Consider the following 72089-nt stretch of genomic DNA (forward strand, 5'->3'; position numbering starts at 1 on the left):
GAATAGATCATGACTACCAAATCTTTGGAGATCTGACCCCTGGCACCGAGATAATCACAGAACTGTTCACTGAATCTACACAACTCTGTACACCATGTTGTGGCCAGACTTGGTTACATGAAATGGGAGCAGTGCTGCAGTAATTAGGCCTGAGCACTGCATAGTGGACGGAACTATACAGTATAGCTTCAACACTGAAACTTATGAAAACATCTGATTTCATATTATTGGATCACTGCTGATCTCATATTCATTAAATCATTAATAAGTAAGTCCTAGAAGACCCCTTAAAATTTTTGCAGACTCTCTAACCTAGCTAGTTAATGAAGACTTTGGAGGTCATTTATTATCCAGAAATACACCTATATTAGGCATATTTCTGGCTCAGATTGCGATGTAAAAGTTATTTGCACTGCAATCTGTGACTTTTCCCTGCTCACACCAGGTCAAAAAAGTGGGCGTGACAAGGGCAGTAAAGGGGATGGGCCAGGAGTCATAGAAAATGGTCTAAATATAATCTAGCAAGGAAGCTGTCTTGCATTTAGACAGGCACTGGATGTGCTGAAGTTATGTAGAGGCCGGCACCTCTTCATAACTTCGGCAGATCCACTGCCAGATAAAAGGGTTATTAAGATCGGGGTCTAAAACATGACACATTTTGACACTCAGTCTGTACAAGGAAAAGATCTGTTTGACCCGTTACAATTTCTACACTGGTATTCAATGAACAAAAAGAACATGCAAGATAGGACACCATTTTGTGTTTCTGTAGAGGGCCATCACTGTTCTCCTGTCAAGGAGTGAATGGTAAAACATGAGCCCCAAATATTTCATTAAACAGGACACAATTTAAAACCATGAATATACTATCACAGGGCCTAATTTTCACCCCAATAAATTTGAATTGTAACTTTTACAACAATAATTAGCTGTACATATGTTAATACTTGGGCCATAGACCTTTATGAAAACCATACTTTTACAATGTTTTGCAATGATAATTTGTTTCTATATATTAAAAATAAAAACACATAGCGTGAAGGAGAAGATCCAGGTAAAGTAATAAAGGAGTATAAAACATATTGTATATTCATTTCAGATTCTTTAACTGAAGAATAGATTTTAAACATATATTCATGACTGTCTGATCTACTGACAACTATTGATTGGGGCAGTTTTGTTCTGTTGCAATTTGTTCTATGTCAACGAATGTAGAGAAAATAACTATCAGCAACCAATTATTGTCACGCCTTTTGGTTATTTTTCCCTCCAGAACCTTATAATGAGTCTTAGCTGTTAAAATAATATCTATGGGCAAAAGTGGCACAGTTTCTGGAAAAACAGACCCATTTTTATAACCTCAAACAAACCATTTAATGGTTCTAGAATTGAGAATTGAATACTGTTTAATGCAGCAAATAGAATCAAAATCATATCAAAATATAAACATATGCCAATACCTAATAAGCTTTAAAAGTAATTATTTTAAGGATGGAATGCACACCCTCTTGCCTAACCTTGTATCAATCCAGTTTTGCATCAGTTGCCTAATAACTACTGTAAACTCAGTTTCGCACAGTGCAAGTTTTTGGCATAAATACATTATTTAAATATAAATCTCCTGATATTCTCAAAAACACATGCACAATCCATTGATGGATTACACATAAACATATAATTATGCTTGTATTCTGTTAACTGTTCTGCAGGGGAATGGGAAATTCCAATATGGTACAGCATATGAAGCAGTTGTCTCTAATGTGTTATGATGATGCCACATGGCTGGCTGTTGTCTATAGTTATATCACTCCTTTCTGTCCCTTTTGTCTCCCTCCTACTGGATCTGCAGTAATTCTTAATCATGCATGATAATTTCCAAAATTTGCCATCAGATTATATCTACAATGCTTTTTAATGGGTCAGATAAGCCAAATGCCCTGGGCTTCGTTGACCAACTTTAGTAACATGGGACCTTGAATTAAAAAGCGCAGATTAAAATATCAATATGAACTAAAAAACTAAAAAATAACTTCAATTAGTTGCTACTTTAGCAGGGTAGTGAAATGATTTGCTACTCAATAAACTAATGGAGATTGATTTCTATCTTAACATGAACCAAGCACAAACTTGTTCCTAATGCTATTCATTCGCAAGTGATCATTTCCAGAAGAATGTGAGTGATTGGTGAATGTAGAAAACATATGATGCACATGCCAGTATAATGAGGGAACCTGCCTTGCACATTTTTTACTTAAACACATGCACCATCAAAACGGACTAAGGTTTTTTTTTATGATTTTACAGCAATAAAGAACATTTTTTGTAATGTGGGCACCAGGTGACCTCATTTATTCCACTCTGGGTGTAATTAAAATATGCCTCAAATAATTTCTGGAGATTGAAGTGGCAATAAATGTATCCTCAGTATATATGGAATAATGCATAAATGCAAACCAAACATGTATTTTATTCAGGTGAAACACTCTATATTGATGTCTTTAGCAAATACATAACAACCTGGGGAAGGATATTTCCTGTTTAGCGTTTCAGACCTGAGAGATCAAGTGAAAAGGTGCTATGTAGCTGCAGCCATTAAGTAGCTCACGCCAGTGGAATGGGGGGGAAGAAAAGTAATTTGCTAACACAGCACAGCAACTGCAATGCATTTTATAGCCAATGTCTGCTTGGAGCTATGAATGCTGATTTATGTAGCAATCAGATAAAAACACTTATATCTTGAAAGAGACTTCAGAATTAACTATGCAGTTCGACATTTTTTTAAGGTTAGCTATAATACCTTCATTTTTACATACAGCAATTGAAGACTGAGGCACGAAAGCTGAATGGTTTTGATTCTTCTAAACAGTATATGCTGAATTTCACAAATTTAGACTGAAAAGCTAAGCCACGAAGGTGGTTTTTTTTCTTAAGTGATGAATTCTGAATTCTATAAGGAACGCCAAGGGCGGGTATTTTATGTGTTTAGAGTAACTTCTTCAGACTAAAATTACTGCATGAGCTGCTATAAATTTTCCAAACTAAACTAGAGATTTATCTAGGAAAATACTGCTTGCTGTTTTTCTTTCTGCTTTGGAAAATTGTACATTGATTTTAATGGAGGTAAAGTAAACACAAAGGAAGTCATTTCTTAATTGGAACTTTAGAACTGTTTAAATAGGGTCATATCAACCTATAGTATTACATACTTTAACTTAAGTAAGACGGTACCATGACAGCAAGGCTACCATCATTTGAAAGAAAATAAATGGGAACTCGAGGACACCCAAATGGCCTGGAATTTGGCAAAGCCATAAAATCAACTCATATTTATAAGCATATAGGTAGAAATGTTAGAAAATATAATTTATTGATAATAAATGTTTTAAACAGAAGCTTCATTTGGCCTTCTCTGCTGGAATCCTTTGTTAAATTACAAAAAAATGCAACAAAAAAAAATACAATAAAACACTGGGCCTCTGTGTCCAGGTACTTTCCCCCTCACCGTGTGTTGAGTAGATGCAGGTGCTAATGAATGATGCCATCAGCATTTTTGGCTAGCATATGCCATAAATGTCAGATAGGTGCAGATCCCTCTGGGACCTGCTCAAATCTGAAGAACGGGGCCCAGCCATGAGTGAAGCTCGGCTATTTTAGGAAGCCCCATAGCAGTGAATGGAGATGCGGCTACTAATGCACAATGTCCTCTCCATTCCCTGCCATGGTGCTCGGCTATATTCTGAAGTTTTATAACAGTGAATAGCAAAAGCTGTGATTGTGCAGCTTACTGTCTTATTCATTGTCAGGGCTCCTTTTCTTGTCCAAGTTAACTAGAAAATTATGCCATAAATGTCCAAGATGTGTAGGTCCAACCTCTGAAACCTGCTCTTATCTCATGAATAAGGGCCCTGCTGTGAATGAAGATTATGTCATGCATGTTTTAGTGTCCACTTAATTTACTGATGTGAGACTTCTGAAAATAGTCAAGCAAAATCAGTTGGAAATCAATTTGTAAATGTGTAACATACAAAACAGGCGAAAACATTTTCTCACCTCTACAAATTGGCAAAAAAGTAACTGTCCATTTTCTCCAGAGATACCTGGAATTGGGCATAATTTAACATATGCCAGAATGCTTCACGTCATTTATTTTATTTTTTCCTTTTGGGGAAGAATTGGACATTACAACTTTCTGCAAAGGGTTTTTTGCACATACTCGTCAGTCAGGTCCATAAATTTTGGGACATTCTAACATTTGTGGCTCTATACACCACCACAATGGATTTGAAATGAAACAAACAAGATGTGCTTTAACTGCAGACTGTCAGCTTAGGCTACTTTCACACTAGCGTTCGTCGGTCCGCTCGTGAGCTCCGTTTGAAGGGGCTCACGAGCGGACCCGAACGCAGCCGTCCAGCCCTGATGCAGTCTGAATGGAGCGGATCCGCTCAGACTGCATCAGTCTGGCGGCGTTCAGCCTCCGCTCCGCTCGCCTCCGCACGGACAGGCGGACAGCTGAACGCTGCTTGCAGCGTTCGGGTGTCCGCCTGGCCGTGCGGAGGCGTGCGGATCCGTCCAGACTTACAATGTAAGTCAATGGGGACGGATCCGTTTGAAGTTGCCACAATATGGCTCAATCTTAAGGCGGATCCGTCCCCCATTGACTTTACATTGAAAGTCTGGATGGATCCGTACGAGGCTATTTTCACACTTAGCTGTTATATGCTAAAATAATGCAGACGGATCCGTTCTGAACGGAGCCTCCGTCTGCATTATTATGATCGGATCTGTTCAGAACGGATCCGATCGAACGCTAGTGTGAAAGTAGCCTTAATTTAAGGGTATTTACATCCAAATCAGGTGAACAGTGTAGGAATTACAACAGTTTGCATATGTACCTCCTACTTGTGAAGGGACCAAAAGTAATGGGACAGAATAATAATCATAAACCAAACTTTTACATTTAAATACTTGGTTGCAAATCCTTTGCAGTCAATTACAGCCTGAAGTCTGGAACGCATAGACATTACCAGTCGTTGGGTTTCATCCCTGGTTATGCTCTGCCAGGCCTCTACTGCAACTATCTTTAGATCCTGCTTGTTCTTGGGGCATTTTCCCTTCAGTTTTGTCTTCAGCAAGTGAAAAGCACATCTTGTTTGTTTCATTTAAAGTCCATTGTGGTGGTGTATAGAGCCAAAAATTTTAGAATTGTGTTGATGTCCCAATATTTATGGACCTGACTGTAAATATCTCATGCTACAACTTTCCTTGACTTCTTTTTCTTCTCTCATGGTTGAAAAATATTGGAAGAGTTAACTGGATGTTATAGTAATTTGTCTGCCAATCTCATTTTGAAATGCGCAAATTTATGAATTTGGATAAACTGCATAAAATGCATTATTTTCTTAATATTTGTTATTTTTACAGTACACACATGCACCTTCTGTACTATTGCAGAGTAGAATAATTAAAATATAGCCAAAATCAAGTTATATTGTGAATTTTTTGTATGGGCTCATACTCATATCATATTCAGATTTGGAATTGGGCTATGGAGCTTCTGTCTATGTATGTCATATTACACAAATATTCTTGCCTAGAAATATTGCTTATATAGTCACCTTCTGGCAACACATAGGCAGCCAATGTGCTCTTATTATGGATCTAAAGTATGTCTGTGGACCACCATATAGGGTCTGTGCACCTAACAATGCTTTATACAGTATATGAACACTTATTGTTCTTTATTTAAAGACATTTTTCTACACCAATGTTTATGTTGCAGAGATAATCATCAGTGCGGAATCCACGTTTCTTTTGTCAGCATGAAAAAAACGCTTGTTTTTTTTGTGCGTTTTTTGACGTATTTTTGACTTTGTCTTTTTTTAAACCAATGGGTTCAATACAAATTTTTCGCTTGAGGTTTTTGAAGAAAATCTGTGCCAAAAAACTCTTGGAAAACAGAAAAAAAAATGCCTGGACTTATATGGAGCTGTTTTTTTCCTGCTTCCTATTCATTGCAATGGGAGCGCTGAGCTGATTCTGCTCCAAGATAGGACACATTGCTTCTTTTTTCCACGCTTCTTTTTAACATGTGTAAAAACCTGCTTCCCATTGAAATGAATGGAAGGCTGTTTTGGGGGTTTGTTTGGAGCTGATTTTGAGGCAGAAATGCCCCCAAATCAACGCCAAAAAACTGTGTGTGAACTGGTCCTCAATGTTGGACTGGGGTTCCTGGGGTCCACCAATAGAAATTATTCTTGAGGGCAGAGAAACGCTGACAATTAATGTCTGAAGCATTGAAATGAATAAATACGAACACATAATAGTACAATATTGCTGCAATGCTGCAGTCTCGCTCCAGCAACTCATGGTGGTCTGGTATTTGTGTGTTCATTCTATATTTCATTTCTATTAGTTCATTCTTATTTTCGAGACTTGTCAAACACTGAAAAATGCATCACCTAAAAATATCAGATATGTGTGAATGGATTGTCTAGTGCTCTCCTTCCAGTCTACCCCTAAGAGTACCCTATGAGTGATAATGCTTGATGAACTATAACTTTAGTATATGTAGTTGTATGTAAGATGCAAACCACTTAAAATATTTATTTTATTAATTTTTAAGATGCTACTGATGTTGTAAATTAACTGTTAATCAACGGAATGAATGACGCATAATTTATTCCTCATTTCCTCATAGACTGTAAGCTTTTGTGAGCAGGGGCCTTATTGATAGTGTTTGAATTGTCTATTAGCCTGTAATCCTGTGATGTCTATTTTGATTTGTACCCTCTGAATTGTAAAGTTGCCGCTATATAAATAAAGATTATTATTTGTTTCACACATAACTGCAATGGCCTTATTTTCAGCAGCCACAACGCTATTGTCGAAATGGCAATGCCAATTTGCAATAAATCATATTTAAGCAGGAATTATATAATTATATTAATTCAATATAAATCCACTATCCGCTTTAATATTTTCTTTGCATTGCAAGATATGTAGCACAGTTTGCTTTGCTAAAAATTAATTCTAGGTTCGCAAGTAGAAAAAAAAACAATGCATTTTTTTTAAATAAACTTGTCAGGAGGGCCATATTTAGAGTTCATGCTGCCCTAGGCACTTTAGTGCCCCCTACCCCACTGATGTCCAAACAGTTAGATAGCTGACAGCCAAATGTCTTCCTAGGCCATCAGCTATCCCCCACAACTTTCCCATATACATGAATGCTTAACTGAAAGCCACACTGCAATAACATCTACAACATCATGGGACAGATTATACTATGAATGAGGTTTCCTATGCCAGTGTCAATAAGAAGCCCACTTTAGTAGGAGGCATACACCACTAAATTAGGCGCCTCTTTCGGCGGTCCATGCAACTAAATGCAAAACAATGCCAGCTATGAGCTGCACCAAATTGTGCTCTTCTAACAAGATTAATGTCACAGATGAGATCAGAAATTCTCTCTCTTACATCAGATCTAGAGATGAGCAAAGTTCTTAAAAACTCGCTTCTGCAAATTTCACAAAAAATGGAACCCCTCAAATGCTGTAATTGAACCCCCCAGAAGCCATGTTAATTACTGATAATGGCATCTGAGATCAACATTAAAGCATTTTAGTGTTCGCGGCCATTTTCCTTGAAGATCCAGCACAAAATCTCACATGGCATGTGATGACGTCATCACGTCAGCTGGCATGGTGACGTTTGATGTGGGATTATGCTGACATACCATAGATATTATTAGAAAACACTTCTTGTAATGTGCACATCATCTGTATTCACCTCAGTCCATATGAAAAATGAAATCACCTTTGTCTGTATATACTCACCTCAGTCCATATGTAAAATGTACTCCCCGGTAAATTATAGCTGAGTGGTAAAGTGCCTTGCCTCTAATGCAAAAGGTTGTGAGTTTGAATCCCGGCAGAAACTTTTTGGAAATACAGGCTAAATTAGATTTAAATAGATTTAAATACACTGGGTGTCCCCAAGCACTGACTCCATATATGGACATAGCTATATATGGAGTCATAGCAGGGACTCCTAAGCCGAACTAGAGTCACGACACCCTCCCCTCTTCAGAGCAGGGGGTGCCTGGGATTCTCCCACTGACTTCCATTGTGCTCGGGTGCTCGGTAGAACACTCGAGCATCGCAAAGTATTCTACTCGAGCACACGAGCACTTTGGTGCTCGCTCAACACTATTACCTACAACATACCCGGGACAGTGGGGAATAGCAATACAATACACAGAATGGAGACAATAATCCACATAACAGCCAAAGTAAACTAGAAAACTACAACATAAATTATTGTTTTACCATCAAACGTGGCACCTCCTACGATATTTTTTTTGCTGCCTCCAAGAGTTTGCTTTTGGACATTAGAGAGAGCAGGTATAAGAGGTGACAACTACAACTCCTAGCATGTCCAGCCTGTTATGTAGCAACAGAGAAAATTACAGGGAGGAGGTATAAGAGGAGAGAACTACAACGCCCAGCATGTACAAGCTTTTAATATGTGATATCCTAGAAAAATATTGCAGGGAGGAGGTATAAGAGGAGGAGACTACAACTCCCAGCATGTCCAGGCTGTTATTATTTGAAATAAGAGGACATAAAAGTGAGAAGGTATAAGAAATGGGGACTACAACTATCAGCATGTTCAAACTGTTATTATGTGATATCAAAGAACATTTCCGGGAGGAGGTATAATAGGTGAGAACTCCCAGCATGTCCAGTCTTTTATTATGTGATATCAGAGGCTATTACAGGAAGGAGTTATAAGAGGAGAGAACTGCAACTCCCAGCATGTCTAGTCTTTTATTATGTGATATCAGAGGCCATTACAGGAAGGAGTTATAAGAGGAGAGAACTGCAACTCCCAGCAGGCCCAAGCTGTTATTGTGTGAAATAAGAAGCCGTTACAGGTAGAAGTTATAAGAGATGAAACCTACAACTCCCAACATGTCCGGACTGCTACTATGTGATATCAGAGGACAAAATGCGGAGGAGTTATAAGAGGATAAAACTATAACTCCCAGCATGTCCAGGCTATTATTATGCGATATCACAGAGCATTGCAGAAAGGAGGTAAAGGATGAGGAGACTACAAATGCCTGCATGTCCAGGCTGTTATTAGGTGATATCAGGACATTTCACAGAGGAAGTATAAGAGGAGAGAACTAGAAATCTCAGCATGATCTCAGAGGACATTACAGAGAGAATGTATAAGAGGAAGGAACTACAATTCCCAGCATGTGCTGCCTGTTATGTGATATCAGAGTACATTACAGGGAGGAGGTATAAGAGGATGGACTACAATTCCCAGCATGTGCACCCTGTTATGTGATTATGATATCAGAGTACATTATAGGGAGGGGGTATAAGAGGAGAGAACTACAACTCCCAACATTTCTCTGGCTCTCACACTGAATCCAAAGTTTCTCCACTTTCTTCTACTCCATACAAAGTTCAGCCCCCTCATGTCATATGACATCATCACAGATCCTTCACCACCACTCCTCCTTTCCACTGCTGAGCTCCATTGCCTGCAATGATCACATGACTGTGACATCATCACAGGTCCTTCAGTTCTTGTAGATCTGACCCTTGTCTGTAGTCACTGCTGTTGTGTCTGCAGCTCTCGTTTTCTCTTTATTTTTTATTTTTTTTCCTTTAGCACACGCCACTGCCCTCTATACCCTGTTACCAGGGGCAGAATGGGAACTCAAGGTGGCCCTGGAAAAAATACTAAAAGAGGCCCTGTTTTGTAGTTGGGTCCAAAATGATGGAAGGCATGGCCAGCAATACCATATTCTGGCACATTCTATCACCAGAACAGAGCCAAATACCACGGTCCATCTTAAAATACTGCCAGCAGCACAACACACATCCCCAAAAACTTCTACTGAGGAGGTCTCAGGCAGCCCCCTGAGCATTGGCCCACCAGGAAATTTCTATGTATAGTCTATAGCCAATCCGCCCCTGCCTGTTACTCTGTTTGCAGGGAAGGGGAAGTGAAAAAAAAACCTCTCTCTGGCACGACCTGCTGCTGGGCATGCCCTCAGATGCCTAATTGTAAATATTATTTTAGCTCTTAGCAAGTTCTGCCTCTGATGCTACCAGATATAAGATAGCTATCCTATAAGTCAATGTTTGACCCGGTAAACAGGCCTTAAGACATGACTTGAATAATAAATAAGCCAGCTGTTTCAAGAGGGGAAGGTTGGAAGGAAGGCATGTGAATTACCCTTCACTTTATTGGAGAGAATATGTTCTCTGGACCATAGTGGTCCATCATGGATGGGTATTAATTTCAGTGGGCACTGAGTAGTGGCTAATTTCTGCAATGGTAGTGCTGGACAGTACTTGTACATTTCCTGCCAGGTTACTTTGCACATTAGAGATGATTTCTGGGGTCAGGGGTATAGCTAAAAGCTCATGGGCCCTGGTCCAAAAGTTTACATTGGGCCCCCCTTTCCTCAGTGTTTTGTAGCCAGGGGCCGGGAAGCAGATAGCCTTTGTGCTGCCTAAGGCAAAAATTGAAACAACACCTCCCATGCTACATTTTTTACCTAACCCCTTCCCTCCAGCCAGAGGTGTAACTTAACCAGCATGCACTTTCTCTAATACTGTTGTCTTCTTATGTGGCACAAGGGTCTTTGGGCCCCTGAGGTGCATGGGCCCAGTAGCCAGGGGTGCACCACCAATGAGGCCAGGTGACGCGATCGCCTCAGGCAGCACCTGGTAGGGGCAAGAGGGGGCAGCAGAAGGGCCATGGGCAATGAGCACTTTCATTGTGGGAAAGGGGTTAGGTTATAGGAAATCTTTCACCAAGGTAATTGCTATTGAAGTAAAGCGGCGTGTAATTCCAGCAAGTGGAGTACACGCCGGATCCAGACAACGCAAGTGTGAAAGAAGCCTAAGGCCTAGTTCTCAATTCAGTTATTTGATCAGTTATTTCTATTAGTTATTGTGAGTCAAAACCAGTAGTGAACTACTCAGATATAAGCAGCAGTCAGCCTGGAGCTTGTCCTTACAGTTCAGTAAATAGAGGACAGGGAGTGCTGCTGAGGGACAAATGTTCATTATCACTGCCTGTAGACATTACAAAAAAGCATTTAAATGGTCTTGTAACCGGTCAAGTTTAAAGGGAATCTGTTATGTTAACCATGCTATTTGATCTGCTATGAGCATGTGCTAGAAAAGGAGGAGCTGAATAGTCTGATAAATACCTTTGTGGGAAAAGATTTAGTATTAATATTGAGCAAAATCTTTGCTCATTCTGGTCTTAGAACTCCAGTGGGCAGTCCTACTAAGTGATGGACATTCAGGCATGGACTGTCCATAGATCCTACAGAGAAATTTCTTGGTGTGCTGATGCCCAAGGGCTGCCTGAGGTCACTAAGGATGCCTATTCACCAATGAGAGTCACGCTCCTGCTCTAACAGCCCGGACCAGCAGGAGTCCTGGGTCTAATGGGTGAAAAGGCAGCAGCCCAGCCTAAGTGTCTCCCGTTGGCACTTTACAAATGTGATCATGGGGGGCTGATGTGTGAATAGGCTCGCTTGGACCTGATGTAGGCCAGGGAGAAAGAGACTCCCCTTGAGACGATGCTGCTAATTAGCATGCAGGTCTGCAAATGTAAATGGGGGGCACAGTGAGGGAATGGAGCAGCCAAAGTGAAAAAGAAAAGCGCCCTGCCATCTCCTAATAAAGCCCTACACTGCCAGTGAATAATATTGTAATGTTAGGACCAGTGAAAGGTACTCTTTAACGCTATACATGGGCAACGTGGGTATTAGAAAAATATATGCAGCAAGCCCAAGAGAGGAGAGCAGAGGACAAGAGAGAAATGATAGCAGCAAGAATGGTGGTGATAGTTGATACTCACTCGGACATTCCCCTGGGTCATGCATTTAAAGGAAGTGTGCACCTTTCTTTCCTTTGGGGCACACCCAGATCTTGGGGTTCTACAGCCTTGATGGTGTTTTAGGGTGCCCTTGATGAATCGGGAAGTGCAAGGCAGGGTCCCTTGTCAGTTTAAGGTGTCGGTGCAGTGTAGCAGTGCAGGAAATAATGAGGCCAAGTTAACAGCAGAACAGTTCTTTTTACCGAAGAATAAAATTTAGATGCACTAATCTCTGTCTCAGCATGCATGGACTGGCAGATCTTTCACAGCTATGCAGTTTCCACTGTTCTTGACAGGCACGGTTGTCTTTTTGAGAACATTATGCTTGCACTATGCTGCAGCATCTGGATAGGCCGGATCAGTTGAGCTCTGGCAGGCTGTTTTCTGCTGGAACAGCCTGTTGCATAAATTAAGGTGTGAACCTACCCTAAATCTGAATCTGGGTTCAGCTAGCTCTACTCCCATCAATGTCAAGGTGCTAACTGTCTCTAGAATGTTCTAAATCCTCTGCCTTGCTGGGGAGACTATACACAACCCCATCTAGTAGGCTGGAGGCTACGGCCTGTGAACTACATACTGAACTTTCATATGAAAATGCATTTATACACAGTACAATACTCAGTTTACATTTTTAAGTATGCTAGTAGCATAAAACACCATTTGCAGTGCACCACTACCTTAGTAGTAGGACACTGCATATACGTCATACATAAATGCTGTAATAATAATAAAAAAAACTGTGTTCAATTAGAACCCAGCATAGCAGGAAGAGTAGTACACGGCAATTTTGAAAAAGAAGCATTACTACTCATGTTACTGTTTGTCTACCTAAAGGAAAACACCAACTCATTTTTTTACATGTAAAGATTGGAACGCAAATACGTTCAAATATTACCTGAATGTCTACAATGTCACTTGCTGGAAGAAAAAGGAGAAAAAATAGTAAAGATTTTTGTACTTTGTATTGTGATCAGGTAGTGAGAGGGTAAGCCCTGAAATAATGCAGTAAAAGCTCTGGTCTGTTTACTTAAGTTTAAAGCATAGTAAGCTGCTATCCTTAAAAGCAAACAATTAAATGCACTCACTAATCCTGTGACACACAATATATGATTATACAAGCACCCTTGAAGAAACGTTTGCTTTTTACTTTTTTTTTTTTTCAACAAATACATACACACTGTAGTCAGATATGAAAATCCAGAATGTTTAAGTATTAGAAATAAAAATGATAATTGAAGCTTCTTTAACCCCTTCAAAAAAATCTATTAAATTCCCCCCATATGCCCGGGCCCCTCACAATAAATATACTTCCCTGCGCTGCTCCTGGTCACCTAGGGAGGCTCGTCCCATTCACAGCCTTCCATTCGCTGCTCCCCCCCTGACACCGGATGTTTTCATCCGCGCACTAGTGGGAAGCATCAGCAGCGGTGCGTGGACCAGGAGCGGTGCAAGAAGAAGGAACCCGGGTAAGTATATTCATTGTGAGGGGCCAGGGCATATGGGGGGAATTTAATAGTCTTGGATAACACTTTTAAGGTTTTTCGCTTTTTTTTTTTTTTATCTCCGCATTTCAACTTATAACAGTTTTATTTTTAATAACACACATTTTAAAGGGGTTGTCCAAGATATTTAGAAATGTTGGACAACTCCTACAGTATATGAAGTGCTATCACATCTTTATTTTTTAAACAGCAGGGTGACCTGCCTGGGTATAGGATGTGACCGCTGCCGCCAATCACTATCCTCAGCGATCTAAAGCTGTGGACAGTATACACAAATACAAAAAAAGGCAATGCAAATAATGTTTCTTTACGTTTTAAAAAATTATTAAAGCATATTAAAAGGTATACACCATATTTAGAATTGTGGTTATTGCATTTTTCCATTCCACGCCATTAATAATTTTTTACAGCGTCCAATACATAATATGGAATATTAAATAGTCATATTAGAAAGTACAACTCATCCCAGAAAAACACGCCTTCATACAGCTACGTGAACAGAAAAATAAAAATGTTATGGCTTTTGGAAAGCAAGGAGAAAAAAATATATATATTTGAAAATTGCTTACAACAGGAAGGGGTTAATATAAAGTTGTTATTTAGAATAGAAGCAGTGCCATCCAATGGCCATACGTAGTGAAAACTTTCATTAAACTTCGTAAATAAAAATAAATAGAAAATAAAAATTGACTTGCTAACCTTTTTTCAGCTATAGGGAATGTCAGCCTTCTTGCCCAATGTTTAATGCTAGAATTAAAGTGCTTGAGTGTCAATACTGGGCCATATTGTGGGTGACAGCCAACTTTCTGCATGTGTCATCCATACATTCTCATACACCTGCATTGCTAAGCAACAGCCAGAACATGAAGCTCCAAATACAGTCAGACTCATATTAGTATGATCACATCGTAATTTTGACATTTGTAGCGTATAGCCCAAAAAGGAACATAAGTGATAGGCTGTCTGCACAAATAGACCAAGTTGCTGTCATGGGTGAAAAAGGGGCCACTTATCAGAATAAAAAAGGAATTATTTTTTTTCTGATCAAGGGTGGCAGTATTTCTGAAACTGTGCAGTTTGACGAACATCGGCCTGGACGATTCGCGCTTGCGATCAAATGTTCGCAAACCGCGCGTTCCCGGCGGACCCCATTCACTTTAATGGCAGGCGGAACTGAAAAACCTTCAGGTTATATTTGCATCCAGCAAACACTAACTAGAAGTACACAAATAGTCCCACAACATAAGCAGTGATATACCAGAATGGGATCATTGGCAAAAATTCCCACAAAAAAAAAGCATTTTAACCACTTCAGCCCCGCTAGCTGAAACCCCCTTCATGACCAGAGCACTTTTTACACTTCTGCACTACACTACTTTCACCGTTTATCGCTCGGTCATGCAACTTACCACCCAAATGAATTTTACCTCCTTTTCTTCTCACTAATAGAGCTTTCATTTGGTGGTATTTCATTGCTGCTGACATTTTTACTTTTTTTGTTATTAATCGAAATGTAACGATTTTTTTTGCAAAAAAATGACATTTTTCACTTTCAGCTGTAAAATTTTGCAAAAAAAAACGACATACATATATAAATTTTTCGCTAAATTTATAGTTCGACATGTCTTTGATTAAAAAAAAATGTTTGGGCAAAAAAAAAAAATGGTTTGGGTAAAAGTTATAGCGTTTACAAACTACGGTACAAAAATGTGAATTTCCGCTTTTTGAAGCAGCTCTGACTTTCTGAGCACCTGTCATGTTTCCTGAGGTTCTACAATGCCCAAACAGTAGAAAAACCCCACAAATGACCCCATTTCGGAAAGTAGACACCCTAAGGTATTCGCTGATGGGCATAGTGAGTTCATAGAACTTTTTATTTTTTGTCACAAGTTAGCGGAAAATGATGATGATTTTTTATTTTTATTTTTTTCTTACAAAGTCTCATATTCCACTAACTTGCGACAAAAATTAAAAAATTCTAGGAACTTGCCATGCCCCTCACGGAATACCTTGGGGTGTCTTCTTTCCAAAATGGGGTCACTTGTGGGGTAGTTATACTGCCCTGGCAATTTAGGGGCCCATATGTGTGAGAAGTACTTTGCAATCAAAATCTGTAAAAAATGACCGGTGAAATCCGAAAGATGCACTTTGGAATATGTGCCCCTTTGCCCACCTTGGCAGCAAAAAAGTGTCACACATCTGGTATCGCCGTACTCAGGAGAAGTTGGGGAATGTGTTTTGGGGTGTCATTTTACATATACCCATGCTGGGTGAGAGAAATATCTTGGTAAAAGACAACTTTTCCAATTTTTTTATACAAAGTTGGCATTTGACCAAGATATTTTTCTCACCCAGCATGGGTATATGTAAAATGACACCCTAAAACACATTCCTCAACTTCTCCTGAGTACGACGATACCAGATGTGTCACACTTTTTTGCAGCCAAGGTGGGCAAAGGGGCACATATTCCAAAGTGCACCTTTCGGATTTCGCAGGCCATTTTTTACACATTTTGATTGCAAAGTACTTCTCACACATATGGGCCCCTAAATTGCCAGGGCAGTATAACTACCCCACAAGTGACCCCATTTTGGAAAGAAGACACCCCAAGGTATTCCGTGAGGGGCATGGCGAGTTCCTAGAATTTTTTATTTTTTGTCACAAGTTAGTGGAATATGAGACTTTGTAAGGAAAAAAGAAAAAAAAAAAGAAAAATCATCATTTTCCGCTAACTTGTGACAAAAAAAAAAAAATTCTAGGAACTCGCCATGCCCCTCACGGAATACCTTGGGGTGTCTTCTTTCCAAAATGGGGTCACTTGTGGCGTAGTTATACTGCCCTGGCAATTAAAGGGGCCCAAATGTGTAAGAAGTACCTTGCAATCAAAATCTGTAAAAAATGGCCTGTGAAATCCGAAAGGTGCTCTTTGGAATATGTGCCCCTTTGCCCACCTTGGCTGAAAAAAAGTGTCACACATCTGGTATCGCCGTACTCAGGAGAAGTTGGGGAATGTGTTTTGGGGTGTCATTTTACATATACCCATGCTGGGTGAGAGAAATATCTTGGCAAAAGAAAACTTTTCCCATTTTTTTTATACAAAGTTGGCATTTGACCAAGATATATATCTCACTCAGCATGGGTATATGTAAAATGACACCCCAAAACACATTGCCCAACTTCTCCTGAGTATGGCGATACCACATGTGTGACACTTTTTTGCAGCCTAGATGCGCAAAGGTGCCCAAATTCCTTTTAGGAGGGCATTTTTAGACATTTGGATCCCAGACTTCTTCTCACACTTTCGGGCCCCCAAAAAGCCAGGGCAGTATAAATACCCCACATGTGACCCCATTTTGGAAAGAAGACACCCCAAGGTATCCAATGAGGGGCCTGGCAAGTTCATAGAAATTTTTATTTTATTTTTTGCATAAGTTAGCGGAAATTGATTTTTTTTGTTTTTTTCTCACAAAGTCTCACTTTCCGCTAACTTAGGACAAAAATTTCAATCTTTCATGGACTCAATATGCCCCTCACGGAATACCTTGGGGTGTCTTCTTTCCGAAATGGGGTCACATGTGGGGTATTTATACTGCCCTGGCTTTTTAGGGGCCCTAAAGCGTGAGAAGAAGTCTGGAATATAAATGTCTAAAAATGTTTACGCATTTGGATTCCGTGAGGGGTATGGTGAGTTCATGTGAGATTTTATTTTTTGACACAAGTTAGTGGAATATGAGACTTAGTAAGAAAAAACAAAAACAAACAAAAAATTTCCGCTAACTTGGGCCCAAAAAATGTCTGAATGGAGCCTTACGAGGGGGGGGGGGGGTGATCAATGACAGGGGGGTGATCAATGACAGGGGGTGATCAGGGAGTGTATATGCGTGATCACCCCTCTGTCATTGATCACCCCCCTGTAAGGCTCCATTCAGACGTCCGTATGATTTTTACGGATCCATGGATACATGGATCGGATCCGCAAAACACATGCGGACATCTGAATGAAGCCTTACAGGGGGGTGATCAATGGCAGGGGGTGATCAGGGTGATCACCCCCCTGTCACTGATCACCCCCCCTGTAAGGCTCCATTCAGACGTCCGTATGATTTTTGCGGATCCATGGATACATGGATCGGATCCGCAAAACACATGCGGACGTCTGAATGGAGCCTTACGGGGGGGTAATCAATGACAGAGGGGTGATCACCCATATAGACTCCCTGATCACCCCCCTGTAAGGCTCCATTCAGACGTCCATATGATTTTTTACGGATCCACGGGTACATGGATCGGATCCGCAAAACACATGCGGACGTCTGAATGGAGCCTTACAGGGGGGTGATCAATGACAGGGGGGTGATCAAGGAGTCTATATGGGGTGATCAACCCCCTTTCATTGATCACCCCCCTGTAAGGCTCCATTCAGACGTCCGCATGTGTTTTGCGGATCCGATCCATGTATCAGTGGATCCGTAAAAATCATGCGGACGTCTGAATGGAGCCTTACAGGGGGGTGATCAATGACAGAGGGGTGATCAATGACAGGGAAGTGATCAGGAAGTCTATATGCGTGATCACCCACTTGTCATTGATCACCCCCCTGTAAGGCTCCATTCATACGTCCGTATGCGTTTTGCGGATCCGATCCATGTATCCGTGGATCCGTAAAAATCATACGGACGTCTGAATGGATCCTGACAGGGGGGTGATCAATGACAGGGGGGTGATCAATGACAGGGGGGTGATTAGGGAGTCTATATGGGGTGATCAGTGGTTCATAAAGGGTTAATAAGTGACAGGGGAGGGGGGGTGTAGTGTAGTGGTGTTTGGTGCGACTGTACTGAGCTGCCTGTGTCCTCTGGTGGTCGATCCTAACAAAAGGGACCACCAGAGGACCAGGTAGCAGGTATATTAGACGCTGTTATCAAAACAGCGTCTAATATACCTGTTAGGGGTTAAAAAAATCAGATCTCCAGCGAGCGATCGCTGCTGGCAGGCTGGAGATCCACTTGCTTACCTTCCGTTCCTGTAAGCACGCGCGCCTGTGTGCGCGCGTTCACAGGAAATCCCGGCCCTCGCGAGATGACGCATATATGCGTGACTGTGCACAGGGCTGCCACCTCCGGACCGCAGATCTGCGTTAGGCGGTCCGGAGGTGGTTAATCAGGGGCCATTTTTATGTGTCTTAAAGGGAAACTCTCAAAAATGTGCCCTGCCAGAGCCTAGAAATATTTTATTTCCTGTCGGTTTGATGTATACAAATGTGCAGCACTGCACGTTTTTGTATCCTGCAGAGTCCATTAAAAAAATGCATACGTTAACGTACAATTTTTTTCTACCATAAAACTGTATGTTGAACGGACGCTTCTGTACGGCACCAGTCTGAGGCATCTGTTAACGCATACATTTTTTTACATTAAATGGATAGCAAAAATAGAATGTCAATCCAGCCCTAGTGTCAGAATAAGCACCAGTACACATCGGAGCATCGTGGCGGAGGAGGAAGGCCGCCATGTACTTATAGAGCGCTACCTGGTCCTGGTGGTCAGGGATGAGGACTGTATTTACCAAGGATCATTTTCTACTAGGAAATACAGGGCACAGTATAATACACTAGAATCTATATAATATAAAGATATTAGCCCTATCCTCGAATAATAATACAATTAGGTGGTCATTTATTATATAGAAATACGTCTATGTATTTCTGACACATTGTGGTGCAAAGGTCCTTAGCACCGTAATCTGCATACTTTTACTGCTCATGCCAGGTCTAAAAATGGATGGCGTGGGCAGGGAATGGCCATCCAGTTATTGGATACCACCGCCATACATTGACCAGAAAACACCTCTGTACAGTGAACGAATAACACCGTCATACCATGACCGGATAAAAGAGTATAAGTACAGGGAATGACTAGGGGCACTGCACAGGGTGTGGTAAGAGGGCGCAATGCAGAGTATAAAGTGGGGCACAGTATGGGGTGGGGGGCACATTCATTTGACCCTGTGACATTAAAAGGTCCTTATGGTGAATGTGGCTCGTACGCCACCAAAATGAAAGGCAGAGGAGTGAGACAAGGGTGTGATTATGTGGCTAGAGATAAAAAATTGAACTGTCGGTCAGTACAGGTCCCAAAAATTTGGCAATAGGCATTCATCTGACAGCAAAGAACTTTGGATTGTGTGGCTGGAGGTACATTACGCGGTCACAGGATAAAAATGTAACTGTCGGCTAGTACAGGCCCCCAAAATGAAGCAATAGGCATTCAGCTGACAGCAAAGAACTTTGGATTCTGTGTCTGGAGTTACATTGGTTGTTCAAAGGATAAAAATGTAACTGTCGGCCAGTACAGGCCCCAAAAATTAGGCAATAGGCATTCACGTGACATAAAAGGCCTTTATTGCCACTGTATATACATAAGGCAAGGGCCATTCTTTGTTCTGGGTGGTGGCTGATATGTGTGGTCTGGCATGAGGAAATTCAATTACACGTGTTCATCACAGGTGTTGAATTCCTCTGAGATCCTTGCTTCATTCATTTTTACAATTTTGAGGTAGTCCACACTGTCGTGAGGTAGGCGAGTGCGCTTTTCGGTCACAATCTCCCCTGCTGCGCTGAACGTCCTTTCGGACAGGACACTCGATGAGGGGCGAGCCAAGAGTTCCATGGAAAATTGTGCCAGCTCTGGCCACAGGCCAAGCCTGCACACCCAGTAGTCAAGGGGTTCCTCGCTTCTCAGAGTGTCCACATTGGCCATTAACCCAATGTAATCGGACACCTGTCGGTCTAGGCGTTCCCTGAGGCTGTATCCGGAGGGCGGCTGTTGATGTGTTGGCTGTAAAAATGATCTTATATCTGAAGTGACCAACACATCTTCAAATTAACCTCTTTTTGCAGGTGCGGTAGGATTGGTACCCGCACCTGTTTAGCTGTGGGCGGAAATTCCTCTGCCAGCGCCTGCAACAGCAGAATGCAGCATTTCGTAGCAAGGCCTGGAAATGCTGCATTCTGACAGCCCTCTGTGATGCTGGTAACATGTCCGCCATTTTGAGTTTGTACTAAGTACGTTGCCACCCAGTATAGGTCCTTGACCTTTATGCTTTTTATACAGGGGTCCGTCTTCAAACACTGAAGCATGAAGTCCCCCATTTGCACTAAATTGGAAGCGGTGGAGCGCCCTGGTTCCTGCTTATCACCCAGTAGAATGTCGTCCTCGGGATCCTCTCCCCAGCCACTGACAACACCAGGGATCCCGGAAAAGTTTAAAGCCTGCTCTTCTTGTTCCTCCTCCTCCTCTTCCTCCCCCCAGCCAACACCCTCCTCTGACTCCTCTTCAGACTCCTGCTGACTTGTTTCAGATGGAGTAGCCCCCCCCCCCCGGGACTTCATTCAGCATTGCGACTTCCTCATCCTCCAGCTCCTGCTCCCCGATGTCTTGATCAATGACACAACACACTCCAGAAAGAAGGCATAAGGTATAATGTCACTGATGGCGCCCTGGCTGCGACTGATCAGTTTGGTGATCTCATCAAATAGCCGCAGAAGTCTGTATGCATCGCGCATGAGCAGCCACTGGCGCGGTGACAAAAAACCAAGCTCCCCAGAACCTTTCCTGCTACAAAGTTCGTACAGGTAGTCGTTAACAGCACGTTTTTGCTGGAGCAGCCTATCAAGCATATACAAGGTGGAGTTCCATTGCAAAACACATACGGTCATGTGCATATAGCCTAAGTCTGTAGAGAAGAGCAGTATTAGTGGGGGAATGTATATTGCAGCCCTCAATCAGTATTTGGTGGAAAAATATATATGGCAATAGCACCCCTCAATCAGTATTTAGTGGAAGAAGGTATATGGCACCGCTCAATCAGTATTTGGCGGAAACAGGTGTATCGCAGCCCTCAATCAGTTTTTGGTGGAAGAAGGTATATAGCAATAGCACCCCATAATCAGTATTTTGGGGAAGAAAGTATATAGCACCCCTCAATCAGTATTTGGAGGAAACTGGTATATAGCACCCCTCAATCAGTATTTGGCGTAAATAGGTATATAGCACCCCTCAATCAGTATTTGGCTGAAACAGTTATTTCGCACACCTCAATCAGTATTTTGTGGAAGCAGGTGTATCGCAGCCCTCAATCAGTATTTTGTGGAAGAAGGTATATAGCAATAGCACCCTTCAATCAGTATTTTGTGGAAGAAGGTATATGGCACTCCTCAATCAGTATTTGGCAGGAAACAGGTATATGGCAACCCTCAATTAGTATTTAGTGGAAGCAGGTGTATTGCAGCCCTCAATCAGTATTTGGTGGAAGAAGGTGTATAGCAATAGCACCCCTTAATCAGTATTTTGTGGAAAAAGGTATATGACACCCCTCAATCAGTATTTGGCGGAAACAGGTATATAGCACCCCTCAATTGGTATTTGGCGGAGACAAGTATATAGCATCCCTCAATCAGCATTTGGCGGAAACAGGTATATAGCACCCCTTAATCAGGATTTTGTGGAAGAATGTATATCGCAGCTTTCAAGCTGTTTTTTTTAGGGCAAACAATTATATCACACCCGTTGCAATTAGTTACTCCAATAGCGTTTGTCCCTCAATCTAGCTGTGGTATCGTAGGAGAATTGCACACAACAACTGCAGAATATAAATACACTATAATATAATTTCTTTGTTAGAAAGTATATTATAAGTATATCACACCCCTCTATATCACACCTCTCTATAGCACACCTAAACCAGTCCTTATAGCACACCTATACCAGTCCTTAAAAGGACTTTTGCGGCCCTATTAGCTAGCGTTTAGTGTCTATAACTGTCACTGCTCCAAAATGCAACCTCTCCCTACACTGGCAAAACACATAATGTAAAATGGCTGCCAGATCGGGTTCTTTTATAGGGTTGGGGGTGTGTCCATGTGCTGAAACGTCTCATTTGGCTGTCCTGTCCCACCTGATGGATCTGTCAAGTTCGGCGCGATTGCAAAAAAAAAATATGTTGCATGTGAATATCGCATATGTTTGCATGTTCGGCGAATCACGAACCAGCGAAGTTCGTCTCGAAAAGACTGCCGGGCAAACCACAAGGTCATCTCTATTTGTGAACTGTTCACACATTGTTGTGGTGAAAGTGTATTGTGAGTGGACAAATGGCACCATTGTGAATACAGAACGTGAAAAATTGCAGAGCACCACGTGCCATGAGAGGTGAATGTTGGCTCCAACAGTGTGCGAGGGCAGACCGACACTCTACAGAGGAGCACAGCGCCAAAATGAACCAGGGGACTACCAGATGTGTGTCTAAAACAACAGTTCAGCGAGCCCTACTGCGTATAGTGCTCTAAAGCAGACAGATGGGCATTACACCACTGCTAACAATGTTGCTTTGGTAGAAAAGGCTTCAATATTCTCTGAAGTATCGGAATTGGACCTTCACTGAATGGGAAAGGGTTGTTGCCTCCGTTGAGTCACCTTGGCATGTCAGGTGAGAAACATCAAAGAACAAACACCCTGCAACCATTGCTGGAAGAACACAAGCTGGCGCTGGCAGTGTTATGGTCTGGGGAATGATTTATTGGCATTCTCTGGACCCACTTATTCATGTGGAAGGCACTCTTAACTGATTTGGGTATTAATCCTTCCTTTCAGATCACGTATACCCATATTTGCTAATTGTCTTCCCCAGGGTGAAGCAAGACAATGTGACATGTCACACAACTAGAAATTTATGACAATGGTTAGAAGAGCATGACCAAGACTTTCAAGTTCTACCCTAGCCCCCTAATTACCCTGACTTGAACCTAATTAATCATCTATGGGACCACCTTGATCGTCATGTTCACTTTATGGATGCTCCCCCATGCACCTTCCAGCAGCTGTGAGATGCACTGAAGTCACATGGGTAGAGATACCTGTAACAACCTACCAGGACCTTACTAAGTCACTCCCAGCCTATCAAGCTGTGGTATGTGCTGCACACGGTGGATACTCTAGATGTTAGCTGGTGGTAATAATAATAATGTAACTCAACTGTGCAATTATTTATTATGGAGAATCAATGGATCAAGAAGATTCTTTCATTTTATTTATTTTTTTAAAGATCGTCTGTACTGGAAAACCTATTTTCTCAATAGTTCCTGGACATTTCAGAGTGAAAAGGGAAGATGCTTCATAATTCAGTGGCAATCCATTAAGGAAATTGTCTGTAATAGTATGATGCTGAGTAGAGATGAGCGAACAAGACAAGTTTCATTTAGTTTGAAGTTTGACGATTTAAAAAAAAAAATTGGTTTGGAGAGAGAATCACATAAAGAGAGAGAGAACACCTAGTACAGAAATGTGCACACTAAGTAGGTAAACAGTAAAGAGAACACATCAATGAGCACTGCATTATTATTATTTTCACACAGTAGATTGGCAGAGATGCTTTATTGCCTTTTGAACAGGCTTATATAGCCACGCTAGAAAAATAGCTAAGGCAACCTCACATCTGCAGCTAGTTCTTTAAGAGCAAAAGCAGATAAGAACAACAAGAACAACATCATTTTTGTATATATCTGTGCAAACTCTGTGTTTTGTGCAGTGCAATAATATGGTACCCAAATTCATTTTTGGACTCCAATGTACCTTTCTCTATGCCTGATTTTACACAGAAGGACATAAATAGATTTCTTCTTGGGAAAAATGTTTTTGTTGAGCTGCTGATATTTTTAATATTATTACAATTAATATTTTTTGTAATTCCTTTGGAACTATTAGTGCGTTTATCTGGGATTGTCTTCGTTGTCTTGTCTTATATATTTGGCTTTGTAAGTATCTTAAAAATATAATTTAAACATAGCTACCAGATAAGACAAAAACTTAGTTGAATTGCTTGATCCACAAGTCTGTGGTCTGTGTTAAAAGCATAATCTTTTCCAGTTAACAGGATTAGGCTAAACTCTAGAAGTGAACAGGTGTAATGTGATCAACAGTAAATGACAGATCTTGGCTTCATACAGTATGACTTGGAACTGTTACTTATTTAGTGTATTCATTTGTAAGAATATAATTACAGGTGTATAAGGCCTCTTTCACACTTGCGTTGTCCGGATCCGGCGTGTACTCCACTTGCCAGAATTACACGCCGGATCCGGAAAAACGCAAGTGTACTGAAAGCATTTGAAGACGGATCCGTCTTCAAAATGCTTTCAGTGTTACTATGGCACCCAGGACGCTATTAAAGTTCTGGGTGCCATAGTAGGAGCGGGGAGCGGGTGAGCAGTATACTTACCATCCGTGCGGCTCCCGAGGCACTCCAGAATGACGTCAGAGCGCCCCATGCGATCACGTCATCCATGCGCCTGGGGCGCCCTGATGTCACTCTGGAGCACCCCGGGAGCCGCACGGATGGTAAGTATGCTGCTCCCCCGCTCCCCGCTACACTTTACCCTGGCTGCCAGGACTTTAGCGTCCTGGCAGCCATGGTAACCACTCTAAAAAAGCTAAACGTTGTATCCGGCAATGCGCCGAAACGACGTTTAGATTAAGGCCGGATCCGGATCAATGCCTTTCAATGGGCATTCATTCCGGATCCGGCCTTGCGGCAAGTCTTCGGGTTTTTTGGCCGGAGAAAAAAGCGCAGCATGCTGCGGTATTTTCTCCGGCCAAAAAACGTTCCGTTCAGGAACTGAAGACATCCTGATGCATCCTGAACGGATTTCACTCCATTCAGAATGCATTAGGATAATCCTGATCAGGATTCTTCCGGCATAGAGCCCCGACGACGGAACTCTATGCCGGAAGACAAGAACGCAGGTGTGGAAGAGCCCTTAGCTTCATCCCTGAATTGTGGAGGGTGCATAGCATTTTATTTTAGTAATTTTTGTAGAGATGAGCAAAGTTCGCCCGAATTTGCTAAGAAATTAGATTTGTTCCAAATTAATAAGTCACAAATCACTATAAATAAGGTATACCCAGGCCAATTATATTATACCCAGGACTAATTATATTCTTCCCACTTGGTGGGCCAATTTAAGTGTGAATGCTTAGACCGCCGGCGTAAATTTAATGTCAGCGTCTAAGCATTTACACTGATATTGGTCAGGCATTTAGGAATGGAACCCACTAGCATGTGGAGCAGCCCCTGCCCTCCTGTGTGATGGTACCAGAGATGGTACACGGCAATACACTTGAGGGATCCACAACAGGGATGTCCATAATCCCATGTGGATCTCTCCATAAGCCCAGGATCCCTCCCTATTATGAACCTAGTGGTATTTTTATTTAAAAATTATTAGGATTCACTAGTTGGCTGAACATGGTGGATGGATCAAAAATGGCCGCTGAATTATTGCAGCAACACTGTCACTAGCACATGGGTGCTAGCCACATCTCTCCCAATGCTCAGGTCACAGGACAATGGCGGACACTGCACGGAATCAGGGTTTTATAGGACCGGGCTTCTTACTTTCACTTTGTAACACGTACAGCTGCAATTTTAGGAAAACCCGATTTGTCGAATAACATTTTTCCTAAACTTCAAACCAAATTCTGCTTAAGATGTTTTGATTTGCTCAACATTAATTAGATGACCCGCACAATAAATGTCCACTTCATTTGTCTATACCAGTTTAAACAAGATATAAAAGGGTACCTTAAAAATCAAATTACAGTGTACCCTCTATTCAGTGCAAGTCATGGTGTGTCCCCTATTTAGCTGTAAGTGTACTGCCTGCATAACAAGCAACCTATAGTGTACCCACCATATTGTGCTACTTAAAAGTGTGCCCTCTGTTTAGTGCTGGGCTTTGCCGTCTCCCACATACATTAGATGGCTGGCCAATGAGGCTGAAATCAGTAGGTTTAGGTGACCTACATCTAAAGTTGTCAATGGCCAATTTAAATGGCATTTGTACAGCTTAGATAATATCTTTAAAGGAAATGTATCACCAAAAATGGTATCTGCCTGTTCAAACCAGATAGTAACACCTTTTTTTCTAATCAGTTTTTATTTTCTGATTGCACATTTATTTATTCTGTTTCCCGAACATGATTATGGGGTCTGACATCTTGCCTGAGCTGTAACATTTAGAAAGCATTAAAGGGCTTCTGTCACCCCACAACAGTCATTTTTTTTTTTTGGTTACATTCATTATAGCGCGATATATGAGAATATAATGTTGTCACTTACTTTCATGCGGCTGTTTCTTGAGAAAACGAAGTTTTATAATATGCAAATCCGGTCTCTACCAGCAAGTAGGGCGTCAACTTGCTGGTAGCCGCCGCAGAAAACCGCCCCCTCGTCGTGTTGATTAACAGGGCCAGCCGTGATCTCCTCCTCCGGCCGGCCCTGTCAGTATTTCAAAAATCGCGCGCCTCTGTTCATTTGGCGCAGGCGCTCTGAGATGAGAAGGCTCGTCTCCTCAGAACTCCCTCACTGCGCCTGCGCCGATGACATCTTCTCTTTCGGTGATGTCATCGGCGCCGAATGAACAGAGGCGCGCGATTTTTGAAATACTGACAGGGCCGGCCGGAGGAGGAGATCACGGCTGGCCCTGTCAATCAACGTAATGAGGGGGCGGTTTTCTGCGGCGGCTACCAGCAAGTAGACGCCCTCCTTGCTGGTAGAGACCGGATTTGCATATTATAAAACTTCGTTTTCTCAAGAAACGGCCGCATGAAAGTAAGTGACAACATTATATTCTCATATATCGCGCTATAATAAATGTAACTAGCCCAAAAAAAATTTAAAATAACTGTTGTGGGGTGACAGAAGCCCTTTAAGGAAATTGCCTTAGGAAAGCCCCATAGGCCATAGACACAGTGGCCTGGAGGGAATGTCATTGACTTTTATGGTATAGTTTTCTAAGCATGCTCTGTGACTTGTGCATAGGTCATTGTAGAAGGAAAGAATAGATAAGCTTTGAAAATCACCTATTGTGAATGGTGGATCTTGTCTTATCTTTACACAGAGGTGATATCATTACAGGCAGGATTAGAATGAAAGGTATGCAGGTAGCTGCAGTAAAGTGATCTGTGCAGACCAAGAAGTCGTGCCAGTTATTAGGCTAAGTGACCAGTGTAAAAACTGCAGGATTTTATGGTCCTTGTTTAAATATAGACAGTGACATGGGAAATTTAAAATAACATCATCAAAAATTCTTTAAAAATATGTTAAACATAAAAAAAAATATTTAAATAATAGGTCATTTTCTAATGACTCCTTATGCATTTTTCTTTGTAACTTTTTTACTTTACTGTATCTAAATCTGTAGAGCAAAAATACAGGACAAAAGCAATTCCTTTAACCCCTTAAGGACTCAGCCCTATTCCACCTTAAGGACTTGGCCATTTTTTGCAAATCTGACCAGTGTCACTTTAAGGGCTGATAACTTTAAAACGCTTTGATTTACCCAGGCCGTTCTGAGATTGTTTTTTCGTCAAAGTTAATTTTTTTACATAAAAAATACCATATTTACAAACAATTTTGAAAAATTAGCAAATTTCTAAGTTTCAGTTTCTCTACTTCTGTAATACATAGTAATACCCCCAAAAATTGTGATGACTTTACATTCCCATATGTCTACTTCATGTTTGTAGCATTTTGGGAATGATAGTTTATTTTTTGCTATGGCACCATTTTTATTTTATATTTTTAACGCTGTTCATCCGAGAGGTTTGGTCAATTGTTATTTTTATAGCGATGACTTTTACGCACGCGACGATGCCCAATATGTATGGCTCTCAGACTTTGGAGACACTAAGCAGGGATCCTAAAAACTGCTGCCCTCCAGATGTTGTAAAACTACAATTCCCACCATGCCCTGCTGATGGCTGTAGGTTGTCTGGGCATGCTGGGAGTTATAGCTTTACAACATCTGGAGGGCCACAGTTTGAGGGAGCCTGCTCTAAAACTAATATTTTTTTGGGGAAAAAAAATTGTTTCCGTGTCTCCAAAGTCTGAGAGCCATAGATTTTTATGTTCTCTAGTGGACTGTTGGGGATTATAAAAATGTAGTACTCCATGGAAGTGTGATACTCCCTGAAGCAATCGATAACGCAGAGGCCCGGATGATCGGGGCAAGTGTCACACTGAGTGGTGGTGTCCTTCCGTATCCCCCTCTTGTGACACACTCTGCAACCCATTTTTGGGTTCGTCCCTTCTTTCCAGTATGGGGGACCACACCTGAAAAGTGTTGGCCAGGGACGATCCGGGCGCCTCCAGTTCCCGAGGTACTCCGGCCTGCTCTTTCCCGGTCCGAAAAGATCAGTGCCTTGAGGACTGCCTCATAGAACTGGAGGAATGTCCCTGTGCTGCCAGCGCTTCGGGATAGTACAAAAGAGTTGTACATGGCAACCTGTACCAAGTAGACCGCAACTTTTTTGTACCATGCCCAGGTTTTGCGCATGGAATTATATGGCTTGAGGACTTGATCAGAGAGATCAACTCCTCCCATATACCGATTGTAGTCGACGATACAATTGGGCTTGAGGACCGTTGCCGCAGTACCTCGCACAGAGACGGGGGTGGTGCTGTTACCGTGGATTGTGGACAGCATAAGGACATCCCTCTTGTCCTTATACCTGACCAGCAACAGGTTTACACTGGTAAGTGCACGGGTCTCACCCCTGGGGATAGGTACCTGGAGGGGGTGGGCAGGGAGGCCGCGTTGATTTTTCCGCACGGTCCCACAAGCGACCGTGGATCTGGCGGCAAGGGACCTGAACAAGGGAATGCTGGTATAAAAGTTATCCACGTACAAGTGGTAACTGTTACCCAGCAGTGGGTACATAAGGTCCCACACGAGTTTCCAGCTAACACCCAGAGTGGGGAGACATTCTTGGGGTTGAATACAGGAATCTCGCCCCTCGTACACACGAAATTTGTAAGTGTACCCTGAGGTACTCTCACAAATTTTGTATAGCTTCACGCCATACCTTGCCCGCTTTGTGGGAATATATTGGCGGAACTGCGTCTCCCCTTGAACGCAACGAGAGACTCATCAACCGCGACCTCCCTTCCAGGTACGTAGGCCTCCATGAATTTGGCCCCAAAGTGATCAATGACCGGCCATATCTTATACAGACGGTCATAGGCAGGATCACCTCGGGGGGGACATGCTGCATTATCGGAATAATGCAGACATTTCCGGATGGCCTCAAACCGGGGACGTGTCATGACCATACTGTACAGTGGGGTCTGGTATAGGACGTCCCCACTCCAGTATTGCCTGACACTGGGTTTTTGGACTAGACCCATATCCAGCACAAGGCCCCAAAATGTCCTCATCTCGGCTGCACTGACCGGCGTCCAGCCACCGGGTCTAGCCAAAAATGAGCCTGGGTTTTGAGCGACGAACTGTTGGGCGTACAGATTCATCTGCTCCACCATCAGATTTACCAGTGAGTTACTGAAAAAAAAACTAAAAAAGTCAATTTCAGTAAACCCCACTGTGGGAATCTGGATTCCAGAATTGCCAGCAAGTGGGGGGCAAGTGGCAGTGGGGGGTCTGGTGTCTGAAAGATGGAACAAAGAAAGTTTAGGGTAAAAGTTCATTTTTTTTTTTTCCTAACTAACTTTTCCCTTCTTTCCCTGCCTAATGGTTCCTCTCCCTCACTGACCCTAACCTACCTGGATGGCGATGGGTGCAGGAGGGTGATGGATGGCGATTAGGGGGAACTCAGGAGCTGGTGCTGGACGGTGCTGCCGGGTGCTCGTGCAGAACAGGAAGAGGAGGGGAGAGAGGAGCGCAGGAAGTTTGAATCTCGCACCTCTCTCCCTTGCACCAATCAGCACCCTGGACAGCGGCGTTCAGCACCAGGGCCAGCACCGCCTCTCCAAATGCACGGACTGTGATTGGTAGTGTGTAATCACGCCACCGATCACAGTCTTTTTCCGGTTCATCGGGTCACCGGAGACCCGAATGGACTGGAAACGTAGAAAACCGCAGGTCTGAATTGACCTGCGGTTTTCTGCGATCGCCGATACTGGGGGGTCAAATGACCCCCCCTGCATTGTTACGGGATGCCGGCTGAATGATTTCAGCCGGCATCCCGTTCCGATTAACCCCCGCGGCGCCGGAATCGCAAATTAAAGCCATGACGTACCGGTACCTCATGGGTCCTTAAGGACTCGGGAAACATGCCGTACCGGTACGTCATGCGTCTCTATGGGGTTAAAGGGGTTTCATGTGCTACAGATATTGATGATTAACCTTAATTAATATCAAATTGGTGGGTGTCTGACACCCCTCACCAATCATAAGTGTCGGGCATATAGTGAATGGAGCTGAAGCAGAAGAATCCTTCCGACATTTCCGACATGTCGTAAGGCAGTTTGGCTCCCATTCAGCTGAATTATAGCTGAGCTGCAGTACCCCGGTGTGACCACTGCAAAATGTATTATGCTGTCTGCTTTCAACTCTGTCCAGCTCTGTACATTGTATAGTTTCTGGCAAACACAGCTGAATGTTGACAGACATCCACTGATCTGATTTTGATGGCTTATACTGTCCAAACACATACATATTCAGGCTTCTTTCACACCTGCGTTAGGTGCGGATCTGTCTGGTATCTGCACAGAAGGATCCGCACCTATAATGCAAACGCTTGTTCGGAACACATACATTTGCACTATTCTTTTTGTAAAAACTCGAAACTGATCCGTCCTGACTATCCGTCCGTTTGGCTCTGCATCGCCAGAGTGCAAGCATCTTTATGGTGTCCGCATCCAGAGCCGATGTGATGTCATCGGCGCCGAATGAACAGAGGCGCGCGATTTTTGAAATACTGACAGGGCCGGCCGGAGGAGGAGATCACGGCTGGCCCTGTCAATCAACGTAATGAGGGGGCGGTTTTCTGCGGCGGCTACCAGCAAGTAGACGCCCTCCTTGCTGGTAGAGACCGGATTTGCATATTATAAAACTTCGTTTTCTCAAGAAACGGCCGCATGAAAGTAAGTGACAACATTATATTCTCATATATCGCGCTATAATAAATGTAACTAGCCCAAAAAAAATTTTAAATAACTGTTGTGGGGTGACAGAAGCCCTTTAAGGAAATTGCCTTAGGAAAGCCCCATAGGCCATAGACACAGTGGCCTGGAGGGAATGTCATTGACTTTTATGGTATAGTTTTCTAAGCATGCTCTGTGACTTGTGCATAGGTCATTGTAGAAGGAAAGAATAGATAAGCTTTGAAAATCACCTATTGTGAATGGTGGATCTTGTCTTATCTTTACACAGAGGTGATATCATTACAGGCAGGATTAGAATGAAAGGTATGCAGGTAGCTGCAGTAAAGTGATCTGTGCAGACCAAGAAGTCGTGCCAGTTATTAGGCTAAGTGACCAGTGTAAAAACTGCAGGATTTTATGGTCCTTGTTTAAATATAGACAGTGACATGGGAAATTTAAAATAACATCATCAAAAATTCTTTAAAAATATGTTAAACATAAAAAAAAATATTTAAATAATAGGTCATTTTCTAATGACTCCTTATGCATTTTTCTTTGTAACTTTTTTACTTTACTGTATCTAAATCTGTAGAGCAAAAATACAGGACAAAAGCAATTCCTTTAACCCCTTAAGGACTCAGCCCTATTCCACCTTAAGGACTTGGCCATTTTTTGCAAATCTGACCAGTGTCACTTTAAGGGCTGATAACTTTAAAACGCTTTGATTTACCCAGGCCGTTCTGAGATTGTTTTTTCGTCAAAGTTAATTTTTTTACATAAAAAATACCATATTTACAAACAATTTTGAAAAATTAGCAAATTTCTAAGTTTCAGTTTCTCTACTTCTGTAATACATAGTAATACCCCCAAAAATTGTGATGACTTTACATTCCCATATGTCTACTTCATGTTTGTAGCATTTTGGGAATGATAGTTTATTTTTTGCTATGGCACCATTTTTATTTTATATTTTTAACGCTGTTCATCCGAGAGGTTTGGTCAATTGTTATTTTTATAGCGATGACTTTTACGCACGCGACGATGCCCAATATGTATGGCTCTCAGACTTTGGAGACACTAAGCAGGGATCCTAAAAACTGCTGCCCTCCAGATGTTGTAAAACTACAATTCCCACCATGCCCTGCTGATGGCTGTAGGTTGTCTGGGCATGCTGGGAGTTATAGCTTTACAACATCTGGAGGGCCACAGTTTGAGGGAGCCTGCTCTAAAACTAATATTTTTTTGGGGAAAAAAAATTGTTTCCGTGTCTCCAAAGTCTGAGAGCCATAGATTTTTATGTTCTCTAGTGGACTGTTGGGGATTATAAAAATGTAGTACTCCATGGAAGTGTGATACTCCCTGAAGCAATCGATAACGCAGAGGCCCGGATGATCGGGGCAAGTGTCACACTGAGTGGTGGTGTCCTTCCGTATCCCCCTCTTGTGACACACTCTGCAACCCATTTTTGGGTTCGTCCCTTCTTTCCAGTATGGGGGACCACACCTGAAAAGTGTTGGCCAGGGACGATCCGGGCGCCTCCAGTTCCCGAGGTACTCCGGCCTGCTCTTTCCCGGTCCGAAAAGATCAGTGCCTTGAGGACTGCCTCATAGAACTGGAGGAATGTCCCTGTGCTGCCAGCGCTTCGGGATAGTACAAAAGAGTTGTACATGGCAACCTGTACCAAGTAGACCGCAACTTTTTTGTACCATGCCCAGGTTTTGCGCATGGAATTATATGGCTTGAGGACTTGATCAGAGAGATCAACTCCTCCCATATACCGATTGTAGTCGACGATACAATTGGGCTTGAGGACCGTTGCCGCAGTACCTCGCACAGAGACGGGGGTGGTGCTGTTACCGTGGATTGTGGACAGCATAAGGACATCCCTCTTGTCCTTATACCTGACCAGCAACAGGTTTACACTGGTAAGTGCACGGGTCTCACCCCTGGGGATAGGTACCTGGAGGGGGTGGGCAGGGAGGCCGCGTTGATTTTTCCGCACGGTCCCACAAGCGACCGTGGATCTGGCGGCAAGGGACCTGAACAAGGGAATGCTGGTATAAAAGTTATCCACGTACAAGTGGTAACTGTTACCCAGCAGTGGGTACATAAGGTCCCACACGAGTTTCCAGCTAACACCCAGAGTGGGGAGACATTCTTGGGGTTGAATACAGGAATCTCGCCCCTCGTACACACGAAATTTGTAAGTGTACCCTGAGGTACTCTCACAAATTTTGTATAGCTTCACGCCATACCTTGCCCGCTTTGTGGGAATATATTGGCGGAACTGCGTCTCCCCTTGAACGCAACGAGAGACTCATCAACCGCGACCTCCCTTCCAGGTACGTAGGCCTCCATGAATTTGGCCCCAAAGTGATCAATGACCGGCCATATCTTATACAGACGGTCATAGGCAGGATCACCTCGGGGGGGACATGCTGCATTATCGGAATAATGCAGACATTTCCGGATGGCCTCAAACCGGGGACGTGTCATGACCATACTGTACAGTGGGGTCTGGTATAGGACGTCCCCACTCCAGTATTGCCTGACACTGGGTTTTTGGACTAGACCCATATCCAGCACAAGGCCCCAAAATGTCCTCATCTCGGCTGCACTGACCGGCGTCCAGCCACCGGGTCTAGCCAAAAATGAGCCTGGGTTTTGAGCGACGAACTGTTGGGCGTACAGATTCATCTGCTCCACCATCAGATTTACCAGTGAGTTACTGAAAAAAAAACTAAAAAAGTCAATTTCAGTAAACCCCACTGTGGGAATCTGGATTCCAGAATTGCCAGCAAGTGGGGGGCAAGTGGCAGTGGGGGGTCTGGTGTCTGAAAGATGGAACAAAGAAAGTTTAGGGTAAAAGTTCATTTTTTTTTTTTCCTAACTAACTTTTCCCTTCTTTCCCTGCCTAATGGTTCCTCTCCCTCACTGACCCTAACCTACCTGGATGGCGATGGGTGCAGGAGGGTGATGGATGGCGATTAGGGGGAACTCAGGAGCTGGTGCTGGACGGTGCTGCCGGGTGCTCGTGCAGAACAGGAAGAGGAGGGGAGAGAGGAGCGCAGGAAGTTTGAATCTCGCACCTCTCTCCCTTGCACCAATCAGCACCCTGGACAGCGGCGTTCAGCACCAGGGCCAGCACCGCCTCTCCAAATGCACGGACTGTGATTGGTAGTGTGTAATCACGCCACCGATCACAGTCTTTTTCCGGTTCATCGGGTCACCGGAGACCCGAATGGACTGGAAACGTAGAAAACCGCAGGTCTGAATTGACCTGCGGTTTTCTGCGATCGCCGATACTGGGGGGTCAAATGACCCCCCCTGCATTGTTACGGGATGCCGGCTGAATGATTTCAGCCGGCATCCCGTTCCGATTAACCCCCGCGGCGCCGGAATCGCAAATTAAAGCCATGACGTACCGGTACCTCATGGGTCCTTAAGGACTCGGGAAACATGCCGTACCGGTACGTCATGCGTCTCTATGGGGTTAAAGGGGTTTCATGTGCTACAGATATTGATGATTAACCTTAATTAATATCAAATTGGTGGGTGTCTGACACCCCTCACCAATCATAAGTGTCGGGCATATAGTGAATGGAGCTGAAGCAGAAGAATCCTTCCGACATTTCCGACATGTCGTAAGGCAGTTTGGCTCCCATTCAGCTGAATTATAGCTGAGCTGCAGTACCCCGGTGTGACCACTGCAAAATGTATTATGCTGTCTGCTTTCAACTCTGTCCAGCTCTGTACATTGTATAGTTTCTGGCAAACACAGCTGAATGTTGACAGACATCCACTGATCTGATTTTGATGGCTTATACTGTCCAAACACATACATATTCAGGCTTCTTTCACACCTGCGTTAGGTGCGGATCTGTCTGGTATCTGCACAGAAGGATCCGCACCTATAATGCAAACGCTTGTTCGGAACACATACATTTGCACTATTCTTTTTGTAAAAACTCGAAACTGATCCGTCCTGACTATCCGTCCGTTTGGCTCTGCATCGCCAGAGTGCAAGCATCTTTATGGTGTCCGCATCCAGAGCCGATGTGATGTCATCGGCGCCGAATGAACAGAGGCGCGCGATTTTTGAAATACTGACAGGGCCGGCCGGAGGAGGAGATCACGGCTGGCCCTGTCAATCAACGTAATGAGGGGGCGGTTTTCTGCGGCGGCTACCAGCAAGTAGACGCCCTCCTTGCTGGTAGAGACCGGATTTGCATATTATAAAACTTCGTTTTCTCAAGAAACGGCCGCATGAAAGTAAGTGACAACATTATATTCTCATATATCGCGCTATAATAAATGTAACTAGCCCAAAAAAAATTTAAAATAACTGTTGTGGGGTGACAGAAGCCCTTTAAGGAAATTGCCTTAGGAAAGCCCCATAGGCCATAGACACAGTGGCCTGGAGGGAATGTCATTGACTTTTATGGTATAGTTTTCTAAGCATGCTCTGTGACTTGTGCATAGGTCATTGTAGAAGGAAAGAATAGATAAGCTTTGAAAATCACCTATTGTGAATGGTGGATCTTGTCTTATCTTTACACAGAGGTGATATCATTACAGGCAGGATTAGAATGAAAGGTATGCAGGTAGCTGCAGTAAAGTGATCTGTGCAGACCAAGAAGTCGTGCCAGTTATTAGGCTAAGTGACCAGTGTAAAAACTGCAGGATTTTATGGTCCTTGTTTAAATATAGACAGTGACATGGGAAATTTAAAATAACATCATCAAAAATTCTTTAAAAATATGTTAAACATAAAAAAAAATATTTAAATAATAGGTCATTTTCTAATGACTCCTTATGCATTTTTCTTTGTAACTTTTTTACTTTACTGTATCTAAATCTGTAGAGCAAAAATACAGGACAAAAGCAATTCCTTTAACCCCTTAAGGACTCAGCCCTATTCCACCTTAAGGACTTGGCCATTTTTTGCAAATCTGACCAGTGTCACTTTAAGGGCTGATAACTTTAAAACGCTTTGATTTACCCAGGCCGTTCTGAGATTGTTTTTTCGTCAAAGTTAATTTTTTTACATAAAAAATACCATATTTACAAACAATTTTGAAAAATTAGCAAATTTCTAAGTTTCAGTTTCTTTACTTCTGTAATACATAGTAATACCCCCAAAAATTGTGATGACTTTACATTCCCATATGTCTACTTCATGTTTGTAGCATTTTGGGAATGATAGTTTATTTTTTGCTATGGCACCATTTTTATTTTATATTTTTAACGCTGTTCATCCGAGAGGTTTGGTCAATTGTTATTTTTATAGCGATGACTTTTACGCACGCGACGATGCCCAATATGTATGGCTCTCAGACTTTGGAGACACTAAGCAGGGATCCTAAAAACTGCTGCCCTCCAGATGTTGTAAAACTACAATTCCCACCATGCCCTGCTGATGGCTGTAGGTTGTCTGGGCATGCTGGGAGTTATAGCTTTACAACATCTGGAGGGCCACAGTTTGAGGGAGCCTGCTCTAAAACTAATATTTTTTTGGGGAAAAAAAATTGTTTCCGTGTCTCCAAAGTCTGAGAGCCATAGATTTTTATGTTCTCTAGTGGACTGTTGGGGATTATAAAAATGTAGTACTCCATGGAAGTGTGATACTCCCTGAAGCAATCGATAACGCAGAGGCCCGGATGATCGGGGCAAGTGTCACACTGAGTGGTGGTGTCCTTCCGTATCCCCCTCTTGTGACACACTCTGCAACCCATTTTTGGGTTCGTCCCTTCTTTCCAGTATGGGGGACCACACCTGAAAAGTGTTGGCCAGGGACGATCCGGGCGCCTCCAGTTCCCGAGGTACTCCGGCCTGCTCTTTCCCGGTCCGAAAAGATCAGTGCCTTGAGGACTGCCTCATAGAACTGGAGGAATGTCCCTGTGCTGCCAGCGCTTCGGGATAGTACAAAAGAGTTGTACATGGCAACCTGTACCAAGTAGACCGCAACTTTTTTGTACCATGCCCAGGTTTTGCGCATGGAATTATATGGCTTGAGGACTTGATCAGAGAGATCAACTCCTCCCATATACCGATTGTAGTCGACGATACAATTGGGCTTGAGGACCGTTGCCGCAGTACCTCGCACAGAGACGGGGGTGGTGCTGTTACCGTGGATTGTGGACAGCATAAGGACATCCCTCTTGTCCTTATACCTGACCAGCAACAGGTTTACACTGGTAAGTGCACGGGTCTCACCCCTGGGGATAGGTACCTGGAGGGGGTGGGCAGGGAGGCCGCGTTGATTTTTCCGCACGGTCCCACAAGCGACCGTGGATCTGGCGGCAAGGGACCTGAACAAGGGAATGCTGGTATAAAAGTTATCCACGTACAAGTGGTAACTGTTACCCAGCAGTGGGTACATAAGGTCCCACACGAGTTTCCAGCTAACACCCAGAGTGGGGAGACATTCTTGGGGTTGAATACAGGAATCTCGCCCCTCGTACACACGAAATTTGTAAGTGTACCCTGAGGTACTCTCACAAATTTTGTATAGCTTCACGCCATACCTTGCCCGCTTTGTGGGAATATATTGGCGGAACTGCGTCTCCCCTTGAACGCAACGAGAGACTCATCAACCGCGACCTCCCTTCCAGGTACGTAGGCCTCCATGAATTTGGCCCCAAAGTGATCAATGACCGGCCATATCTTATACAGACGGTCATAGGCAGGATCACCTCGGGGGGGACATGCTGCATTATCGGAATAATGCAGACATTTCCGGATGGCCTCAAACCGGGGACGTGTCATGACCATACTGTACAGTGGGGTCTGGTATAGGACGTCCCCACTCCAGTATTGCCTGACACTGGGTTTTTGGACTAGACCCATATCCAGCACAAGGCCCCAAAATGTCCTCATCTCGGCTGCACTGACCGGCGTCCAGCCACCGGGTCTAGCCAAAAATGAGCCTGGGTTTTGAGCGACGAACTGTTGGGCGTACAGATTCATCTGCTCCACCATCAGATTTACCAGTGAGTTACTGAAAAAAAAACTAAAAAAGTCAATTTCAGTAAACCCCACTGTGGGAATCTGGATTCCAGAATTGCCAGCAAGTGGGGGGCAAGTGGCAGTGGGGGGTCTGGTGTCTGAAAGATGGAACAAAGAAAGTTTAGGGTAAAAGTTCATTTTTTTTTTTTCCTAACTAACTTTTCCCTTCTTTCCCTGCCTAATGGTTCCTCTCCCTCACTGACCCTAACCTACCTGGATGGCGATGGGTGCAGGAGGGTGATGGATGGCGATTAGGGGGAACTCAGGAGCTGGTGCTGGACGGTGCTGCCGGGTGCTCGTGCAGAACAGGAAGAGGAGGGGAGAGAGGAGCGCAGGAAGTTTGAATCTCGCACCTCTCTCCCTTGCACCAATCAGCACCCTGGACAGCGGCGTTCAGCACCAGGGCCAGCACCGCCTCTCCAAATGCACGGACTGTGATTGGTAGTGTGTAATCACGCCACCGATCACAGTCTTTTTCCGGTTCATCGGGTCACCGGAGACCCGAATGGACTGGAAACGTAGAAAACCGCAGGTCTGAATTGACCTGCGGTTTTCTGCGATCGCCGATACTGGGGGGTCAAATGACCCCCCCTGCATTGTTACGGGATGCCGGCTGAATGATTTCAGCCGGCATCCCGTTCCGATTAACCCCCGCGGCGCCGGAATCGCAAATTAAAGCCATGACGTACCGGTACCTCATGGGTCCTTAAGGACTCGGGAAACATGCCGTACCGGTACGTCATGCGTCTCTATGGGGTTAAAGGGGTTTCATGTGCTACAGATATTGATGATTAACCTTAATTAATATCAAATTGGTGGGTGTCTGACACCCCTCACCAATCATAAGTGTCGGGCATATAGTGAATGGAGCTGAAGCAGAAGAATCCTTCCGACATTTCCGACATGTCGTAAGGCAGTTTGGCTCCCATTCAGCTGAATTATAGCTGAGCTGCAGTACCCCGGTGTGACCACTGCAAAATGTATTATGCTGTCTGCTTTCAACTCTGTCCAGCTCTGTACATTGTATAGTTTCTGGCAAACACAGCTGAATGTTGACAGACATCCACTGATCTGATTTTGATGGCTTATACTGTCCAAACACATACATATTCAGGCTTCTTTCACACCTGCGTTAGGTGCGGATCTGTCTGGTATCTGCACAGAAGGATCCGCACCTATAATGCAAACGCTTGTTCGGAACACATACATTTGCACTATTCTTTTTGTAAAAACTCGAAACTGATCCGTCCTGACTATCCGTCCGTTTGGCTCTGCATCGCCAGAGTGCAAGCATCTTTATGGTGTCCGCATCCAGAGCCGAATGGAGGCGGAACGAAGCCAAACTGATGCATTCTGAATGGATCCTTATCCATTCAGAATGCATTGGGGCTGAACTGATCCATTTTGAACCGTTTGTGAGATCCCTCAAACGGATCTCACAAACGGAATTCAAAACGCCAGTGTGAAAGTAGCCTTTGCTGAAACCTCCAGTTTTAGTTGTGAGCTAATGTGTATGGGCCTCCCAACTGGTCCCTGTTGGCAGATTTTGGATAGAGCAGTGACTTATCTTCTTCAGAAGATAAGTAAATGCCAGATACCGCTGGCATCTTAAACTTTCAGATCAAATATATTTTTGATCACTGTATTCCTGACCAGCTCACTAATCAATTGGCAATCTAAAATACATTTTTTACTGTTTACATTATTTTTCAATTATATTAAACTTAATATATCTCAAATGGAGAAAAGAGTTGCCTTAAACCTTAAAATCTTATAAATCTTTTAAAATACCTCACTTTCTATGTTTACTTGTCCATAGACAGTTAATGTGCCTAAGTGATATCTTTTATACATTTTCATACAACTCTCTTAGCTTTTAATAGACTTTGTTGGAATGAAAATGCAGCTTTTGAATGTTCATGCAGTTCTGACTCATGCCTCTGTGTGGACAAAAATCCACAGACCTATAAAGGACTGGAATGACGCCTTTGGCTGGTGAAACTCAAGTAGGGCTGGAAAAGGTGATAGGTCCTGAGAGATTTGGAGAAAAAGCCAAAAGACTAGAGGAATGGTAAAAATGTATAGAACGTATCTCATTGCTAGGTCAGCAGGATGAGTTGTATCCAAAGTCATAAAGGCAACTTAATTTCCGTAAAGTAATGTAATGTTCTCCTATAACACATACCTGCTAAAGTGGCCCAAATATTCCTGTTGGCCAATAATAGCATGAACTCCGACCAATAGTTTACTGGTGTTTTTCTGATAAACATGATTGAGATGAAATTGTGATTTGGTTTAATTAAATGATTTAGCCTAAATCCACCTAAAGTATGAAAATTTAGAGTTAATCTTAAAATGCAAATATGAAAATAATCGATCAGAGGAAAATACAGGAATGTATACTAAAATTTGAAATAGAAGCTTCATAAGGGGCACTGTATATGTGAATAAATCTTATTGGTTTTCAAGGGATATGTAAATATAATTAACTTTTCTGAGATTTTATTCCCGCTTGTCCATTGTGTCTATGGCCCATGGGGGCTGTTGTAAAGCATATCTTTACATAGTGTAAACAACAGCTCAAGCAAGATAATAGCCCTTAATAATCATGTTCAGGACACAGAATAAAAAAAAAAAATATTTTTTATCGAAAATAAAGATACACTTCTCTTTAGTATAAAAAAAAGTATAAAAAACTGAAAAATATTGTGACTAAAAAATACCATACAAAAAACCTGAACCACTGAAATATAGCATAAAGTTTGATAAATAATTTTAAGGGACATTAAATGATTTTAATGGGCAGATGACAGCCAGGACTGTGAATGGTGAAATAATAGGTTGAGTAGCTCTTGCAGAATGAAGATAACAGGTAAATTTGACCACATAGTGTACAGTGTAAAAAAAAAAAAAAAAAAAGAAACCTTTATCAGAATTGTGTTTTTTCCCAATTCTAACCCATTAGATTTTTTTTCCTGCTTCCTACTACATGGTATACAACTGTAAATGGTGCCATTCGAAACTGACGTCGGACCTCAAATACGTAGAGCCAGCGAGGTATGGTATGGTCACTGGTTACCAAGGCGTGACATTATACCATCCCTGAGGAGCAGGTAAGGTCAGCTTGGTACAGTGTTCACAGACTCCTCCTGTCCACACGGGCACAGAGAGGCAACAAGCTGAGAGATCCTTTTCACTGCCCCAATGAAACAGCGCGTTCTCAGCCCGGTTATTCTGCCACCAGTAGTGATGGACGAACATCTGCTGGGAAGGTTAGTGAATGCAATTGCGCGAACGCGATCAAATGTTCGCGAACCGCAAGTTCGCGGCAGGTCCCATTCATTTTAATGGCAGGCCAACCTGAAAAACCTTCAGCTCATATTTGCAGCCAATAAATAATTACTAGAAGTGCACAAAAAGTCCCACAACATGGACAGTGACATACCAAATGTATTATTCGAATTTGCGATCTCCATAAAAATTCAATGCAAAATATCGGCAATATAATTTTCGCGTACGTGCATACGCAAATGCACTATACAGTACCCAAATGCACTATAAAGAAAGCATATTGGTATATAACACCCCGCTTCAATCAGTTTTTTGGGGACGACAGGTATATCACACCAGTAGAAATTATTTGTTCCAATAACGCTTGTCCCTCTATATACCTGCAGTATAGCAGCAGAACCGCACACAACTGTCGCACAATACAAATGCACTATAATATACTTTCTAACATAGAAAGTATATTATAACATTGTACAGGGAAGGCAATCCATTAGAATATACATAAAGATAAAACATAATCTTTAATAATGTTACTATGAGGGTCCATTAACACATCCGTAAGTGTTTTGCGGATCCGCAAAACACGGACACCGGCAAAGTGCATTCCGCAATTTGCGGCCTGCACATCGCCGGCACTATAAAAGAAAATGCCTAATCTTGTCTGCAATTGCGGACAAGAATAGGACATGTTCTATTTTGTTGCATAAACGGAAGCACGGATGTGGAAGTGCGGATCCGCAAAGGCGGTTGCGGACATCACATTGCGGCCCCATTGAAAATGAATGAATCTGCACCCGTTCCGCAAAATTGCGGAACGGATGCGGACCCATTTTGCAGACGTGTGAATGGAAAAGATATCCCTCAAAATGAAAATACATTTAATTATTAAAGTTAAGCAAAAAGCATAGATGTGGTAGGCAATTACAAGTGCTCGGCGGCACTAAATCAGGTGCTCGGCGGCACCAAATCAGAAACCATATGTCCTACCACAATCCGGGGGGTTCCAATGCACATCCATGAATCCCAGAGGGAAAGCAAAAAACATCTATCCCTGGGCTAGATGATGATGTGGTATTGAAGGACAGGGTGGGCAAAGAACTGTCCCTGATATTGCCCTACAGGGGGGTGCTATTCTGGCCCTGATAGCCTAACCACAGACCACCCACCCTGATAAGAGCGAACCCGTCCAAAACCTTACCTATTAGGCCCCTGACTTCCAGGTGATCACTATATAGATCTATGTGTTTTTGACTCATTATAAAAGTATATCGCACCCCTTTGTGTATCACACCTATCTATAGCACACCTATACCAATCCTTAAAATGACTTTTGTGGCCCTATTAGCTAGCGTTTGGTATCCCTAATAGCCTGTCCCTGCTCTATACAGCAACCTCTCCCTACACTGCCAAAACACTGAATGTAAAATAGCGGCCAGATCAGGTTTATTTAGAGGTAAGGGGTATGTCCATGTGCTGAAATGTCTCAATTGGCTGTCCTATACCAACTGATGGATGTGTCATGGGTCAAAGTTCTTCACAATGTAAAAGAATTTGGCGGGCGCGAATAGCTCCATATGTTTGCATGTTCGGCGAATCATGCAAACATATATGAGAATGTGGTCATGACCACATTCTCATTAACCTCCTGACGAAGCTGAGGCGAAACGCGCGTCGGGGTTCCAGCCTGCCCTGTGTCCGGTGTCTCAGCCCTCCATCATGTCTGTGGGTATGTTTGCGTTCCCAGTGGGTACTTTTGTGTGAGAGCCTGTTTTTTTGTAGCCTGCTATTTTATGACCTAGTGTATATGGGTGTATCCATCTAAATATATTAGATGGACACTGTGCGATTATTTTCTCTACAATATTACTATTTAGGGCCCCATCATTATATACTGGCTCTCCACTGGGCTATGCAGTGAAGTGAATATCACAGTCACTTGTAGCTGGTATATACCAGATATTATCTACTCGTGAATCACCTCACTGCATATTGTACATACATCTTACATGTATTCCAACTGTTTGGTGGGTTATTGAGGCACCAGCGGGGGGACTACGGCACCCAGGTTGTTTTGCTGACTGTTCTCCAAATTAATTCTGTGAAAATGTCTTATGAATTTTTGATCAATTGATGATACAATAAAGTATTTACATTTTTAATTGGGCATTCTATGGTTGTTTTTTAGCAACACTTTTAGGTTTACATGATTGGTTCTCTGTTTGCCCTTATCTACGGTATTATAGTGAGGCCCTTCTTCTTTTTTCGGTTCCTTGTTTGATATAAGCCTGGTCCACTAACGGGATTATATAGGGTAAGTAACCAACACGCGGTAGTGTATTACTAGGCCGAAACACGGATGTGGGGATTTGTGATCGAGATACAAGGACAGCACAAGATTAAATTATATATTTAATTGCCTTATGGGCTCACTAGAAGTAACACAATATACACAGAAAATATATACAGTGGTCTGAGTGTTAAATGCAAATGGTGTGGTACAAACAATGTGAAGCAGAACAAAAGTCAGTTTACCAGGTATTGGAGTCCTTTGGGTTGTGATGAGTTCTTAGCTGTGGTCACACGGGAAACAGTGATGTCAGCTGGTTGCAGGTCCCTCTAAACACATTGCATGATGTGACCTCCCTTCCGAGAAAGACACCCCCGTTTGTTAGCACAAGCCTTTTAACCTGTATATACGGCCGTCCCCTCCTGGCCTCTGAAAAGGTTCCAACCCCCTCTGCTGGGCTGGCAGCACATGAGCCACAAAATCGATAAGGGCTCATGGTTCCAGACCAGAATGTTGCAGGGAGGTGGTTCTGGGACCAATGAATCCGCCTGGGTACCAGCTACTAGTAGAGTCCAAGCATGGTACCGTTATTTGGTTTCTGTGGGGATATATGTATATCGGCCCTCCTTGGCATCCCACCACCAAACTATGACCACAGACCTGTTCATCAGGGCCCAAAGGGACACAAATATGCATCTGGTTTATGTCTGTGAAGGACAGGCGATTCATAATTCCTTATGAATCTCCGGTTTCATGATGTTTGATAATGTTCAGTGAACTGGGGAATGGCCTAGACCCCCTGCAGAGAGGTTTTTCCTGTTCCATGAGCTGGGTTCCTGGCTGGCTGAATGGAGGTGAGAAATTGTAAACAAAGGTGGCCTACAAGAAGTTATCTGCCAGTTGGCTGTGCTTTGAAGCAGGCCCCCCCTATGGATTTCACTACCACTGCTATCTGACAGCTCATGGCTGGTGTAGGAACATGGCTGACATAAAATAACAATCCATATTCCTCACACCATCCATTCCCAGACCTTACCGATGTGCAGCCATTCTTGGCATCGTATCAGGAAGAGGAGGTAGAAACCCAGCGGTCTGACGACATTACCCAGATCAGCCCAAAGACGGAGATCCCCGCTGTTGCTGCCTACACCGAGATTTCTAATGTCAGTGGTGGTGAAGATGACGATGATGATGAAATGTTGATGGATGTCACATGGGTGCCCACAAAAGAGGAAGAGGAGGGGAGTTCGGAGGGAGAGACAGAGCAGCAGATAGGGGGTAGAAGGAGGAGAATCAGGCAGAAATCGCAGTGCACAGGAGGCAAAAAGCAGACTGCAAATGTATCTGGAGCGAGCCATCCACCATGCACGGTCACATCTGACGCTCCCAGGAAGCCGGCACATGGCTCCGCAGTGTGGGCTTTTTTAACGTGTCAGCTGCTAACAATAGTGTTGCCATCTGCAGCCTATGCTGTCAATACATAAGTCGTGGTAAGCCCAACACTCACCTAGGAACGACCGCCTTAAGAAGGCACCTGGCCTCCCATCACTGAGCCCAGTGGGAGCAATGCCGTCAGAAGCCACACTCCCGGTACGCAAGTCCTTTCTCCTCTCCTTCTCCTCTCTCCTTCCCTTCTCCTCTCTCCTCCCACGCGTCGTTGCGTTCATCTGGCAAAAGGCAGGCTTCCGTGGCCCAAATGTTCGAATGTAAAAAGTTGATGATGCCGGATAACTCTCTTTCCCAGCGGCTCACCGCTGGGTTTTCGGAACTGCTAACCCGCCAACTACTGCCATATAAACTGGTGGACTCGGAGGACTTTAGATAATTTGCAATGGAAGGTCCGCGGAAGGAAATATTTCTCCCAGAACAACATCCAAGAGCTATATGGCCATGTTCAGCAGCAAATTAATATATCTTTGGCACACAGTGTCGGTGCCAAGATACATCTGACCACAGACACGTGGTCTAGCAAACACGGGCAGGGAAGGTACATAACTTTTACTGCCCACTGAGTGGACCGTCTGACGTCATCTAACCTGCAACTCGTGGCACCCGTGTGGATTTGGTGTTACCGCCACAGATTGCATGCAGGCCTGTTTCTTCTTCTCCTCCTCCTCCATATTCCATCTGATCCTTGGCTGACTCTTCCTTTTCCCCTGCTACTGCCTCTTCCACTGCATCCCCTGGCTAATCAGTGGCTAATCCCAATCAATTTGACAGTTAGTAAAGTGGTGTGCTTCAACCGTGCCAATCTGCTGAGTGCTTTGAAACAGGGCAAAATGAAACACGTACCATGCATGGCGGCACACGTCCTGAACTTAGTCGTGCAGCGATTCGCTGCCAAATACCCCAGGGTCCATGATGTCTTGCGGCAGGCCAGGAAAATCTCTTGCCCTTTTAGATCTTACACACGACCATGGCTTGCCTTGCTGACGTTCAGCGGCGACACCACCTGCCCGGCAGACATTTGATTTGTGATAGCCTGACGGGCTGGAACTCCACCTTGTATATGTTTGATAGGCTGCTCCAGCAGCAATGTGCCGTTAACGACTACCTGTATGAACTCTGCAGCAGGACAGGTTCTGGGGAGCTTGGTTTCTTTTCACTGCGCCAGTGGCTGCTCCTGCACGATGCATGCAGACTTCTGCGGCCATTTGATGAGATTACTACTGGTCAGTCGCAGCCAGGGTTCCATCAGTGGCATCGTACCTTACGCCTTCTTTCTGGAGCATGCATTGTGTTGTGTCATTGATCAAGCCATCGAGAAACAGGAGCTAAAAGATTAGGAAGTCAAAATGCTGAATGAATTCCCAGGAGGGGCTACTCCATCTGAGACAAGTCAGCAGGAGTCTAAATAGGAGTCAGAGGAGGATAGTGCCTGGGGGGAAGAGGAGGAGGAGCAAGAAGAGCAGGCTTTAAACTTTTGGGTATCCCTGGTGTTGTCCGTGGATGGGGGGAGGAGAATGAGGATGACATTCTCCTTGGCGATGAGGAGGAGCCAGGGGAACTCCACATCTTCCAAATTAATGTGAATGGGGACCTTCATGCTCCAGTGTTTGAATAGGGACCCCCGTATACAAAACATAAAGGGCAAGGACCAGTACTGGATGGCAATGTACTTAGAGCCCCGGTACAAACTCAAAATGGCAGACATGTTACCAGCATCACAGAGGGCTGTCAGAATGAAGCATTTCCAGACCTTGCTGGAAGAGATGGTGCATTCTGCTGTTGTGGGCGCTGGCAGAGGAATTTCCACCCACAGAGAAATAGTTACGGGTAGTAGTCCTACCCCGCATGCAAGAAGAGGGTGGTTTGAAGATGTGTTGGTCACTTCGGGTATGAGATCATTCTTGCAACCAACTGATTGACAGCCGCTCTCCGGATCCCGCCTCAGGGAACGCCTAGACCAACAGGTGTCTGACTACATTGAGTTAACGGCCGATGTGGACTCTCTGAGAAGCAAGGACCCCCTTGACTATTGGGTGTGCAGGCTTGACCTGTAGCCAGAGCTGGAACAATTTGCCATGAGACTCTTGGATTGCCCCTCGTCGAGTGTCCTGTATGAAAGGACACTCAGCATAGCAGGCTGGATTGTGACCGATAAGCGCACTCGCCTAGCTAACAACAGTGTGGGCTACCTCACATTTCTAAAAAATAAATGAGGCATGGATTACAGAGGTATTCAACACCTCTGATCACCACGTTTAATTGAATTTCCTCATGCCAGCCCACACATATCCGCCACCACACAGAACAAAGAATGGTCCCTGTCTTATATAAATACAGTGGCATAAAAGGCCTTTTCTGTCTGGTGAATGCCTAATGTATGGGGCCTGTACTCCACTGGCCTGCAGTAAAATTGTTATCCAATGACTGTCTAAAATACCTCCAGCCACATAATCACTTGTTCTTTTCTGTCCGGTGAATGCCTAATGTTTGGGGCCTGTACTCCACTGGCCTGCAGTAAAATTGTTATCCAATGACCACCTAATATACCTCCAGCCACATAATCACTTGATGTTTTCTGTCCGGTGAATGCCTAATGTTAGGGGCCTGTACTTCACTGGCTTGCAGTAAAATGGATTTCCAATGACCATCTAATATACCTCCAGCCACATAATCACTTGATCTTTTCTATACAATGAATGCATAATTTTTGGGCCCTGTAATCTAACTGGCCAACAGTTAAATTGTTATACGGTAACCGCCAAATGTACCTCCAGCCACATAATCAATTGTTCTTTCCTGTACAGTGAATGCCTAATTTTTGGGGCCTGTACTCCACTGGCCTGCAGTAAAATTGATATCCAATGACCATCTAATATACCTCCAGCCACATAATCATTTGATCTTTTCTGCACAGTGAATGCCTAATTGTTGGGGTCTCTGAGGAATTCAACACCTGTGACGACCAAGTGTTATCGAATTTCACCTATTATCATTTGGGGTTTATTCAAAAAGGGGGATTTTGTTAGCTATGTTTTTAATCCAATTTTACATTTTTAGTTCTTTTAAACATATGTATTTGACATATATTTGTACTGGTCTTTAGTAAAAATGATACCCACTGACCGTCTAATATACCACCAGCCACATAATCACTTGATCTTTTCTGTCCGATGAATGCCTAATGTTTGGGGCCTGTACTCCCCTGACCTGCAGTAAAATTTATATCCAATGACCGTCTAATATACCTCCAGTCCCATAATCACTTGATGTTTTCTGTATGGTGAATGCCTAATGTTTGGGGCTGTACTCCATTGGCATGCAGTAAAATTTATATCCAATGACCGTCTAATATACCTTCAGTCACATAATCACTTGATCTTCTCTGTACGGTGAATGCCTAATGTTTGGTACCTGTACTCCAGTGGGCTACAGTAAAATTGATATTCAATAACCGCATAATGTACCACATAATCACAATTTTTTTTATTTTAGGTGAATGAATAATTTTTTGAGCCCGTACTCCCGTGGCCTAAAATTAAATTTCTCTAGGCTCCAACAGGGCACATTTTTGAGAATTTCCCTTTAAGACGCATAAAAATTGCCCATGATTTAGGCTACTTTCACACTAGCGCTTGATCGGATCCGTTCTGAACGGATCCGATCTTATTAATGCAGAAAAATTTCTAAGTGCGCAAGATGCCTGAGCGGATCCGTTCAGACTTTCAATGTAAAGTCAATGGGGGACGGATCCGCTTGAAGATTGAGCCATATGGTGACATCTTCAAGCGGATCCGTTCCCATTGACTTACATTGTAAGTCTGAACGGATCCGCTCGCCTCCGCAAGGCCAGGCGGACAGCTGAACGCTGCAAGCAGCGTTCAGCTGTCCGCCTGTCCGTGCGGAGGCGAGCGGAGCGGAGGCTGAACGCCGCCAGACTGATGCAGTCTGAGCGGATCCGCTCCATTCAGACTGCATCAGGGCTGGACGGAGGCGTTCGGGTCCGCTCGTGAGCTCCTTCAAACGGAGCTCACGAACGGACCTATGAACGTTAGTGTGAAAGTAGCCTTAAACACATATTGTTTGTGGGAATTGTTGTCATTGATCCGCCTTTAGTATGTCACTGTCCATGTTGTGGGACTATTTGTGCACTTCTAGTAAGTATTTGGTGGCTGCAAATATGACCTGAAGGTTTTTCCAGGTTTGCCTGCCATTAAAGTGTATGGGGCCCGTCGCAAACTTGCTGTTCGCGAACATTTAATCAAGTTCGCATAATCACGTTCGTAAATCGTCACAGCCAATGTTCGTCCTTCATTATTAACAAGTGTTCTTAATTAGGATATGGCAAATTTACTATTATTACTTGCTCAGTGCAATGCATGTATGGAAAACATGTCATGTTAAAAATAGCATCATTTATTTAGAAGAAGGAACATATGACCATATGGCACTTACCAGTAAAATCCAATTTCTTGCTTAATTTAATCCATTAAAAATTTAACAGACACGTGGGTGACAAACAGCAAAGGCTTTTTCACATAGATTAGCATGATGGCTGTTTGCATCACACATGACACGTCCTCACCTGGCTCACCTGCATAATCGGGATCTTTAAATAGTGTGCTAAAATACATCAAATCAATATCTAGAAATTAAGGTTAAGCGAACCCGAACTGTTCATACCGAACTTTAGGATTTTTGGACCCCGGACCTGAACCCAAACTTTTCAGTAAAAGTTTGGGTTTGAATTCGGTGTTTGCCTCCTAAGAAATAAATTTACTCCCACATCCTTGCTGTACGGCGCCGCCCCCTCCACTACGTCATGTAATTTATTCACCCCACCATCCTTGCGTCCTCCTTTCTTTCCCCAGAAATTTTGCGCAGCCGCAGTATCGCTGACTGCCTGTGCCTGTACGATACGCCGGCTCCTAAGGGCAACAACCTCAATAGTGTCACTGGGCATGCGTCGAGCCCAGGGACGTAATCAGAGCGCTGTTGCCTCAGGAGCCAGAGTATCGTACAGGCGCAGGCAGTCAGCGATACTGCGGCTGCGTGAGATTTCGAAGGCCAAGAAAGGAGGACGCAAGGAGGCATGCTGGGCTTGGAAGAAAGGCAGGCTGGGCACTGCAGGGGGGCATTACTAGGCACTAGAAAAGAGAAATAACGCCCCTCTGGGCACCTTGAAGCTTAATTACCAATCAGAAAAAAAATGCTTTTTGATCTAAATGAAAAGTTGAATAAAAGAAAAAAAGACACATGCAGGAATGAAGGTACTGTATTGAACATTGCTATGTTAGCAGTTTTATATGCTCAAAATAGGTGACAGATTCCCTTTAACTTAGCGATCTACAGCGATTTTGTTTTGTGGGTGCAGTGCACAATTTTTTTACCCTGCTCTGAGCCCAGTGACACAGAAAAAGAACTTTTATCCGTCTGTTAGTTGGGTGGGCGTCGGCAGACATTTTATGCAAGTTCAGTGCATGAGCAAAGCATATTTGCATTTGTCACAGTTAAATACAAGCTTGAAATACTGGAATTATATTCTGGGTTTTAAAAAAACACCAATTTTTTGCAAGACCCTACATCTGGGGCCTTTGCTGCATTTGTTTTTGCGAAAACGGAAGCAGATGCAGATCCGGACAGCACATTGAAAATTAATGGGTCTGCACACATTCCGCAAATTTGCGGAATGGATTGGGACCCATTTTGCGGACGTGTGAATGGAAAAGATATCCCTCAAAATGAAAATAAATTTAATTATTAAAGTTAATCAAAAAGCATAGATGTGGTAGGCAATAACAAGTGCTCAGCGGCACTAAATCAGGTGCTTGGCGGCACCAAATCAGAAACCATATGTCCTACCACAATCCAGTGCACATCCATGAATCCCGGAGGAAAGCATAAAACATCTATCCCTGGGCTAGATGATAATGTGGTATTGAAGGACAGGGTGGGCAAAGAACTGTCTCTGATATTGCCCTACAGGGGGGGTGCTATTCTGGCCCTGATAGCCTAACCACAGACCACCCGCCCTAATAAAAGCGTCCGGAACCTTACCCTATATAAAAATGGCCCTAGTAAGCCCCTAAAGTAAGCCCCTAGTCCCTAGGCCCCTGACTTCCAGGTGATCACTATATAGCTTTATGTGGTTTTGACTCATTATAAAAGTATTTTATAAGTATATTGCACATCTCTGTGTATCACACCTATCGATAGCACACCTATACCAGTCCTTAAAAGGACTTTTGTGGCCCTATTAGCTAGCGTTTGGTGTCCCTAACAGACTGTCCCTGCTCCACACAGCAACCTCTCCCTACACTGGCAAAACACTGAATGTAAAATAGCGGCCAGATCAGGCTTATTTATAAGGTAGGGGGTATGTCCATGTGCTGAAACATCTCAATTGGCTGTCCTGTACCACCTGTTGGATGTGTCATGGGTCAAAGTTCTTTACAATGTGAAAGAATATGGCGGGCACAAATATCTCCATATGTACGCATGTTCGGCAAATCGCGAACACGCAAATTTTGCAGTGAAACGACCGCCGGATGAACCGCAAGGCCATCTCTGAACAGCACACTGGGTAAATGCAGTGTCAGCTGGGCCTGAGGTGGATAGCAGTTTGGCGCATGTCCTTCCACCACCGAAGGTTGCAGGGCGCTTCTCTTTGCCTCCTGTTGCTTCGTCCTCCTACTCCACTTCCTCATCCTCTAACGTCTTCTCATCCAGTCAGCGTAACACCTTCACCACAAACTTCAGCACAGCCAGGGGTAAACGACAGCAGGCAGTTTTAAAACTTATATGTTTGGGGGACAAACCCCACACCGCGCAGGAGCTGAAGACGGGCATGGAACAACAGACCGATGAGTGGTTGGTGCAAGTGAGCTTCAAGCCCGGCCTGGTGGTGTGCGATAATGGGCGAAATCTTGTAGCAGCTCTGGGACTAGCCTGTTTGACGCACATCCCTTGCCTGGCACATGTGCTGAATTTTGTGGTGCAGAGGTTCCTTAAAAATTACCTGCAGTGTAACTTCGGCCTTCCCGCTCACTGCCTCATATGCGACGTGCCCACAAGGTGGAACGCCACCTTGCACATGCTGGCCAGACTGTGTGAGCAGCAGCAGGTGATAGTGGAGTTTCAGCTGCAGCGCGCAAGGGTGAGTCGTTCTGTGGAACAGCACCACTTCACCACCAATGACTGGGCCTCCTTGCGAGACCTGTGTGCCTTGTTGCGCTGTTTCAAGTACTCCACCAACATGGCTAGTGCCGATAACGCTGCTCTCGTCGTTACTATCCCACTTCTATGCCTCCTTGAAAAAACGCTTCGAGCGATGATGGAAGAGGATGTGGCACAGGAGGAGGAGGAAGAAGGATCATTTCATAGGGTTTCAGTCATTCACAAGTTTTTCTGAGGATGGTTTCCTGCACCCACAAACGCCAGGTACACAATTGTCCAACCAGGGCACAGTTCTGGAGGATTACGAGGTGGAGGATGAGGAGATGGAGGAGGAGGTACCGTGCTCACAGCAGGGTGGCACCCAAACCAGCTCATGGCCATCACTGGTGTGTGGCTGGGGGGATACAGAGGACACAGACGATACACCTCCCACAGAGGACAGATTTTCGTTGCCTCTGGGCAGCCTGGCACACATGAGCAATTACACGCTGCAGTGTCTCTGCAATGACCGCAGAGTTGCCCATATTCTAACTTGTGCTGATTACTGGGTGGCCACGCTGCTGGATCCCCATTACAAGGACAATGTACTGTTCTTAATTCCGTCACTGCAGAGTGATCATAAGATGCGCGAGTACAAGCGCACGCTGGTAGATGCCCTGCTGGTGGGATTCCCACCTGACAGCGGGGGCACAGTGGAAGCACAATGCAGCTGGGGCACCACCAGCACCTCAGAAGGCAGGGTTAGCATGGCCGAAATGTGGAAAAGCTTTGTTAACACGCCACAACAACCAGCACCATCAGCTGATATGGAACGTCTTAGCAGGAGGCAGCATTTCAGCAACATGGTGGAGCAGTATGTGTGCACAAGCCTAAAAGTACTGAATGATGGGTCTGCCCCCTTTAACTTCTGGGTCTCCAAATTGGGCACATGGCCTGAGCTTGCCCTTTACGCCTTGGAGGTGCTGGCCTGCACTGCAGCCAGTGTATTGTCTGAGCATGTGTTTAGTTGTATTTTTGATATTTCCCTCTCTTTTGGGGTGTATCCTAATTTGAACAAACAAACAAAAAAAAAAATTAAAACCAAAAACCAGTGTTGGCTACCTCATCCTCCTCCACCGCCGCTTCCACCTACACCGCTATGTCCACCGCCTCCTCAACCTCCTACTCCATATGGACCGCAACCTCATAGATCAATTCAAGATCATTATTTTTTATTTTTACGTATTTTATTTTATTTTATGTTAAGTCATTTCACTCATTTGTCTGATACATTGTTGGGTGACATATCTAAAATTTTTGGCTGTGATATACTCCTGCTTTACATTGTGGACAGGGAAATACCTTTCACAAATTCAACTGTTACATTGTCGGGTTAAATTCCCCAATTTTTGGGTGTGATATACCCCTGCTCTACCGAAGTTAATACCGATATAAGACCAACGTTGGCCCTCATGCCCAAACTACAATGAGTAGATGCAACACATGTTGCAGCAGAATAAGGGGGCCAACAAATTGAAAACATAGAAGAATACCAGCTACCCCCTGACGAAGGCACGCCAAAACACACGTTGGGGTAACCCCATTGCGGTTTGGATACACTAGCTCTTCTGGTGAGTCTCCTCTGTATACAGTTATCATTATTTCTATATGGTCAGCAGTCTGTAAGATGTTATATCTCTAGTTTGGGCTTTACATGTTTCTTTGATGTTTGCAGTCCAGACTGCTGCTGCTATTTGTGGCAGTGACTTCACCATCCTACACAGAGATACCCATTTTGTGTAATATATGAGACTCGGCCATACTTATATAGATTTTTAGAAGTGTTGATGATTATACTATTACTTATAGCTCAGTGTACCACTGGGATGGTGGTTTTTCTTGCTGCTACCTTTTCAAATATAACGTTCTTTATGTATGTATTTATGTCAATTAAAGTATGCACTTTTTTCCATTTGTACCTTTGCCCTGCTCTACCTAGTGGATAGGAAATACATTTCACTAATTTGTCTGTTACATTGTCAAGGTGAAATTCCCTAATTTTTGGCTGTGATATACCCCTGCTCTAACTAGTAGATAGGGAAATACATTTCACTAATTTGTCTGTTACATTGTCAGGTGAAATTCACCAATTTTGGGCTGTGATATACCCCTGCTCTAAATAGTAGACAAGGAAATACATTTCACTAATTCGTCTGTTACATTGTTTGGTGACAAATGCTCATCCTTTGCGCTAGAAAGTACATTTGCGGACTACACTGCCTTTAGGACAGTACGAATGATGAGGCTAAAACAAGTACAGACTATAGTAGATTGGGGGGCAAACAGTACCTACAGTTCCTTTGCATTGTCTCCCACCCAGTCCCCTGTTGAAAGATCCGAGTTGGCACCTACAGCCAATGGCCATCTGTCTTTCAACTCACCCCTTGCAAATCAGGCAAGCAGTCTGAACCCCAAGTCATGCAGCAGTCTGTTATGCTTTTTGATGACTCTGCTGGCAGGGTTTCCGTGGGCCATCCACATAGCCCTGCACCAGAAGTGGAAGAGATGCCCAACCACTTATGTTTCAGGATGAGGACATTGGAAGACCACCGCAGCACGTCTCTGATGATGACAAAACACAGGAGCCAACTGCAGTCTGCAGACCGACAAGGAGGGCAGGGGTAAAGAGTGGGTGGAAGATGATGTGAAGGATGATGAGATACTAGACCCCACATGGAATCAAGGTCATGCGAGTGATCTGTCTAGTTTGGAGGAAGAGGCGGTGGTCGCACAGAGGCACCAGCACAGCAAAAGGGGAAGCAGGGTGCAAAAGCGTCTGTTACATTCTTGGGTGACATTTTACAATTTTTGCCGTGAATAAACCCCTGCTCTGCATAGGTGACAGGGACATAAATTTCAAAAAATCGTCTGTTACATTGTCAGGTGACATTTTACCAATTTTGCCGTATACAAACACCTGCTCTGCATAGGTGACAGGGCACAACATTTTCTAAAATCGTCTGTTCCATTGGTGGGTGACATTAACCCATGTTTACCGATGAAAAACCCCAGCTCTGCATAGGTCACAGGGACTTTAATTGACGCTCGCCCCCTCCTTTCATTTGATCCTTCTGCTTTAATAACTTGTCCCACATATCAGCTCGATCACATTGCAGCCATTGACCTCCCTTAGATGTGGTATCCCTTTCTCACGCTCCCTCTCCGGCGTGGAACCCTGATTCGCCGCTAACCATAATCAACATGGTAAGCGCAGAAAAGAACATCGAAAGTTGATAGAGAAGATATCCAATTGGATTGTGGAAGTCACAGGGACGTGTGATCAGGCAGAAGTTATCTAGAGTCAACAAATCCAAAATACCCCAGTGACATTCCCTGTAATTTTTTATTAATCATTCAAATAACAGGGCGTCTTAAGATTCCTGTATTGTTATTTATCATCACTACCTCCCAGAGTCGGGAGTGGGTAATTGCTGCACGCCCTCTCCTTTACTTGGAAGCTTGTGCTTCAATAATTTGTCCCACATTTCCGCTCTATCACATTTAATTTCATCCATTGACCTGCCTTGGATGTGGTATCCCTTTCTCAGGCTCCCTCTCCAGCCTGGAACCCTGATTCGCCATTATCTGTGATCACCATGGTAGGCGCAGAAAAGAACATCGAAAGTTGATAGAGAAGATATCCAACTGGATCTTGGACATCACAGGGAAGTGCCTGGGAGCAGAAGGGAGCAGTTAGGAACCCAATGGGCAGGGAAGCACCTTTGGGCAGGAGGGAGCAGAGGCAAGCAGTGAGGCACCTGGGAGCAGTGAGATGAGCAGAGGGGAGCAGTGAGGCACCTGGTAACAGAGGGGAGTATAATGGGCATGAGGAAACAACTAGTGCAGGAAGAGGAAGGACAATCCACTAACCTGAGGGGGAGGACTCCTGCAAGAATCTGTTTAGGAGTGCACAGGTCTCTTCCCCTTGGATCATACCAGCCAATCAGTGCACCCCTCTTTATCCTGATGCTCATTAGTTAGCCTGCTCCTTGCTAAGGGGGCGGTCCCTTACATTACTGAGATGTTCCTGGTGCTGCCATCTCCAGCACTGCTTCTGTCTGATTCCATGTGCAGTGCCCTTAATCTTCTCAGCAACGGGGAATAGATCTTCTAGGAGCACAGCTGGGGCTGAGATTGTCACACCGACCAGGGAGAGGAGGCAGCCTTGCAAAATAAACATACTAGTGCTGCTTTCATTTGCCTACTGTTTGCCCTCAGGCCTGTGCTCCTGGGCCCCTTCTGAGCTGGGGCCCTGAAGCAGCCGCTTCCCCTGCTTCCCTGGTCGCAACGCCACTGCCTACATTAAATACATTTGATTCATTTTAATTTTTAAATCCAAGTGTCTCTAATGCTCCAGCACGTATTAGGTCCAGGAAACAAGCATCACGTGATGGCTGTGTTTCCCAGACCGAACACTGCTCATCTGATCCAAACTCACAGCAAGTTATGAAAAATTAGATTTGGCTGCTTCGCCGAATTTAACAAAGTAATTACTTTGTCCCAAAGTGCATTCCTTTGTATGTAGCAGGCGCAATGACGAGGAAAGGGGATGGTGCCAAACCTATCATTGAACCCCACAGATGTCGCGTTCATCACTGATTGCGGAATCTGATGCTACAATTGAGGCCTTTCAAGGGTTAATCTGGTTTAAGAAAATAAAAACCATAATCATCTTGTTCATTTGCTTGCGGAGAGGCCGTTGCACCATCTTGATTGAAGTGCCAGATTTTGCGCAGTATCTTCAATCAAGATGACCGCGAAGGCCTCTCCACGAGAAAATGGATGAGGGGAGCATGTTTTTTTTTACTGCCCTTTCAGGAAAAATAAATTAATTACCACGAAGTACGAGGAAATTCGGCTTTGAGGCAAATCTATTTTTTTCTGAAATTTGGACCAACGTCAATTTGTTTGGCTTCAATTTGCTTAACACTAATAATGATATATAAGTGTATGCCCTCCGGCCCCACGGTATTATATTACTCATATAATACTGTGGATTTGCTATTGGGATTTGCATGTGGTAAATCTGCGGCATAATACAGTACCACAGTCAGGGGCGGACTGGGAACTTAAAGTGGCCCCGGAAAAAAAAAACTAAAAGTGGCCCCATATTGTAGACAGGTACAAATAAACAGAAGGCAAGGTAACACAAGTAGGCACGGTCAACAATACCATAGTGCTAAATACCTTCCCAGCAGAACCAAATAACACAGTGCAGCACAATATACTGCCGCAAAAGCTCAGTGGTGGCCATCAATAGCTGCCATCTTCTGTCCTTCTTCTCCAGTTGTCTATGGAGGTGAGGTGTGGGCCACAGCAGTTGAATTCAGGAGGGGATGTACGGTTGCTGGCTGGGTACATTAGCACTTGATTCTCACAGCGTTAATTACTGTTGAGAGCTCATTATGTACCTGGTCAGAGAGGAGGACTTGGGTAGCCCCCTGAGGCATCGGCCCATTGGGAAAATTTACTGTAAGGTTTATGGCCAATCCGTCCGAGACAACAGTACCTGCTAAGTGGATGAGATTCTAAAAATCTCATCTACAAGTTGCAGATATTTTCCAGACATAATTTGACCTGCGGTGCAGATTTTGGATTTCTTTCTGTAGATTTTCATTGTTGATTTCACTCTTTGCAATGCATCGGATGAAAGCCAGGCCATTAACTGTAACAAATTTTGGCACAAACTCCACATATAACCAATAGAGATTTTGCCCCTAGTTTGTTTCACTGAAAATGCTGGTAGGAAATCTGCATCAAGTACATTAGGCACAGCCCAAAAGATCAAGCATATGATTGTTGGATTTCACCTCTTCTGTCTATTTACTGTACACAGCACTTAACGAGTGCTCTATTCATCCTGGTGATTATGTGACTATTCCCATGATTGCCAGGATTTAGCTTCTTGGAGGCTGCTGCTGGGGCTTACTAGACACATCACAGCCCTTCAGTGTATATGGGAGATTGCCCATTAAAAAGTGACTGGTGTGCAGCCCCAGTTACAGTGGAAAAGTACAGTGGAAGAAATTTGCAAGCCCTCTAATGGTCTTTCCTGACCAATGAGGGTCAGAGCATAAAAAATATCTATCTATTTAGCAATTATCTATCTAGCTATCTATCTATTATCTGTCTCCTATCTATGTATCATCTATCTATCTATCTAGGAATGGAATAGAAAACAAGGCAGCACTCTGGTCTTCCGTGAAAGAAAGTGGATCTTTTATTACACCCAATGCAACGTTTCAGCTCATATCTATGGAGCCTTTGTCAAGCAGCTTGACAAAGGCTCCATAGATATGGGCTGAAACGTTGCATTAGGTGTAATAAAATATCCACTTTTTTTTCACAGAAGACCAAAGTGCTGCCTTGTTTTCTATTCCATTCATGGCTGTGATTTCCTCGTCTGAAACTTTACATGGACTTTTGCACCTGGCATTTAAAGGAGTGCTGCTATTAACATTTTGCTATCTATCTATCTATCTATCTATCTATCTATCTATCTATCTATCTATCTATCTCCTATATATGTATCATCTATCTATCTATCTATCTATCTATCTATCTATCTCCTATATATGTATCATCTATCTATCTATCTAATATCTATCTATCTATCTATCTATCTATCTATCTATCTATCATCTATCTCCTATATATGTATCATATATCTATCTATCTATCTATCTATCTATCTATCTATCTATCTATCTATCTATCCATCTATCTATCTTCTATCTCCTATATATGTATCATCTATCTATCTATCTATCTTCTATCTCCTATATATGTATCATCTATCTATCTATCTATCTATCTATCTATCTATCTATCTATCTATCTATCTATCTATCTATCTATCTATCTTCTATCTCCTATATATGTATCATCTATCTATCTATCTATCTATCTATCTATCTATCTATTTATCTATCTATCATCTATCTCCTATCTATGTATCATCTATATATTTATTATTATTATTATTATTATTATTATTATTAGAAAAATGCCTGTAAACTGCCTGCACCAGGTTTAAACTAAAGCAAAAAATAAATAAATAAAAACTATGTGATTTAACTTCATTGCACTGGATTTCTTTTTACAGTGCAAGGAAAAGTCCTGTATTTAAGGGCTTGACCATTATCTGCTCATCTCAGATGAGTATCAGACACTGCTCAGCATTACAATTTGTAGGTCATCTCATTCTGAAGCAATTAGGTGACCAGTTCTTTTTTTCTAAACTACTGTGTAATTTGGTTCAATCACAAGCAATTAGCAGATTTCAGGATCCAGCAAATGATGATGATGATGATATGGAGAATTTAGGAGAATGGAAATAACAATTAGCCTTTCACCTCTGAGCTCACGCTTCAAATTTGGACTGATGGAAAAAGATCACATGGTGACACAGACGTCTGTAATACATATAGTAAAGCTTTAGTTTACAGAACTATAATGAGTAAAGTGTAAAGGATAACTCTCTGTATATTAACTTTACACACAATTTACTAATACTGTCTAGAAGTAAGACAGTGTAAACGTAGACAGTCTTAAATTGCGCTAGATTTATCATAGTGCTATCACTGAGTATATTAATTACCCTAAAACTTAACATTTATTAGAAATGCATTAAAATATATAATTATCCCCACAAATAAAACATAAAGATATAAATAAGTGATAATGGAGACACTTATAAATAGATGGGACTACTGCAGAAAATTAGTGTTAATAACATAGCACCACTACAGTGGCTACTCAGGATACCGAGGAACCTTGGGGTACAAAGATCTAGGTCACCAGGATGGAGGTTACTTGAAGGTTACTTGCAGAGGCTTGAATATCAGTTGCAGAAACTTGTAATCTTCCAATAGTAGTAGTGGAGCACACTCATTAATGCTCTTTGTCCGCTTTCAGGCATCAGGGAGACTGTCCCTCAATATCTATGCTATACCTGCCTGAAAGCAGAGTAATCGCCCCGAAAGGGGCGGCCCCACTTATCGGTGGCTGTACCCTGCACTAAATGTCCCTACCTATCAAGTGTTCCCCTTGGATAGTGATGCCAAAATTTTCCAATCTGTGGTCCCATAAAACAACAAGGTCTCCAAAATAAACAGTCCCAACGCGTTTCCCCTTTCACATTATTGGTTCTTCAGGGGACTTGATAAGAAGGCACTGTGGCATATGGTCAATGTAAAGGCCCATAGATGTGATGGCCCATGGCTGATGCTGGAAGATAAATCTGTTGAGTCTTTAGATGGTCTAATCCTGTGATGCCCAACCTGCGGCGCTCCAGCTGCTGCAATACTACAACTCCCAGCATATCTGGACAGCCTACAGCAGAGCATGTTGGGAATTGTAGTTTTACAACAGCTGGAGAGCCGCAGATTGAGCATCTCTGGTCTAGTCTAAGTTTAAGCCACATATAAGTTGGTTTTACTCCAAAATTGGATCCAAAATGTTGGTGCATTTTGGCACATTGAGGTGCATTTAAGGCTATTTTCCTCGCGTTTGGTGAGGATCCGTCATGGATCTGCACAGACGGATTTGTTCAGATAATACAACCGTCTGCATCCGTTCAGAACGGATCCGTTTGTAATATCTTTAACATAGCCACGACGGACCCGCCTTGAACACCATTGAAAGTCAATGGGGGACGGATCCGTTTTCTATTGTGCCATATTGTGTCATAGAAAACTGATCTGTCCCCATTGACTTAGATTGTGTGTCAGAATGGATCCGTTCGGCTCAGTTTTGTCAGATGGACACCAAAACTCTGCAAGCTGCGTTTTGGTGTTCGCCTCCAAAGTGGAATGGAGATGGAACGGAGGCAAACTGATGCATTCTGAGCGGATCCTTTTCCATTCAGAATGCATTATGGTAAAATCTATCCATTTTGGACCACAGGAGCCCTGAACGGATCTCACAAACGGAAACCAAAACACCAGTGTGAAAGTAGCCTAAGCCACACCCTTTTCAGCTGTCATACCCAAGTCATGCCCCTGTGTCAGACGAGGTGTATAAAGGTTAGAAAAGTGTCTTAGAACATATGGCGGATACAGCAGGGGCCTGGCTGCCAGATTCTGTGCTATACATATACAAAATGTTGAAACTCACTTCCTGCTGCGCCATATGTACGGTGCATTTCGTGAAGGGTTTAATTCATATTGGTGATCTTGCATAGCAGAAAAAGGCAGGTAAAAAGAATGGAGGTTTTTTTGCAAGTCAAATGCATTTTTGTGGCCTTTTCTCAGTGTTTTTTTTCCTTAACATGTGTGAATTGCTTTTTTTTTTTTTTTCCTATACAGAAAGGTATGAAAAAACACCATTACAGCATTTAGTTTTTTATAACAAATGGCATGAACACAAAAACACTCCAATTGAAAAAAGCCCCACTATTAGAAAAAGCACGTGGGTCCTTTGTTTAAAAAATATCCACCACTCTAAAACCTTTAAATGAAACCACTCTAAAACCTTTGAAGTGTCACTGAGATTTAAAAAAACTTTTGATAAGTCATAGTGACATATCAAAAGTTTAGATCAGTTGGGTTAGGGGGGGGTCAGTGCTTCTCTCTCCTCATTCTATCGACGTCTCTAAAACCTCCACCAAATTACAAATCTGCCACCAAAAACAACCTCTTTTCAGCTAATAATCTGCTACTGATTTTCTGCTGTCGATTCTGCCATGTGAAATTAGCCTGAATGAATCCTCTTCCTCTTCATGTAATCCCAGACAGACCTGATGAAGTTGAGATCATGGCTCTGTGGGGGTCCTCATCACTTCTGGGACTCCTTTCATTCTCACTGGCTGTAAGTTTAGGGTCACTGTCTTGCTGTACAATAAAGCTAAATTTTAAAGGCCATCTGACAGCAGATTTGTACCTATAAAACCGGCTGACCTGTTACATGTGCGCTTGGCAGCTGAAGACATCTGTGTTGGTCCCATGTTCATATGTGTCCACATTACTGAGAAAAATGATGTTTTTATATATGCAAATGAGCCTCTAGGAACAATGGGGGCTTTGTCATTACACCTAGAGGATCTGCTTTCTCTGCAACTGCTGTTCCCTCTGAACTTTGATTGACAGGCCAGACGTGATGATGTTTTCATTGCCTGGCCTTGTCAATCAAAGTGGAGAGGGTGCGGCAGTTACCGGTGAGCTGAGCCTCTAGGTGTAATGGTAACCATACCCCTCCCCCCTTGTTCCTAGAGACTCATTTTTATATATTAAAACATAATTTTTCGCAGCAATGTCGGCACATATGAACATGGGACCAAAACAAAAGTCTTCAGCTGCCAAGTGTACACGCACCAAGTTTTGAAGTCACTCCATGTATTCTTCTTCCTGTCATGGGTCTCAACTTCCTCCTCTGTTTGGATTTTTATTATGGCAAATGTCCTCACTTGACTTTCTCATTCAGAGCCTTCTCTGCAGCCAGGGGGGGAAGGGGTGAGTGATTTAATTTGAGCATCACACTGATAAGGGCAATGCTTTTCTGTCTGCTAAATAAGGACAATATGTTGTATTCAATTTTTATGGTATAATATTGCCAAATAAAACATGAAAACAGTCATAAATCCAAAAGATATTTTCTATGACTATTGAGTTTAAAAAATACAGACGCAAAGCCACTGTAGAAATGGAAGTAAAGACAATGTGATGGTGAGCCCTTTACCTATAGGGAGCAAACTCTAAGAAAGTTATTCTTTCAGAATTCTGTCAGGATTGAAATTCTTTATGCTCTCTGAAGCAAAGTCTTTTATCTTAAAAGTAGATCACATGAATACAAGCACTGCAATAATAACACATGACAGGTAAGAACAAATTGTTAATGATTTGCAGATAGGTAGCCACAAAATATATATTGTAAATAGCAGTTCCTCTGTTAGATATGAATAAATTAAAAACTAGGTGTCACCATTCCCGTTGTCAAAGGAGTATGTCCCTGTACAGTATGGTAGTGTCACCACCAATTGGACAGTGTCAGACTTTGCAGGGACAGCCCCTCAACCGGTATTCCCTAGTTATTAATTCCGCATATATTCATAGAAGAAATGCACAATTCAAAGATTTTAAGTACAGATGTTTCAGAATCATTATTTTATGAAAAATACAGTTATTTAGTAAATCAGACAAGTCAGATGTGGTGACAGGCCCTTCTTACTATAGCCCTCTTTATAGAAAGCACAGTCTGCAGTCTAAACTTGGTCTCTATTGGGTGTATATGGTCATATAGAAGCTTTTGACATATAATCATTAGAAAAACAAAGTATACCTTCTTTGAATTCTTTTATATAAAAGGATATAATACGAAAAGCATCTTGTCCTTAACAGGTCTTAAAATTTGGCAAACATAACTAGACATTAAAAACAACACATGATAAATTGCATAGTATCATTGTTTTTTATTTAACAAAAACTAGGCAAAAATGCAGAAGCGGTGTGTGAAAAATGAAGTATGTCCTTACTGCTTCCAAATGAATTAAGAGGGTAAGTACCAGCCAGGCGCTGCTAATCAAATACTCATGATTAAGTGATCATCAGCAAGTGTGTCCACCTTTATAAAAGCAGAAGTTTTGGCAGTTTGCTGGTATGCAGTATTCAGACATGGGTTAGCACAATGCCAAAGACATCAGCAGTGATCTTAGAACAGCAATTGCTGCTGCCTATCAATCTAGGATGGGTTGTAAGGTCACTTACAATTTGAAGTCAATCACTCTATAGTGAGAAAGATTATTCACAAGTGGAAAAAATTCAAGACAGATGACAAGCTTTCCAGGAGTGGACATCCCAGCTAATTCACCATAAAGTCAGACCGTGCAATACTCTGAGAAATTGGGAAAAAAAAAAAAAACTCAAGAACTACATCTAATACTCTACAGGCTTCAGCTTAGAAAGTTAAATGGCCAAGTTCATGACAATAACATAGTAACATAGTACATAAGGCCGAAAAAAGACATTTGTCCATCCAGTTCGACCTGTCATCCTGCAAGTTGATCCAGAGGAAGGCAAAAAAAAACCTGTGAGGTAGAAGCCAATTTTCCTCACTTTAGGGGAATAAAAATTCCTTCCCGACTCCAATCAGGCAATACAATTAGAGAATTACTGAGCAAGTATGGTTTGTTTGAAATGCTGCATCTGAACAAGTCACAACTAGACATAAACAGATATGACCAAAGTGGAGATGTTAGGACATAATACACATTATCAAATTTGGGAAAAAACCAAGCACAGCATATCAGCACAAACACCTCACACCAACTGCCAATCGTGAAGGAAGTGGTGATGGTGGAGGGGTGATGATTTGGGCTTGTTTTGCATCCACAGGACCTGGGCACCTTGCAATCAGGTGAGTTGACCATGAACTCCTCTGTGTAACAAAGTGTTGTCGAGTGAATTATGAGGCCATCTATTCAACAGCTAAAGCTTGGCAGAAAATGAGTTTTGCAACAGGACAATGATCCATCAAACCTAGAACTGAATGTCAAAGTCCAGACCTCAACCCAATTGAAATGCTGAAATTGCTCCTAAAGGTGGTTCTACAAGCTATTGATTCATGGGGTATATTTAGTTTTGCATGCATGGCTTTTCCATTTTGACTTAGTTTTTGTTGCATAGATAATGAAACGGTGGAATCTGTTGTGTATTGTTCTTCATCTGAGGTTGTATTTACCTAATTTTAAAAACCTACTAAGAAGCAGATGTTATTAATTATGTCATGATCCGTAAAAACATACAGTTCAAAGAGGGTGTATTTTGTTTTTCTCATGACTGGAATGTGCCACAGTTGTACTTTTCTTTAATAATGGTTAAAACTGTTATTCATTATCCATGACTTTGTATGATGTACTGTATGTCACAGTGCTGTATACAAGATAACATTTTACTCTGGATCCTGTCCAAGTCAAGTCTCAGAATTGAATTTTTTATTTACAGACACACTTAAGGTCCATTCACTTACATGTACCGATACAAAGGACAATGTTTGGGATTGAACTGTTAGTTCCCTTCAGCTCAACATGACATACAGGTCCACTGACACACCTCTAATGAAGCCAAGGACCGCAAAACCAGTCGGGTATTCACTAGCATTTTAAACCTTTTATACGCTAGATTGTTTTAAACATTTAGTAAGTACCATTAAAAGTTTTTGTTTTTTCTTGGAGTCAACCCAGTCTGTGAGCATATCAAGAAGCGAGTGTACCATGCTCTGGAATCAAGAGTATGTCTTTATCGTGGACACAGTGTGGTCAAGGAGGTTAGGACGCCAAAGCTGTGAATTGGTAATGTGAACTAAAGCTGGATACTACAACTGAGGAAAGTGGGGTGAGCTGAACAAGTGGACCTATTCTTATAAGCAGCTTGCAATGGACTTGCATGTCATGTTTAGCTGACTTAGCTCCATGGCAATCTTATATGTTGTTTGGAATTTGACCTATACACTAATCGTAGTGGGATGTTCATTTTGGCTGCCACATAGAGCCTATACCTCCTAGAGCTCTGTTACCATTCAGTGTTTCAGCGTAGAAGCCAGAATTGGGCCGGAGTCATTTGTGTCCTCCAGTTACTTTCCCTCTCCTGATTTGTAACAAACATGCTTACATTTACTAAGTTATAGCAGCCATCTTGAACCCTCCCTGGCTGTTAACATAAGTTCTTCTGATGCCAATAAGCATTGGCATTCAGTTCTTTCTGTGCATCTTTGGAAAATTTACCATTGAAGATGAGCAAATTGATTCTACATGAATCAAATTCATTACAAATTTCCCAAAAGATTTTATTTGTGAATCAGAAACTTATGATTCATCCAAATGGCAGCCACCATTTTAACCACTTCTACCCCGGGACAGTTTTGCCTTTCTGCCCAGGTCATTTTTTGCAAATCTGACATGTGTCACTTTATGTGGTAATAACTTTGGAACACTTTTACTTATCCAAGCAATTCTGAGATTGTTTTCTCGTGACACATTGTGACTCAAAAATTTGAGTCAATATATTTTACCTTTATTTATGAAAAAAATCTCAAATTTGGATAAGTTTGGAAAAAATTGTTTAATTTCTTTGCTTTTAAAACAGAAAGTAATGCCTCATAAAATATTTATTGCACAACAATCCCCATATGTCTACTTTATGTTGGCATCATTTTGTAAATTAGGACGTTAGAAGGCTTAGAAGTTTAGAAGCAAATCTTGAAATTTTTAAGAAAATTTCAAAAACCCACTTTTTAAGGACCATTTCAGGTCTGAAGTCCCTTTGGGGGCTGACATAGTATAAAGGCCCCATAAAAGCCCCCATTGTAGAAACGACACCCCTCATCTTACTCAAAACTGATTTTACAAACTTTATTAACCCTTTAGGTGTCCCACAAGAATTAAAGGAAAATGGAGATGAATTTTCAAAATTTCACTTTTTTAGCAGATTTTCCATTTTAATCCATTTTCTTCTTTAACACATCAAGGGTTAACAGCCAAACAAAAATCAATATTTATTACCCTGATTCTGCGGTTTACAGAAACACCCCACATGTGGTCATAAACAGATATAAGGGCACACAGCAGGGTGCAGCAGTAAAGAAACGCCATGGTTTTTAGATGCCATGTTCATTTGAAGCTCCCCTGATGAACCCTTACAGTAGAAACTTCCAAAAAGTGACCCCATTTTGGAAAAGTGCCAGTTTTATTGGTAGCAGTTTTGGGTATATATGATTTTTTGATCATTCATTATTACACTTTATGGAGCGAGGTGACCCAATTTTTTTTAATTTTGGCACAGTTTAAATTTTTTATTTTTACAGCATTCACTTGAGGGATTAGGTCATGTGATATTTTTATAGAGCAGATCATTATGGACATGGCAATACCTAGTATGTATACTTTTAGTATTTATTTAAGTTTTACACAATAATAGCATTTTTTAAACCAAAAAAATATGTTTTAGTGTCTCCATAGTCTGAAAGCCATAGCTTTTGATCACTTGGTGTTGCAATTTTTGTGATGTAAAATGGCTTTCTTGGCACAGTTTTTTTTTTTCACTGTGTTCACCTGAGGGTTTAAGTCATGACAATATTTGCAGTCTTGAAGCCCCCCCAAAAAATAATATTTTAGTGTCTCCATTGTCTGAGAGTCATAGTTTTATTTTTTTCACTAATTGTCTTAGGTAGGGTCTTATTTTTTACGAGATGAGGTGATGGTTTTATTGGTACCATTTTGTTCGATATACGCCTTTTTGATCTCTTGGTGTTGCACTTTTTGTGATGTAAGGTGACAAAAATGGCTTTTTGGACACAGTTTTTATTTTTTTATGGTGTTTATTGGACGGGTCGATCATGTCATATATTTATAGAGCCAGTCGTTATGGACGCGGCAATACCTAAAATGTTTGTTTTTCCTTTTATTTATTTTTTCTATTTTTACACTTTATTTCTGTCCCACTCTAAGACTTCAACTTTTGGAGGTCTTATCCCCTCTGCAATGCTTTACAATACATCTGTATTGTAATGCATTTCCTGCTAGTGTATGACACTAAGTCATACACTAACAGGTTGCCTAGGAGAACCAGCCTGAGGCAGCTTAAGAGGCACCATGTTTTCATAGAGATTGTTCCATTATAAAGACTTATCTCCTATCCACACAATATGGTATGTATCCAATTGGCAGGGGACCATCATTTAAGGACTAGGGTTTGTTGGGCGAGCATGCTCAGCCGAGCACCGCTATGCTCTGCTGAATATCGCGTGTGCTCGAGTCAGTGTATTTAAATCTAATTTAGTCTCTATTTCTGAAATCTTCTACATTACAGCCAAGAACGTTAACCACTACACTCTAGAGCTGCATGACCAGGTACTTTACAAAAAATAAATAAATATAAGACTTATGCTGTATAGGAATACTTACAAGTAGTACGGATTCCTATACAGCAGAAGTCAATTTTACTTTATTTTTTTCAGTAATTGGCTATGCAGCTCTATAGTGTAGTGGTTAACATTCTGTAATGTAGAAGGTTGTGAGTTTGAATCCCGTCAGAAATAGAGGCTAAATAAAATTTATATATTTAATATTTTTTTTTGTAATTGTCAAAAATTTGTAATTACTATATATACAGAATATATATATATATATATATATATATATATTTACAGTCGTGGCCAAAAGTTTTGAGATTGACACAAATATTTGTTTTCACAAAGTTTGCTGCTAAACTGCTTTTAGATCTTTGTTTCAGTTGTTTCTGTGATGTAGTTTCAAAGGCTTTTATCGACAATTACATGACATTTATGCAAAGAGTCAGTATTTGCAGTGTTGGCCCTTCTTTTTCAGGACCTCTGCAATTCGACAGGGCATGCTCTCAATCAACTTCTGGGCCAATTCCTGACTGATTGCAAACCCATTCTTTCATAATCACTTCTTGGAGTTTGTCAGAATTAGTGGGTTTTTGTTTGTCCACCAGCCTCTTGAGGATTGACCACAAGTTTTCAATGGGATTAAGATCTGGGGAGTTTCCAGGCCATGGACCCAAAATGTCAACGTTTTGGTCACCGAGCCACTTAGTTATCACTTTTGCATTATGGCACGGTGCTCCATCGTGCTGGAAAATGCATTGTTCTTGACCAAACTGTTGTTGGATTGTTGGAAGAAGTTGCTGTTGGAGGGTTTTTTGGTACCATTCTTTATTCATGGCTGTGTTTTGGGGCAAAATTGTGAGTGAGCCCACTCCCTTGGATAAGAAGCAAGCCCACACATGAATGGTCTCAGGATGCTTTACTGTTGGCATGACACAGGACTGATGGTAGCGCTCACCTTTTCTTCTCTGGACAAGCCTTTTTCCTGATGCCCCAAACAATCGGAAAGAGGCTTCATCGGAGAATATGACTTTGCCCCAGTCCTCAGCAGTCCATTCACCATATATTCTGCAGAAGATCAATCTGTCCCTGGTGTTTTTTTTTTGGAGAGAAGTGGCTTATTTGCTGCCCTTCTTGACACCAGGCCATCTTCCAAAAGTCTTCGCCTCACTGTGCATGCAGATGTGCTCACACCTGCCTGCTGCCATTCCTGAGCAAGCTCTGCACTGGTGGCACTCTGATCCCGCAGCTGAATCCTCTTTAAGAGACGATCCTGGCACTTGCTGGACTTTCTTGGACGCCCTGAAGCCTTCTTAACAAGAATTGAACCTCTTTCCTTGAAGTTCTTGATGATCCTATAAATTGTTGATTGAGGTGCAATCTTAGTAGCCACAATATCCTTGCCCGTGAAGCCATTTTTATGCAATGCAATGATGGCTGCACACGTTTCTTTGCAAGTCACCATGGTTAACAATGATTTCAAGCATCACCCTCCTTTTAACAGGTCAAGTCTGCCATTTTAACCCAATCAGCCTGACATAATGATCTCCAGCCTTGTGCTCGTCAACATTCTCACCTAACAAGACGATTACTGAAATGATCTCAGCAGGTCCTTTAATGACAGCAATGAAATGCAGTGGAAAGGTTTTTTTGGGGATTAAGTTAATTTTCATGGCAAAGAAGGACTATGCAATTCATCTGATCACTCTTCATAACATTCTGGAGTATATGCAAATTGCTATTATAAAAACTTAAGCAGCAACTTTTCCAATTTCCAATATTTTTGTAATTCTCAAAACTTTTGGCCACGACTGTATATATATATATATATATATATTAAAAAATTTATATATATATATAACAAAAACTCCTAGGCAGCACCACCAACTAAACGTACAGGGCGAAGTGCCAGCGGCTGAGGCAGTGGTCCTACCACCTATACATCCAATAAAAATGCGAATACCGCGGCGCTTCCATAAAGTGACATGTGCTTTATTCACCAATAAGGTGCAACATTTCGGTTCACTCCATGGAACCTTTCTCAAGCAGTGATAACAAACACTAGTGCCAATACATGTATATAAAGGGGTGCAGTAATCAATTATACAATTCATCAAATTAATACAAAACAGTCCATAAATTACAAAAGTAAGCATAAAAATATAATCATAACACATATACATGATCCAATGTAGCAAAAGTGCATAAGTACAAAGTATAACGTTCATACATAAGTGTAGATATAATTCATATACTCTAATTCCATGATTGTTTATGATTACATCATTGATATCCATTGTGAAAGTGACAAGTGCAAAAGATTAAAAACATGAGTATGAAAATGAATGAGCGTGAATCTACGAACCAGCATGGAGGACATCGGCGTCTCCCAGTAAAGAGTGCGCATGCTCCTGTCCCATACCGGAAGTGCCGTGGTCAGCTGATCACGACATATCCGGCTCCTCTTCCGGAATGATTTTATTAAAAATAAAATCATATATATATATATATATATATATATATATATATAAATGCATAATATGTGGGAAACTATACTGATGTTTTAGCCATAATATATTTACATATATTATAATATATTATATATTCTAAATACATAATAATATATGTAAATATATATAAATTAAATTCAGCCTCTATTGCTGACGGTATTCAAACTCCCAACCTTCTACATTGCAGCCCAGAATGTTAACCACTACACCATAGAGCTGCATGGCCAGTTGCTTAAAAAAAAATATGAGACTTCTTCTATATAGAAAAACTTCCTACTAATAAGTATTCCTATACAGCAGAAGTCACATTTTTATTTATTTTTCAATTTATTATTATTTAAAGTAACTGGCAGCTCTATAGTGTAGTGGTTACGATTCTTTGCTGGAATGTAGAAGATTGTGAGTTGAAATCCCACCAGAAACTTTTCAGAAATAGAGGTTAAATTAGATTTACATACACTGGGTGTCCCCAAGCAATGCCTCCATATATGGACATAGCAGAGCAGGGACTCCTAAGCCGAACTAAAGTCCCGACACCCTCCCCTCGTCAGAGCAGGGGGTGCCTAGTTTAATGCTTGGGTACTTCCATTGTGCTTGGGTGCTCTTCCCGAGCATCGGGAAGTGTTCTACTTAAGCACACAAGCACTTTGGTGGTCGACCAACACTACTAAGGGCCTCTGTGGATCACAAGAGCATGGACCTCAGGCAAGGTTCTTTTATTGTGACAGTTGTCCAGAGTTATCTAAGTTTAAGTGGGATCAAGGACAGTATAGTGCAGTAGTTATGCCATGATTTATGTAAAAAATGAAAGTCGTACATCATAAGTACATGACAATCTCTTTTGTAGGCTAGTTTCACACTAGCACTTTAAGATCTGGCAGGCTTCTCCAGCAGGGAACAGTCTTCCTTATCTCTCTGCATTAGGGCATTGTCGGAAGCTACCAAATTGCCGTCCAGTGCCTTAAACATAATGGGGACCGCAGAGATTTGGGCGGAATCTGGCAAATATGCAGATTATCATGATGTTTGCTGAGTTCCAGCTGGATATCTGCCATTATAGATAATGAGGCCCGCAGGTATCAGGTAGTGTCTTGCAATGCTGGATACAGACATCTCCGACAGGCTGCTAGCGC

The sequence above is a fragment of the Bufo gargarizans genome, chromosome 2, assembly GCF_014858855.1.
Source record: "Bufo gargarizans isolate SCDJY-AF-19 chromosome 2, ASM1485885v1, whole genome shotgun sequence".
Classification (NCBI taxonomy): domain Eukaryota; kingdom Metazoa; phylum Chordata; class Amphibia; order Anura; family Bufonidae; genus Bufo; species Bufo gargarizans.